The 72,089-nt window shown below is 39.5% G+C and overlaps 1 protein-coding gene and 1 pseudogene across 1 annotated transcript; both read left to right on the top strand.

Annotated features, from left to right (window-relative positions):
* The first annotated feature begins 45,416 nt into the window (after positions 1–45,416).
* On the top strand, positions 45,417–50,363 carry BMP15 (bone morphogenetic protein 15). The gene is made up of 2 exons (XM_043569758.1): positions 45,417–45,741; positions 49,507–50,363. Exons 1-2 carry the CDS (start codon positions 45,417–45,419, stop codon positions 50,361–50,363), a joined length of 1,182 nt encoding a protein of 393 aa, XP_043425693.1.
* Positions 50,364–68,984: 18,621 nt separating this feature from the next.
* On the top strand, positions 68,985–69,734 carry LOC122477818 (annotated as a pseudogene).
* The last annotated feature ends 2,355 nt before the right edge of the window (positions 69,735–72,089 follow it).

Below are 72,089 nucleotides of genomic sequence, written 5' to 3' on the forward strand. Positions count from 1 at the left end.
TGTGCATAAAATTCCTCCTCATAGGAAGCAATAGACAAGCCAAAAGCAAAGCATAGCATGATGATTAAGAGCATAGTTTCCATACTCATTGTATATAGGTTCAAATCATAATATCACTACATATTAGCAGTAGGATGAACCTTGATGTCCTCATCCATAAAATGGATATGATAATATCAGTACTCTTAATAGGATTGTCATGGTGATGACTGAATGTATTAATATATGCAATAAACTTAGAAAGTTGCCCAGCATGTAAGTATTAGATGCTATCATCATCATCATCATCATCAATCATCAATCATTGTTGCTGTTTTTGGTGCTAGCTGTTTCTCTGTTCTATGATACAGTGCCAATGGCTAAAGGATGGCTAAAGGAAAACCCTAAACCAGTGTTTAAAGAAGAGCCCAAGAATGTCTGGAAGGATGACTAATAAGAGGTAGGCAGGGGTCAGATCATAGAGAACTTTGAATGCCATGCATGTAGCAGAATGGGATTGGAGAAGGGTCTCCAAAGAGGTGGTTGACCAACACCTACATTTCTGCTATTTCAAGGAAGAATAGGCTGGGTGATCAACCTGTACATGTGGTCTAGTGCCCCTAGCATGCAGCAAACTATTTTTCCCTAAACTATGGTCACAAGATTGAAGAGTTGGGAGTTGCCATATGAACTGTTTGTTTTGAAAAAAAATTCCACCCTTCTTCAGTTGTCAGCGACCTTTTGCTCCACCTGGTAAGAGCTGTAGGTCATCATTTAATGCCCATGACCTTAGGCAGTGAGTGACTGAGGAGTAATGAGGCTATTAGACAGTGGCTTTTGGATCTGACTTCTTTTTTTTTTTTAATTTTTTTTCAACGTTTATTTATTTTTGGGACAGAGAGAGACAGAGCATGAACGGGGTAGGGGCAGAGAGAGAGGGAGACACAGAATCGGAAACAGGCTCCAGGCCCTGAGCCATCAGCCCAGAGCCCGACACAGGGCTCGAACTCACGGACCGCGAGATCGTGACCTGGCTGAAGTCGGACGCTTAACCGACTGCGCCACCCAGGCGCCCCGGATCTGACTTCTATCAAGTGAGGATTTGGAAGCAGAGTTGGTTGAGAGAAAGGGGATGTGACATTGCACTGGGATCCTGGGTAGTCTGAGGCCAAAGGAGTCAGACACCTTAAGAATCTAGTCAGAATATCTTCCAAACAACTCGAGATGTTTCAATCTGATTACAAGGATTTTCCTTCATAAAATCATACATTCCAACATGGGCCTGACAAGTCAGTGTCAGTTTTAAGGGCACTGTAGTTTTTTGGTTGTTTCTCATCTTCTCTATTCCAAGGTCACCTGCCTGAGCTACTAGGCCCTGGGGAGTCTGTAAAGAAAAAGAACTATCATTCCTCACATTTGTATAATACTTTATGATTTACAAAGAGCTCCCACATTCATTGGATTCTAAAGAAACCCTAAAAGGGAGACAAGGCAAGCGTTTGCATGGTTATCATTTCCTATTTTACACATGAGCAAATTGAGGCAAAGAGAGGGAAAGGCCCATGCCCACACAGCCAGTGAGTGGTGGAGCTAGGATTGTGTATTAGTTTTCTATGCCACATAAAAAATTATCACAAACTTAGCAGCTTAAAACACCACATATTTATCATTTACCAATTTATTTTGTCAGAAGCCTGGGCATTGCTTAAATGAGCCCTCTGTTTTGGGTCTTGCAAGGCTGCAATCAAGGTGTTGGTCAGGGCTAGGTTCTTATCTGGAGGTTCGACTAATGAACAATCTGCTTCTGTATTCATGTGATTGTTGGTAGGATTCAGTTCCTTGCAGTTGTACAATTCATGGCAGTTTGTTTCTTCAAAGCCAGCAAGGGGAGACGGAGGAAGTCTGCTAGCAAGATGCTGCCATATATAACACAATGTAATCATGACGGTGACATCCCATCACCTTTGCCATATTCTATTGGTTAGGACCAAATCATAGGTTATACCCCCACTTCAGGGGAAGGGATTACACAGGGACATGGACACCATAAAATGGCAATTATGACTGTCATCTTAAAGTTTGTTTGCCATAGATTCCAACCTAGCTTTGTCTGACTCCAAGTCTAGTGGTCTTTCTACTGGATCACACTGTTGCTGCCAGGGATGCATGATATCCATTCCTAATACCCCCAGATGTGGGGTATTGAAAGATGCACTTGTCAAGGACAGAGTAGAAGAAATCTAAGAAGCCTACTCTGCCATTAAACTTGTGCCCTGTGTCACATAGCCTAGGGTCCTAATCAACTGATGTATGAATATACTCCCATTTTCTTAATTTAGAACAAGACAACTCATCACTTCTAAAGATGGAATGTTGTTTTGAGACAATTTTGTGCAAACCCTGAGCTTGTTAACTTCAAAAAAGGAGGGATGCCTTTTAATTTCAGGAAACTTCAGCTCTTATCCTGACAACTTCCAAATTACGTACAAAGGCAAAGGGAGTCATGCTGTATTTTCTTTCTTTTGTCTTTGTAGCTTAGCCCCATTAGTTTGATCCCATTAATGACTGTCAGAGAAGAAGTGGCCTTGGAGGAAAGGGGTTAAAGAGAACTCTTTAAATCTCCCAGCCAGGACCAGAAAGCTTTCTGTGAATGGTTTCTAAAGTTTAGGCTTGTTTGCAAAAAAGCCCTGTATCTCTCTCCAGAAGCCTGTTCTTAATTGACAGTAGGGGATACCTCAACTATTCATTTTATTTCATTAATTTAGTCAGTCATTCAAGAAATATTGAGAACTTCTTTGTGTAAGGCACCATTCTAGGTACTAGCAATACTGAGATCACCATCCCTATACTCAAAAATCCCATAGTAAAGACTCAGATAAGAAAATAGTCAGAAGACTATAGAACTGCTTTAATAGAGGTATGTACTGAACCTGTGAGATTCTTCTGAGGGGGTGAGTAAAGAGAGGTGCTTACTTAATACTGCAAACTCAAAGCTTCCAGGACCAAGCAAAGGAATCAAACAGGTGGATGCAGGGAGTGGTGGAGTTTGTACTAAACTGGAGGGCATTGTAATTAAAAAAAAAAAAAAATATATATATATATATATATATATATATATATATATATATCATGTGGTCCTAATAAAACATAGCCTACAAGCTGCCCATTTGTGACCCTAGTTTACACAAAGGAAGTAGTGTTTGTGCTATGATTTAAATGACAACAGCAAACACTTATACAGAGGTTACTGTGCACCAGCTATGCTTATAAACAATTTAAATATATAACTCATTTAATCTCCATAACATCCTATTAGGTATGTACTTTTATTAGCCCTATTTTACATATGGGTAAGTAGAAATCCAGAGAAGGTAGATAATTTGAGGTCACATAGCTAACAACCAGAGCTTGAATTTAAAATCAGGCAGCCTGGTTTCAGAGCCCATGCTCCAAACTACATATATGTATACATGCATATATCCTCAACTTTTGCTAAAGTATGATTAAGTGTTTGAAAGGTGGTAAGAAAGCATGCCATGCAGAGGAAGTAGCATGTGTGAAGATGGAGGCCTGGAGAGTTTGAGGGATTCCAGAGTCTATAAACAGTGTAGTATTTCTGGAACAGCAAATGTATGTTTTGGGGTGGTGGTGTGGGAAATAGGTGGAGCAGGGTAAGGAGATGAATAGGAATTAGGCTAGACAGAAAAAATCAGCAAAATACTTGTAGCCATGCAATTATCATATTCATCCCTTGGAGATACATTTATTAAGCACTTGTATGCCAAAACACAAGGCATTGTGCTAAGCACTAAGATAGACCTAGGCAAAAAGTGTTTGAGGATAGTGGGTTCAGAGAAGGGACATTAAATTCAGCACAAGGAAATCTGGGAGCATTTCCCAGAAAAATTGTTAGTTTGACCTAAGTCTTGAAGGAAAAGTAGAGGTTGACTAGACAAAGGATACAGGAGAGGGCATTGTAAAGAGAGGGAACAGGATATACAAAAGTATTTCTGAACTCATGGTAAAAATGACCTTTCTTCTTACCTCAAGTTTTTCTTTTCCTTTCTATCCTCTCACCTATTCACATGTCACAATGGGAAATAGAAAGTCAGAGGACAATTAAACTGGGAGTTGCTCCACAGGATTTCCACATTTTGGCATACCTATCAGAGGCAAGGGGAATAAATTTGGGGTTAGAATAACTGAATCTGGGCTCAGACACTTTATTCACATTAATTACAATTAACTCAAATCATTGATCAACCCTGCAAGCTTTTCCTTTTAATCCTTCACCCCTATTTTATAGATGAGGAAATGGAGGCTCAGAGAAGTGATGCCACATGTTCAAAGTACTCTGCTAGTAACTGGTACAATTTGGGGCTTGAACCCAGGACTGTCTGGCTTCAAAGCCTGTGTTCTCATCTTCTCAACCTCTGAGAGTCTTCTTTCAACCAAAAGCAATTCTGTCTCTTAGTAACAATAGCTAAAAATGATTTATTGCAAGCTTAGTCTATAATTCCAAACTGCTTCCTTCAACATGCCATTCCTCTTGGCTTTCTCAGCTGTAAAATGAGGCTGTGATGGAAATTACTACTGTTCATCACTAATCAGTTCCTTTCTACTTTCAGTAATACAGGATATTATACTTTGCCATCTTAAAGGGGGTTTTTTTTTGTTTTTAATTTAAATCCAAGTTAGTTAACATATAGTGTAACAATGGTTTCAGGAGTAGAATTTAGTGATTCATCATGACATATGACACCCAGTGCTCATCCCAACAAGTGCCCTCCTTAATGCTCATCAACCATTTAGCCCATCTCCCCAACCACCTTCCCTCCAGCAACCCTCAGTTTGTTCTCTGTACTTAAGTCTCTTATGGTTTGCCTCCCTCGCTGTTTTTATCTTATTTTTCTTTCCCCTCCCCTATGTTCATCTGTTTTATCTCTTAAATTACACATATGAATGAAATCATATATTTGTCTCTGACTTATTTCACTTAGCCTAATATATTCTAATTACATGCACATGGTTACAAATGGCAATATTTCATTCTTTTTAATCACTGAGTAGTATTCCATTGTATATATACCACATCTTCTTTATCCATTCATCAGTCAATAGACACTTGGTTTGCCATCTTAAAGTTAAATGTGGCCCATTGACTTGCTCTGACCCACGTGATATGAGCAAAAGTGATGTGTCACTTTAGGGTGGGAGCATTTAAGAGATCACGTGATTCTTTGTCCTCTCTTGTCCCTGCTACTGGACATTTCAAATGGTAGTGCTTCCATTAACTTTGGTTTCTGTGTGAAGATGACATGGACCAGAGTCCTCTACTGACCAGTAAATAAATACATAGAACGAGTAAAAATACATACTTTCATTGGTTTAAAGCCACTGAAATTCTGGGATCATTTGTTCCCTCAGCATAGCCTATTATATTCTGAGGAATGCACAGGAAAATGCTTTCTAGCTCATAGATTTATTGTAAAAATCAATGAAATAATGGGAGTGGAGGTGCTTTATAACCTCTGAAGCTGTGTGCTTATGCCATGTATTATTACTTGCCAAGTGGTATATCTGAATGCAGGTCCTATTGAGTTGTGCTCTAATAGATTTTCACAAATAGAACTTTAAGACACTTACACTGTATTTTTTTTTACATTATAGGCAGATATTTAATTGTTTGCATAATGCTTTTATGTGGGAATTTTCTCTTCTGATAGGGCGGGAACCAACTCTGAGATCTGAAGATTTCTCAAAGACTATGAGTAGCTGATAACCAGTCCCTCTGAGCACAACAGTTACTACTAGTTCCATTTTCTTTCTATCTAGGCTCAAAGAAACAATTGGGGTGGGAAGAAATGCCACTTCTCCCAAAAAGTAACTCTGGATTATACCTGTTCTAGAGCAGAGGAAAGGCTGTTTATCCTGGGCCTGATAGTTCTAAGTCAGTAACTCCACCAAATGATGACTTGCAAACATTAGCCTAAAAGGGCTAATCATGACACTTGTCATGTAGTGTGGCTTGGATCATTTATGAACACGGGAAGAAATCAACCCTTCCCCCAGGACTTCCTTCACTCAAGCCCAAAAAGGTTGCCATGGAAAAACTGAGCACTAGAGAGTTTTTAGGCCAGAGACTTACCCAGACCTAAACAACATCTGCCACCAGTTTCTCCCTTGTCCAAGAGACTCTAACAACAATAACTATCTTTTTTCTTTGAACACAGAAGTTATTCCTAAGAACATTTATGCTTCTTGTTCCCTCTGACTAGAATTCTCTTCTCACAGGTCTTCCCCTGTCTGCCTCTTCTCATCATTCAGATTATAATTCAAAGGTAACTCTTTAGAGAAACCTTTGCCCCTTTTGGTGTTATCCCCACCCCAATTGCTCCCTATGTCCTTACCCTAATTTATTTTACTTTAGACCATCTGTATCAATCTGATGTTATATTTTATATTTATTATTTATTTTGTACAGTTATTTATTTCTTATACATTTATTTTATGCTTTGTTTTTTGCTTTCTTTTTTAATTAATTAATTATTTTTAAATGAAATTTATTGTCAAATTGGTTTCCATACAACACCCAGTGCTCATCCCAACAGGTGCCCTCCTCAATGCCAATCACCCACTTTCCTCTCTCCCCCACCCCCCATCAACCCTCAGTTTGTTCTCAGTATTTAAGAGTCTCTTATGGTTTGCCTCCTTCCCTCTTTTTTTCCCCCTTCTCCTCCCCCCTGGTCTTAATTTTTTTTAAATGTTTATTTTTGAGAGAGAGAGAGAGAGAGAGAGAAAGAGAGAGAGAAGGGGAGGGGCAGAGAGAGGGAGTCACAGAACCCGGAGTAGGCTCCAGGCTCCAAGCTGTCAGCACAGAGCCCAATGTGAGGCTCAAACTCACAAACCATGAGATCATGACCTGAGCTGAAGTCGGACCCTTAACCAACTGAGCCACCCAGGTGCCCCAAGTTTGATAAATTCTTTATAGATTTTGGATACTAACCCTTTGTCTAATATGTCATTTGGAAATATCTTCTCCCATTTTGTAGATTGCCTTTTAGTTTTGTTGTTTCCTTTGCTGTGCAGAAGCTTTTTAACTTGATTATGTCCCAATGGTTCATTTTTGCTTTTGTTTCCCTTGCCTCTGGAGATGTATCTAGTAAGAAGTTGGTATGGCCTGAGGTCAAAGAGATTGCTGCCTGTGTTCTTCTAGTTTCCTGTCGCACATTTAGGTCTTACATCCATTTTGAATTTATTTCTGTGGTGTAAGAAATTGGTCTAGTTTCATTCTTATGCATGTTGCTATCCAGTTTTTCCATCACCATTTGTTGAAGAGACCTTCTTTTTTCCACTGGATGTTCTTTTTTTTTCAACTTTTTTTTTTTTTTTTTTTTTTTTTGGGACAGAGACAGAGCATGAACGGGGGAGGGGCAGAGAGAGAGGGAGACACAGAATCGGAAACAGACTCCAGGCTCTGAGCCATCAGCCCAGAGCCCGACGCGGGGCTCGAACTCACGGACCGCGAGATCGTGACCTGGCTGAAGTCGGACGCTTAACCGACTGCGCCACCCAGGCGCCCCTCCACTGGATGTTCTTTTCTGCTATGTTGATGATTAGTTGACCATATTGTTGTGGGACCATTTCTGGATGATGAATGGATAAAGAAGATGTGGTGTATATGTATATATGTGTGTATATACACACATACATACACACACACAATGGAATACTACTCAGCCATAAAAAAGAATGAAATGTTGTCATGTGAAATGATGTGGATAGAGCTAGAGCATATTATTCTAAGTGAAATAAGTCAGTCAGAGAAATATATATATCATATTTTTTCACTCATATGTGGATCTTGAGAAACTTAACAGAAGACCATGGGGGAAGGGAAGGGGAAAAAATAGTTACAAACAGAGAGGGAGGGAGACAAACCACAAGAGACTCTTAAATACAGAGAATAATCTGAGGGTGGACAGGAGGGTGGGGTAGAGGGAAATGGGTGATGGGCATTGAGGAGGGCACTGGTTGGGATGAGCACTGGGTGTTGTATGTAAGCCAATCAGACAATAAATTATATTTAAAAAATAAAAAACAAAACAAAATTAAATAAAAATAAAAACTTGAAACATTAAAAAATAAAAATAAAAGTTAAAAATATACAGTTCATTATGTGTTTAAAATCTTCTATATAGAGAAAAAGCACTAAACTAGAAATTAAGGAAGAAACAGGGAAAACATGAGCATTAAATATGATAGGAAAAGATTAATACCTACATGTGTGGGGTATCAAATATACACTAGATAAAAAGGCAAAGAACAAGAAAATAATTCACAGAAGAAATATAAACAGTAAATAAACATATGGGGAAAAGTTGAAGGTTACTAATAACAAAGGAAATGTAAAGTGAATTAGTAAGTAAATAGGAAGCACCTATTAAATTAGTTTATAATAGTTTGGTCCTTTTGCAAAGCAATTGGCAATATGGGGAAGCAGTGATCAAAATACTTATATTCTTTTTTAAAACTCAGTTTGTACCTTTTAATCCCCTTTATTTCACCCATCTCCCTGGCCTACTTCCCTTCTGACAACTCTCAGTTTGTTCTCTGTATTTAGAGTCTGGGTTTTTTGTCTCTTTTTTTCTTTGGTTGTTCATTTGTTTTACTTTTAAAATTCCACATATCATTGAAATCATTTGGTATTTGTCTTTATCTGACTTATTTCACTTAGCATTAAACCCTCTAGGCCCATCCATGTTGCTGCAAATGGCAAGATCTTTCTTTTCTATGGCTGAGTAATAGTTTATTGTATATGTATATATACAATATATATGTGTATACACACACACATATATATGTAATTTCTCTTTTTGCTAATATATATATATATATCTATATATATATATCACATCTTCATGTATAAATGGATACTTTGGCTAATTCTATACCTTAGCTATTGTAAATAATGTTGCAATAAATGTAGGAGTGAACATATATTTTCAACTTAGTATTTTCATTTCTTGAGTAAATACCCAGTAGTGAAATTATTGGATCAAGTGATATTTTTATTTTTAATTTTTTGAGGAAACTCCATATTTTTTTCCATAGTGGCTACAAATTTGCATTCCCACCAATAGTAATAGGCATGATGGTTCCTTTTTCTCCACATCCTTGCCAACACTTACCTCTTTTTTATTCTAGCCATTCTAACAGGTGTAAGGTTATATCTTACTGTGCCTTTGATTTTCATGTCCCTAATGATTAATGATGTTGAGCATCTTTCAATCTGTCTTTAGAAAAATGTCTATTCAGGTCCTCTGCTCATTTTTATTTATTTTTGTAATATTTATTTATTTTGGGGAAGAACGCAAGTGGGGGAAGGGGCAGAGAGAGGGGCACGGAGGAGCTAAAGTGGGCTCTGTGCTGACAGGATGACAGCAGTGAGGCTTGAACAAGTGTGGGGCTTGAACTGATGAACTGCGAGATCATGACCTGAGCCGAAATCAGTTGCTCAACCGACTGAGCCATCCATGTGCCCCTTCTCTGCCCATTTTTAAATGAGATTATTTGTTTTTTTGGTGTTAGGGTATATACATTATTTATATTTTTTGGATATTAACCCTTTACTGGATATATCATTTGCAAATATCTGCTGCCATTCAGTAGGTTGCTTTTTCATTTTGTTGGTTTCCTTCACTGTGCAGAAGCCTTTTATTTTGATAGTCCCAGTAGTTTATTTTTGCTTTTGTTTTCCTTGCCTGAGAAGGCATATCTAGAAAAATGTTTCCATGGCTGATGTCAAAAAGATTACTGCCTAAATTTTCTTCTAATGTTATGGTTTTAGGTATCACATTTAGTTTTTTAATCCATCTTGAGTTTATTTTTGTGTATGGTACAACATTCCTTTGCATGTTGCTATCCAGTTTTCTTAGCATCATTTGTTGAAGAGACTGTGTTTTCCCCATTTTATATTCTTGCCTCTTTTTATAGATTAATTGACTATGTAAGCATTGGTTTACTTCTATTTATTCTGTTCTGTTGATGTTTTTTTTTCTATTTTTGTGTGGGTACCTTATTGTTTTGATCACTACAGCTTTGTAGTATGTTTTGAAATCTGGAATTGTGATACCTCCATCTTTGTTCTTATTTTATATATTGATTTGGCTATTTGGGGACTTTTGTGGTTACATACAAATTTTAGTATTATTCTATTTCTGCAGAAAATGCTGTTGGTATTTTGACAGGGATTGCATTAAATCTGTAGGTCGCTTTGGGTTGTATGGACATTTTAACAATATTTTTTCTTCCAATTCATGAGCATTGAATATATTTCCACTTGTGTCATCTTCAGTTTCTTTCGTAGATGTTTTATAATTTTTGGAGTATAGGTCTTTCATCTCCTTGGTTAAGTTTATTCCTAGATATTTTATTATTTTGGTGCAATTATAAATGAAATTGTCTTCCTAATTTCTCTTTTTGCTACCTCATTATTATTTTATAGAAATGCAACAGATTTCTGTATATTAATTTTGTATTCTGTGATTTTACTGAATTCATTTATCAGTATTGATAGTTTTTGATGGAATCTTTGGCTTTTCTATATATAATATCATGTCATTTGCAAATAGTGAGTTTTACTTCGTCCTTACTGATTTGAATGCCTAAAATAGTTACATTCCTTGACCTAGTAATCCCACTCCTGAGAGTCAATACCAAGAGAACAATTCAATAGAAAAAAAAGCTATATGTATGAATATTTTTATAAGAGTAAGAATACAGAAACACCTAAAGCATAACAACAAGGTAAAGACTTTGAAATTTAAAGTTATTATTATTAAAACTATTCAGAAGCATTAAACTATATGTCAGAGGTGAGGAAACTAAGGCATATGAAAGTGAAGTCAGTTATCTAAGTTCACCCATTCAGTAAGTGGTAAAGCTGGAACTTGAACTCAAGCAATGGAGCAATCAGAGTCTGGGGGTGTCTTAGTCTTCTCAGTCTGCAATAACAAAATACCATAGACAAGGTGGCTTAAGCAACATAAATTTATTTTCTCACAGTTCTGGAGTCTGGAAATGCAAAAATCAAAGTTCTAGCAGAGTTCAGTTTCTGGTGAGAGCTCTCCTCCTGACTTCAGAGAGCTGCTTTCTTGCTGTGCTCTCATGTAGTGGAGAAAGAGAGAGATCTCTGGTGATTCTTCCTCTTTTTTAAGGACACCAGTTCTGTAAGATCAAGGCTCCACCCTTATGGCCTCATTTAGCCTTAATCACCTCCTTAAAGGTCCTATCTCCAATACAGTCGTCACATGGGGGACTAGGACTTCCACCTATGAATTTTAGAGAGACACAATTCAGTCCATAGCATTTTGCTCCTGATCCCCAAAATTCATTCCATCCTAACAGTCCTCATTTCAGCATTACTCTAAAGTCTAGGTCCAAAATCTATTATCATCTAAATCAGGTATGGATGAGTCTCAAAGAGTGATTCATCCTGAAGCAAAATCCTCCCCAGTTGAGAACCTGTAAAACCAGACCAAGTTATGTGCTTCTAAAATGCAATGGTAGGATAGGCATAAGATAGGCATTTCCAATTGAAAAGAGAGAAATAGGAAAGAAGAAAGAGTGAAGGGTCCCAAACAAGTCCAAGACCTATCAAGGCAAATTCCATTGGATGTTAAAGCTTGATGGTTTTTTTTGTTTCTTTTTTATTTGAATATAAATACAACACATGATGTTACATTAGTTTCAAATGTACAACATAGTGATTCAACAACTCTATACCTTAAGCTATGCTTGCCACAAATGTAGTTACCATCTGTCACCATACAACGCTATTATAATATCATTGACTGTATTTTCCATTCTGCACCTTTGACTTATTAATTCCATAATCATAACCCTGTATCTTCCACTCCTCCTTACCCATTTCGCCCATTCCCCCAAACCTCCTCTCCTCTGGTAACCATCAGTTTGTCCTCTGTATTTATAGGGTATAATTCTACTTATAATTCTTTCTGGCTCAATGACCCACCTTCTGGATACACAAGGGTGATAGTCCCTCCCCCTTTGCTCCAGGCAGCCCTGTGCACACAGCTCTAGTCAAAGGCCATCTGGCTTGTTAAAACTGAGGGGACAGCCCCAGCCTTTGAAAACAAGGAAACAGCCCTGATGTTGCTTTAAGGGTCATTCTTTCCTTTTCTTGAAGAATAGTGTATGTTCACAGTCAAAGAGCTCTAATGTTCAGTCCTGTGGGATCTAACCTTCCTTCATTTTGTCTCATTTTTTTTCTGTCTTCTTTAATCCCAGATGTCAGTGTTTCTGTTGGTGTCAACCCATCTCTATTTCTAGCTTCTTATGAGATGGCTAATCAATCAGTTTATAAGTCACACCCATGAACTCTTTATCAAATGCTTATTCAGCCACACCTTTAGTGTTCTCTTCAGGACAAGCCTCCTCATTTTTAAAAAATAAGATAGAATATACTGAGAATATAGAATACTGGGAATAGGATAGACTGAAAATTGTCCAAATCTCCAAGTTCTGGTTCCTTTTTGCCTAATAATTTCTTCTTAAATTCATCTCTCTTCTCACATTTTACTATAAAAAGTAAGGATGACCAAAGCTGCATCTTCAATACTTTGCTTATAAATCTCATTTGCTAATATCCAATTTTATCACTCTCAAGTTCTACCTTCCACAAAACACTGGAACACAATTCACCCAAGTTCACTGCCACTATAACAAAGATCACCTTTCCTCCTCTTTCCAATAATAATCTGTTCCTCATTTCTGTCTTAGATCTCACCATACTTGTCCTCAATGTGCATATTTCTACATGCACCTTGAAACTCTTACAGCTTCTACCCATTACTTAAGTCCAAAGCCACCTCCACATTTTCAGGTATTTTTTGCATTAGCACCCTACTTCTATGTACCAAAATCTGTATTAATCAGGGGGTTATCCAGAGAAACAGAACCAACAGAAAGCATATGTGTGTGTGTGTGTGTGTGTGTGTACACACACATATGTATATGACATAAGAATTAGCTCATGTAATTATGAAGGGTAACAAGTCCCAAGATCTGCAGTAGGCAAGCTGGAGACCTAGGAGAGCTGATGATGTAGTTCTAATCCTACTCTTAAGTCCTGAGAAACAGGATAGCTAATGGTGTAAGTTCCAGTCACATCCAGAATGCTCAAGATCCCAAAAGAGTTGATTTTTCAGTTCAAGTCCAAAGGCAGGAAAAGACATATGTCAGGCAGGAGGAGTTCCTTCTTTTTCACAGCAGAGTTAATATTTTCTTCTATTCAGGCTTTCAATGAATTGTATAGGGCCCACCCACATTAGGGAGGGCAATCTGCTTTACTCAATCTACCAATTCAAATCTTAATCTTATCTAGAACTATCCTCCTAAACACACCCAGAAAAATGTTTGACCAAATGTCTGGACAACCCATGGACCAGTCAAGTTTACACAAAACTGTCACAGTGTGTTTAACCATGGGGTTATTTTAATAGTGCCTATTTTAATAGTGCCTGACACTAATTGGCCTTTTGTACCATTTTCTTAATTATTTTGCTATTTACCTTCCCAAGTGTATTTCTGGATTCTAAAAGTTATTATTAGGATTTGCATTGGAATTGCCTTGTTTAATTCAATCTCTATACTATTGCCAAGACAAACTTCTTCAAGTACAAATCAGATAGTGTTCCTTTCTTGATTAAAATATTTTTGGGGCACCTGGGTGGTTCAGTCAAACACTTAACTCTTGAATTGGGCTCAGGTCATGATTTTATGGTTTGTGAGTTTGAGACCCGTGTTGGGTTCTGTGCTGTCAGCACAGAGCCTGCTTGAGATTCTTTCTGTCTCTCTCTCCCTCAAAATAAATAAATAAACATTAAAAAATATTTTTATAGTTTCCCAAGCTCTCTAAACTCCTCAGCAGGATACTAGACCTCTCATAATCTGACCCCTGTCAATTAATGTAGCCTCCTTCCCAACCTCTCTTGTTACGCTCTAGTCATCTTTCAAAATTTTCATTTCCCAAAAGTGCACTCTCTCTTTCTCCCCTGCTTTTGCTCATGCTTATCCTTCTGCTTGGAATATTTTACTAATTCTCCTGTACTAGATAAACTCCTATACTTATAAATCTATGTTTTCTGTGAAGCTTTTCCTTAACCCTACAATATTAGGGGCTATCCTTCTGTGTCCTATGGTTTTCTGTATTTACATCCACTTTGACACTTATCTCTGTAAGGCTATTTTCTTTTTAGTTGTCTGTTTTTCCTACGGGACTGCATGCTTCTTGAGATTAGATACACTGTTGCATACCCAGCACCCAGCATGCTGTTAGTTTTCTGTATATATGTTGAAAAAATGAGCTATTTTAGCAATAATGAAATGTATAAAGAGCTTGTTATAATTGTTCAGCAGAGAGGTAATGAGAAACGGACTTAGTGTGACAGCAATGGGAATAGCAAAGAGAAAACATATTTAAGATACTTAAAAGCTCACCAAACTCCACACCCAAAAAACAAATAATCCAGTGAAGAAATGGGCAGAAAACATGAATAGACACTTCTCTAAAGAAGACATCCAGATGGCCAACAGGCACATGAAAACATGCTCAACATCGCTCTTCATCAGGGAAATACAAATCAAAACCACACTCAGATGCCACCTCACGCCAGTCAGAGTGGCTACAATGAACAAATCAGGAGACTATAGATGCTGGTGAGGATGTGGAGAAACGAGAACCCTCTTGCACTGCTGGTGGGAATGCAAACTGGTGCAGCCACTCTGGAAAACAGTGTGGAGTTTCCTCAAAAAATTAAGAATAGACCTACCCTATGACCCAGCAACAGCACTGCTAGGAATTTACCCAAGGGATACAGGAGTACTGATGCATAGGGGCACTTATATCCCAATGTTTATAGCAGCACTCAACAATAGCCAAATTATGGAAAGAGTCTAAATGTGCATCAACTGATGAATGGATAAAGAAATTGTGGTTTATATACACAATGGAATACTACGTGGCAATGATAAAGGATGAAATATGGCCTTTTGTAGCAATATGGATGGAACTGGAGAGTGTTATGCTAAGTGAAATAAGTCATACAGAGAAAGACAGATACCATATGTTTTCAATCCTATATGGATCCTGAGAAACTTAACAGAAGACCATGGGGGAAGGGAAGGAAACAAAGTTAGAGAGGGAGGTAGCCAAAACATAAGAGACTCTTAAAAACTGAGAACAAACTGAGGGTTGATGGGGGGTGGGAGGGAAGGGAGGGTGGGTGATGGATATTGAGGAGGGCACCTGTTGGGATGAGCACTAGCTGTTTTATGGAAACCAATTTGACAATAAATTTCATATTTAAAAAAAACATGGGAAATGAAAAAAAAAAGATACTTTTGAGGGGTGGAAGGCTGAAGGAGAGAAAGAAGTCAAAGATGACTAGGTTTCTTGGCAGAGAAAGTGGTAGTGGCAATAATAAAAGGGAATAGATGATGAAGAACTGGCTTGGGAAAGTAGATACGTGTTGTTAGGATAAGTATAGCAGGTGAAAGTACAAAATCCAGGTAGAGATGTCCAGACAGCAACTAGAAATACTAACTAGAGACTGAGATTGAGATGAGGAGACCAAAATCACCCAGAAAGGTTACCTGATATTGTGGGAAAATGGTGGCAAAGAAAGAGTGTGCAGAAAAGAAAAAAAGAGACTCATGAGGAAAACCTGCTCTGAGTGAGCCAGAGGAAAAATGGAGCCTTGAAAGGCAAAGAAAGACCTGTCAGAAAGGTAATAACAGAACCTGGCATGTGCTGGCTCATGGAAGCCTGGGGGGGGGGGTAGTTTCAAAAAGGAAGAAATCAGCAATGTTAAAAAATCATAAAAGAGGAGGAAAGAGATTTAGACTATATGGAGGCTGTTGAAACATCTGAGATAATACTATAGGTTGAATGGCAGGAGCAGAAGTTAGTGTACAATTATGAATTATGAAACCAGTTTAATGGTGAAAAGATGAAAGAGATAGAACTATATGTCTAGGGAGTAGAAAGATTGAGAGAAACATATATTTAATATGGCTACTTGTAGAGTTCCTTACATAAATGATTGAGTAATTAAAAAGTCAACAAGATGATTGCATGGCAAATACTATTTTCTAGTCCTCCCCAGCTATACTCACACCACAAAACCCATATCAATCCTGTAAAAATGCCCATGTCATGCAATATAAACTCATGTTTTCTACCTCTATATTAGGTGGCTCAAAGCAAGTCTCTCCAATTGGGACACTCAACCCATTTCCACTCTTGAAAAAGAGATAGTTATAAATTATGGTCTCAAATTCCACAAGTTAAATGCAAACCATACCCCTTCCTGTGCAAAACATCTTTCCAGAACACCTCTCTAGGCCTCCTTCTTTTGCTGATAATGACACCCTGCCTACCCCCACAACCTCTGTCTCAATTTTTACCCTCCTTTCCTTTTTTCCACAGGGCATCCAGAGCTTCATAGTTTGTAAATAGTAATTACTCTGTATTACATCTTGATTTCATGGTAGGGATGGAGGCAGGAAAGAAGAGAAAGTGATTAGAACTAGGAAAACAGAATGGTTTATGCAAGACAACACAAGTGCAACGCTGAGCCAGATGGTAAAAAGTCCAGATTTTATGGTATCACAATCCCTGTTACTTACCCCCAAACTGAGCTTACTCGTATAGAAAGTACTCAGATAATAATTCCCAACTACAGTTGTACTTCATCCATCCAATGACCCTCCCCTTTACATACCCCATCTATAAGATCTAAGCACTTAGCTAAGCTCTTTCTGCTCAACCCAGACCTCAGGATTGCAAAATCCTTGTCTTTCAGGAAAAATGTCCCTATAAAATTCCAGGATTTTCATAGTCCTTGTGAATGGATAGAAGAGGTCTGGCTCACAGTTATCGCAAACCTGAAGAGGTCAATAGAAGGAACCTCATAATAGAAGGAACACGAGCCTGGGACTCACTTTGTTGAAACTCCACCTTTGCCAACTTATCAGATACATGACTTTGGAAAAGTCCCTTACTGAGCCTCAATTTCCCCACCTGTACCACCTGTAAAGTGAATTAATAGTGCCAACTTCACCTATATAAGGATTAGATGTCTAGAACCTAGAAGATAGTCAATAAATGCTAATTAATTTTCCACCTATTTGTGGGAACACCTGAATGGTAGGTGATCTATCACTGGAAATGACCTGAAACTCTGCCGCACTCCACTGAGTTCTCTACCTTGAGCATCTGGGATGGGTAGTATAAATGATTTTGATAGACCTTTTATTTCAACAAGATGACTAAAATTGCCCAAAGTACGTTTTAGGTTCTAAATCAATTTTTCTCTGCACTTGGTTATATTTCAGATTGGCTTGTTTCTGCCTCAAGGCCATCACATCACTTCTGGGCAAAGTGGTACTGTTATCTGTTTCCCAAAGGCTGCCTCCCACTTCCAACTTCTCTGGCCCCCTCTTCCCTTTTTAGCACTCCTCCCTCCTTCAGAGACTTCAAGTAACACCCAGCCCTTGCTCAAGGAAATAAAACTCTCATGGGATAAAGTCCAATGATAGGCTAACAGGAGTGATGGTTTAATGAAGTGATGATCTCAATGATTTCCTAAAATCCTATCACATAAGTATCTTCCAACTGCCCCAAATAAATGCCCCACTCATTACCATGTACAGCCATGTAGCCCATCTCAAAAATGACCAGTGAAACTGAGGTAAATGCATGTATGCATTTGTTCATCCATACACTTATCCATTTATTTAATATTTTTTGTTTAACTCCTTAGCTAAAAGCATTCTTTCTAGCTAGGCAAGGTGAACAGCATGAGAAAAGGCAGAGAAGATTAAGGGAGAGATTGGCTGGTTCAAAGAACTCTTAGTACTTGGATTTAAATGGAGTGAAGGATGCGAATGTGCATGTGAATATAGATCAGACCTGAGAAATAGTTACAGGTCAAATCAGAAGAGGCCTTGCTTCTTCCAGTTATGGAATAAATGAGTCATAGGAATGAAAGACACAGCATAGGGAATCTAGTCAATAATATTGTAATAGCATTGTATGGTGACAGAGGGTAGCTACACTCATGGTGAATATAGCATAATGCATAAACTTGCTGAATCCCTATGTTGTACACCTGAAACTAATGTAATATCATGTGTCAACTATACTCAAATGGGGAAAAAAAAGAAAAAGAGAAAGCCTTGCTTGTCATTCTGAGTAGTCTGGGACTTTATCTTGAAGGTCATGGAGAACAGATGAAATATGTTAAGCAGGACAATGACATGATCAGATGTGTTTTAAAAAGGTTACTTAAGTAGTCAGAGTGTGAACAATGCTGAGCAAACTAAACACAGCTTCAAGATATCATGCAAGTAGGGGCGCCTGGCTGGCTCAGTCAGTTAAGCATCCAACTTTGGCTCAGGTCATGATTTCTCAGTCCAAGGGTTTGAGCCCCATGTGGGACTCTGTGCTGGCAGCTCCGAGCTTGGAGCCTGTTTTGGATTCTGTCTGTCTGTCTCTCTCTCTCTCTCTGCCCCTCCCCCACTTCACTTGTTCTCTCTCTCCCTCTCTCTCTCAAAAATAAATAAACTTAAAAAAAATATCATGCAAGTGAAAAACAGGGCCTCAGCCCATAAAAACCCCTCTTCCTTTAGGGGTCATCATAGAAACTAAAGTACAGCTTATTTAAAAGCAATGTAGTTGGGTCTGATCAGGATACCCCAAGAGAATCAGCTTTTGTTGGCAGTGAGCCCAAACCCTCTATCTATGGCCTGACCTTGACTAATTTCTGATCCTTGGATCCTGAAAAATGGAGCTGATATATGATACTTTCCTATCAGCAGTCCTAAATTTCTTCCATTTAAAAAATTTCCCAGATCCCACACATTCCTCTAGTTACTACTGAGTCTATTTTCTCTTTACAACCACACTTCTGAAAGGATTCTCTAGTCTCACTTTTTCCATTGTTTCACCTCCTATTCATTCTTAAAAATTTTTTCAATGTTTTTGTTTTATTTTTGAGAGAGAGACAGAGCATGAGTGGGGGAGGGGCAGACAGAGAGGGAGACACAGAATGTGAAGCAGGCTCCAGGCTCTGAGCTGTTAGCACGGAGGCAATGTGGGGCTTGAACGCGTGAACCGTGAGATCATGACCTGAGCTGAAGTTGGATGCTGAACTGACTGAGCCAGCCAGGTGTCCTTCACCTCCTATTCATTCTTAAACTCAATACAATCAGATTAGTGCTACCATTTCTTCACCAAACACAAGTCTCACTAAGGTTATCAATGACCTTGATACTAAGTGCAAGGGCCACTTATGGTTCTCATATTCTTTATTTCCATCATAATTCTATACACTTTATTATTTCCTTCTTAAAACATGATCTTTCTTTAGCTTCTGGGCTCAGAATTCTCCTAGCTCCTCTTCTCCTGCCTCTTTGGAATTCTTACCTCTACTTAAAATGTTGTACTCATCTAAGTTTTACCCTAAGCCCTCCAGATGAACTCAACCATCCCTATGTCTTCAATAATCATGTATATGCCAACAACTCCAGCTCTGTATTTCTAGATTTCTCTTCTGAACTTTAAAATAATATATCAGTCACCTACTTGACATGAATTTAAAATCATAACATTAAAAATAAAACTCATTATCTCTCCTCCTTTGCAGACTTAGTCTTATTCCAGTACTCTGCAATTCAGTAACAAAGGCAATCAGTGGAGCATACCAGAATTCAAATATTCTTGAGATTTTCCTCTCCCAAATAAAAAATCATTGATATAGTCTAAATGTCCACGGCATGGTTTGACCCCTGCCAAATTCTTCAGCCTCATCTTATGTTCTCCATTCATGCCAAATTTGCCTTCTTCCAACTTTGAGGATATTCAGATCTTTTGTGGTTTGTTTTGTTTTGTTTTGTTTTGTTTTGTTTTTGCCTCGGAGTATTTATATTGGTATATCTTCTTCCTGGGATGTTCTTTTCCCAAATCTTCACCTGGTGAACAACTACTCAATTTTTATATCTCAACTTAAATGAAACTTCCTTGGATGTACCTTCCTGGACCCATCTGATTAAATTGTGTCCTCCAACCTACCTTTGTCTCCTACTGGATTGTGCTCCCAGCGTGGACCATAATTTTCTTTCATAGCATTAAATTATAATTTTAAGTATGTATTCATTTTTAAGGTTGTCTACATAATGACTGTCTCCCCCATTTGATTGTAAACTTCACAAAGACAGGAACACTATTATCATTGTTCTCTTTGGTGTCCTCTACATTGAGAACTGACACACAGAAGATAGTTAATGTATTCAATGTATTCAGTGAATATATGAATGACTGAATGAATACAAGTTTTTCTCAAAGAGCATATATTTCTCTATTAAAGAGGAAGCACCTTCTGAATTTGGGGAACTACTTCATGGTCTTGATGAATGGATAGTCTGAAAGATTGAGAATTGTCTTTGAAAATTCAGTGAAGTTTTCAACAAACTTCTCAAACAGTTTTACAATTATTTCCCAAGTTGGAGCTGACTGTTATACTCCCTCATTCTCTTTTTGCCCTAAGGCGTCTCCCTGGGATTTCCACCAGCTTTTCTTTAACCTGAGAAAAGACAAAAAGAACAACACCATAAAAATTTTCACTAGATTTTCCTCAGAATCCAGAAAACTTGAGGTCTTATTAGCGATTTGGCTGAAATTTGGGATTGTCTTCAGGTTTATGCCAATTTATCAGGGACTAATTCAGGCTTTCACAAGTTTACTTAATTCTTCAGCTTTTAGTTTCAGCATGAGAGATGGAATTGGACTCTCCTCATGGTTCAAGTGAAGCAGTAAAACTCAGGGCTGAAGGCGGAAAGACAGACAAGAAATCTGTACTTCCAAACTTTATGACCCACAGTGGTTGTGTCCCAGGTCCATGGGGGTTTATGTAATGGTTTCTCTTAGAAGTCTTACCATAGTAGTAGGGGAAGGGAACACTTGTTATGGACAATGAAGGAGAACATCAGCCTGTGCATTTTCCTCCCAATATCAGAAGTGAAATGTAAGACAAAGGCATTTCTAGCCTTGTCTTGCTCAGTAGAACAGTGTCAAGGATTTGTTTAGAGAGAGAAAGTGACTATTCTAAAACAACAAACTTCATACATCACACTGTTGGTCTTAAGTGCTTGGCTTAGGTTCAAATTGTACATCTTCCTTTCTAAGACCAATCTTTACACTGGCTTTTGAGATGAGGGCAGGACTCATTGACCTGTAAAGAAGGAGAATAGCTGCTGAGTCTTTGAAGAGGCTACTTTTAATTTCTTTCTTCTCTGTACCAAGAATCCAGAATGTCTTCTTTATACTGAGTTGTTCTGGCCTAGGATCCATTGATATTTACCTATGCCCAACTACTGGGAAACTGACATCCAATGGAAACTGGAATAATACTTATGCAACCAGTTGTTGTACGACTTTCAGGGGAAGAATTGTCGCCCAATATCTAATGTGAGAAGTCAATTACATACTTATTTGCTTTAGTATCATTTTTTTGAAGTTTTTTATTTAAACTTCAGTTAACATATAGTGTAATATTAGTTTTGGCTGTGTGATTCAACAATTCCATGCAACACCCACTGCTCATCATAAGTGTGCTCCTTAAGCCCCATAACCTATATAACTCATTCTCCCACCCACCTCCCATCTGGTAACCATCTTTTTGTTCTCTATAGTTAACAGTCTATTTCTTGGTTTCTCTAGCTCTCTTTTTTCCCCTTTGCTCATTTGTTTTGTTTCTTAAATTCCACATATGAGTAAAATCATATGGTATTTGTCTTTCTCTGTTTGACCTATTTCACTTAGCATAATACCTTCTTACCTCCATCCATGTTGCTGCAAATGGCAAGGTTTTATTCTTTTTCATGGCCGAGTAATATTCCATTGTATGTATATACCACATCTTCTTTATCCATCCATCAGTCAATGGACACTTGGGCTGTTTCCATAATTTAGCTATTGTGGACAAAGAAGGAACGAATATCCAATGGGAAAAAGAGAGCCTCTTCAACAATTCTGGGGGAAAACTGGACAGCAACATGCAACAGAATGAAACTGGACCACTTCCTTATACCATACACAAAAATAAATTCAAAATGGATGAAAGACCTAAATGTGAGACATGAAACCATAAAAATCCTACAGGAGAACATAGGCAGTAATCTCTTTGACATCAGTCATAGGAACATTTTTCTAGATATGTCTCCTGAGGCATGGGAAACAAAAGCAAAAATTAAAAATTGGTACTATATCAAAATAAAAATCCTCTGCACAACAAAGGAAACAATCAACAAAAATTAAAAGGCAACCTATGGAATTGGAGAAGATATTTGAAAATAACATATCAGATAAAGGTTAGTATCCAAAATCTGTAAAGAACTTATCAAACTCAACACCCAAAAACCAAATAATCCAATTAAAAAATGGGCAGAAGACATGAATAGACATTTCTCCAAAGAATTCATAGAGATAGCCAATATACACATGAAAAGATGCCAACATCATTCATCATCAGGGGAATTCAATCAAAACTACACTGAGATATCACCTCACACCTGTCAGAATGGCTAAAATCAACAACACAAAAAACAACGGGTGTTGGCAAAGATGTGGAGAAAGGAAACACACTTGCACTGTTGCTGGAAATGAAAACTAGTGCATCCACTCTGGAAAATAGTATGGAGGTTCCTCAAAAAGTTAAAAAGAGATAAATGGATAAAAAAGATGTGGTGTGTACAATGAAATATTACTCGGTGATCAAAAAGAATGAAATCTTGTCATTTGTAACAACATGAATAGAACTAGAGTGTGTTATGCTAAACGAAGAAGTTAGAGAAAGACAAAATATCATATGATTTCACTTCTATGTGGAATTTAAGAAACAAAACAGATGAACATAGGGGAAGGGAAGGACAAATAAGATAAATATAGAAAAGGAAGAAAACCATAAGAGACTCTTAAATACAGAGAACAAACTTAGGGTTGCTGGAGGGGAGGTGGGTGGGGGATGGGCTAAATGGGTGATAGGCATTAAGGAGGACACTTGTTGGGATGAGCACTGGGTGTTTTATGAAACTTACATGTCACTGGGTTCTACTCCTGAAACCAATACTATACTGTATGTTAACTAATTTGAATTTAAATAAAATAAAAGAACTACCATGATCCAGCAATTGCACTACTAGACATTTACATAAAGAATACAAAAATGCTGATTCAAAGGGATACATGCACCCCAATGTTTATAGCAGCATTATCTGTAATTGATTTAGTATCAAATTTTGAAATCACAAGTGATTACTAGGACCAGAGGGAGGGAAGCCAGAGAATGGGAACATGGTCAATTGTTTATCGATGACTTGATCCATAAATGACTGAAAACTCCAAAGGCTACACCAGCTAATGCCAAAGGGATCTTCATAGTATATTATGCTTAGCTCTTGCTTGCTTACTTGGCTAAAAGAAAACATAATATTCTGATTGCCTAGGACTGATATGGTCTATAACCAATGATAAGAGTTAAAATTTTGCACACTTATGCTAAGGTTTACAAGGTTATATTTCAGATCCCTGTCCCCAGAGATTCTATCTTGAACATTCCTTCCAGACCAAGGATCCCAGGAGCACCATTAGGAGCTCTTGTAGAGACCATTTGGATAGAAGCTTCTCTACCCCTACACTAAAAGCCAAGTTCTAGAGACCTAGAATGGGAATCCAAGCCTTGAGTATGGTAGATGATAAGTACAGACTCTTTAAAAGTATGATAAAAGCCCTGGACCTGGAGTCAGGAGATCTAACTGAAAATCTGCCTTTCGTTATAGCTATGTGATCCAGGATAAGTCATTTAACTGCTATGAACTTCAGTTTCTCTTTCTGTAAATCAGAAACCTGTAATTAATGAAATAACACATGCACAAAGGATCCAGTATATACTAAATATGTGTGACTTATATCTGAATTTGTTCCTTAGAGCTACTTCCCAACTCTTCCTAAGTATCCCGTGGTAGGGAGGACACCATTCTTCAGGTCCTGCTTTAAGGGACCTTTCAAGGTGCCTTCAACCCATCCTTCTTACTATTTTCAAGACAATATTTGAAAAATTCTGAACTGATCCTGGAATGGTATATCTTCTTTTTTCTCCCTATTAAAATCCTACCCATAACTGAGGACCTAATTGAAATCATTCTCATTGTAAATATTCTTTAAATACTCTTTAGATCTAATCTAGAGACTCAGGGAAAGCTTTCTCAAGGAAGTGATGCTTGGGTTGAGATATGAAGGTTCAATTGGGGTACCCTAGAGGAGAGGGTAGAAAGCATTCTGAGCACCTGGGTGATATTGAAACTATACCCCACCTACCTAAACTGGTTAATGCGGGCAAGGAAGATCCATTTGGGCTACTCCAAGGAACATATCAAAGCACATCTGGTGGAGGGTCCAAAGTATTACCACAAGTAGGGTAACAAAATAACCAAAGTCACAACAACAGAGAGCAAGTAACAACCCCCGAAAAAACATCTACTGAAGGGCGAGGCCCTGGACAGTGTATGACCCTCCTTTAATACAGCAGCACTCACAGTTACAGAGCATACAACAAGATTTTAAAATGCATCAAGGACAGAAAACTAACCAAAATGAAACGGAAGAATTCTCTTCAAAAGAAATTCCAGGAATTAGTGACAGCTAATGAATTGATCAAAACCGATTTAAGCAATATAATAGAACAAGAATTTAGAATAATAGTCATAAAATTAATCGCTGGGCTTGAAAAAAGCATAGAGGACAGCAGAGAATCTATTGCTACAGAGATCAAGGGACTAAAAAATAGTCATGATGAATTAAAAATGCTATAAATGAGGTGCAGAGTAAAATGGAGGTGGCTATGGCATGGATTTAAGAGACAGAAGAGAGAATAGGCGAATTAGAAGATAAAATTATGGACAAAGAGGAAGCTGAGAAAAAGAGAGATTAAAAACATCCAGGAGTATGAGGAGAGAATTAGAGAACTAAGTGATACAATCAAACAAAACAATATCCATACCTTAGGAATTCCAAAAGAAGAAGAGAGGAAAAGGGGCTGAAGGTGCACTTGAACAAATCATAGTTGAGAACTTCCCTGATCTGGGGAAGGAAACAGGCATTGAAATCCAAGAGGCACACAGAACTCCCTTCAGACGTAATTTGAAGTGATCTTCTGCACAACATAGCATAGTGAAACTGGCAAAATGTGAGGATAAAGAGAGAATTCTGAAAGCATCTAGGGATAAACAGGCCTTAACATACAAAGGTAAATACATAAGGGTATAGCAGACCTATCACCAGAAACTTGGCAGGCCAGAAAGACATGGCAGGAAATCTTCAATGTGATGAACAGAAAAAATATGCAGTCAAGAATCCTTTATCCAGCAAGTCTGTCATTTAGAATAGAAGGATAGATAAAAGTTTAAATATAAACAAACAAAAACTGAAGGAATTTATCACCACTAAACCAGCCCTACAAGACATCCTAAGGGGGATTCTGTGAGTGAAATGTTGCAAGGACCACAAAGTACCAGAGACACACTACAAGCATGAAACCTAGAGATATCACAATGACTCCAAAACCATATCTTTCAATAATAACACTGAATGTAAATGGACTAAATGTGCCAACCAAAAGACATAGGGTATCAGAGTGGATAAAAAAAAGACCCATCTATTTTCTGTCTACAAGATACTCATTTTAGACCGGAGAACACCTTCAGATTGAAAGTGAGGGGATGGACAATTATCTATCATGCTACTGGAAGTTAAAAGAAAGCTGGAGTAGCCATAATTATATCAGACAAACTAGACTTTAAATTAAAGGCTGTAAAAAGAGTTGAGGAAGGACATTATATAATAATTACAGGGCCTATCCATCATGAAGAGTTAACAATTATAAATGTCTATGCACTGAATATGGGAGCCCTCAAATATATAACACAATTAATTACAATCATAAGCAACATTATTGATAAGAATGTGGTAATTGCAGGGGACTTTAATACCCCACTTACAACAATGAATAGAACATTTAGACACAGAATAAATAAAGACACAAGGGCCCTGAATGATACATTGGATCACATGGACTTGACAGATATATTTAGAACTCTGCATCCCAAAGTGACAGAATATATTTTCTACTCGAGTGCACATGGAACATTCTCCAAGTTAGACCACATACTGGGTCACAAAACAGCCCATCATAAGTATAAAATAATTGAGATCATACCATGCACACTTTCAGACAAAAATGCTATGAAACTTGAAATCAACCATAGGAAAAAGTCTGGAAAACCTCCAAAAGCATGGAGGCTAAAGAATATCCTACTAAAGAATGAATGTGTCAACCAGGATATTAGAGAAGAAATTGAAAAATATATGGAAACAAATGAAGATGAAAAGACAACAATCCAAACACTTTGGGATGCAGCGAAGAGAGTCCTGAGAGGAAAATACATTGCAACCCAGGCATATCTCAAGAAACAAGAAAAATCCCAAGTACAAAATCTAACAGCACACCTAAAGGAAGCAGAAGCAGAACAGCAAGGATTCCCCAAACCAGGCAGAAGAAGAGAAATAATAAAGATCAGAGTAGAAATAACCAATATAGAATCTAAAAAAAAAACAGTAGAGTAGATCAATAAAACCAAGATTTGTTTTTTTCTTAATAAACAAAATTGATAAACCTGTAGCCAGGCTTCTCAAAAAGAAAAGGGGTATGACCGAAATAGATAAAATCATTAATTAAAATGGAATTATTACAACCAATCACTCGGAAATACAAGCAATTATCAGGGAAAACTATGAAAAATTATATGCCAACAAACTGGACAAGCTGGAAGAAATGGACAAATTCCTAAGCACCCACACACTTCCAACACCACACAATGGTTATGGGGAACCGACCCATAACCAGTGAAGAAATTGAATCAGTTATCAAAAATCTCCCAACAAATGAGAGTCCAGAACCAGATGGCTTCCCAGGGGAATTCTACCACACATTTAAAGCAGAGATAATACCTATCCTTCTCAACCTGTTCCAAAAAAGAAAGGGAAGGAAAATTTCCAGACTCAATCTATGAAGCCAGCATTACTTTGATTCCCAAACCAGACAGAGACTCAGCAAAAAAAGAGAACTACAGGCCAATATCCTCATGAATATGAATGTAAAAATTCTAAACAAGATGCTAGCAAATAGAATTCAACAGCATATAAAAATAATTATTCACCATGATGAAGTGGAATTCATTCCTAGGCTGCAGGGCTGGTTCAATATTCGCAAATCAATCAGTGTGATACATCACGTCAATAAAGAAAAGAACCATATGATCTTGTCAATCATTGCAGAAAAAGCATTTGACAAAATTCAGCATCCTTTCTTACTAACCCTCAAGAAAGTAGGGATAGCAGGAATATACTTAAACAACCTAAAAGCCATTTATGAAAAGCACACAGCTAACATCATCCTCAATGGAGAAAAACTGAGAGCTTTTTCCCCGAGATCAGGAACACGATAGGGATGTCCACTCTCATTGCTGTTGTTTAACATAGTGTTGGAAGTGCTAACATCAGAAATCAAACAACAAAAGGAAATCAAAGGCATCAAAATCGGCAAAGATGAAGTCAAGTTTTCACTTTTTTCAGATGACATAATATTACATGGAAAACCCGACAGACTTCACCAAAAGTCTCCTAGAACTAAACCATGAATTCAGCACAGTCGCAGGATACAAAATCAAAGTACAGAAATCAGTTGAATACTTTTTTTTAATATATGAAATTTATTGTCAAATTGGTTTCCATATAACACCCAGTGCTCATCCCAAAAGGTACCCTCCTCAATACCCATCACCCACCCTCCCCTCCCCCCACCCCCATCATCCCTCAGTTTGTTCTCAGTTTTTAACAGTCTCTTATGCTTTGGCTCTCTCCCACTCTAACCTCTTTTTTTTTTTTCCTTCCCCTCCCCCATGGGTTCCTGCTAAGTTTCTCAGGTCCACATAAGAATGAACAAATATGGTATCAGTCTTTCTCTGTATGGCTTATTTCACTTAGCATCACACTCTCCAGTTCCATCCACGTTGCTACAAAGGGCCATATTTCATTCTTTCTCATTGCCACGTAGTACTCCATTGTGTATAAAAACCACAATTCCTTTATCCATTCATCAGTTGATGGACATTAAGGCTATTTCCATAATTTGGCTATTGTTGATAGTGCTGCTATAAACATTGGGGTACAAGTGCTCCTATGCATCAGTACTCCTGTATCCCTTGGGTAAATTCCTAGCAGTGCCACTGCTGGGTCATAGGGTAGGTCTATTGTTAATTTTTTTTTGAGGAACCTCCACACTGTTTTCCAGAACAGCTGCACCAGTTTGCATTCCCACCAACAGTGCAAGAGGGTTCCCATTTCTCCACATCCTCTCCAGCATCTATAGTCTCCTGATTTGTTCATTTTGGCCACTCTGACTGGTGTGAGGTGATATCTGAGTGTGGTTTTGATTTGTATTTCTCTGATGAGGAGCGATGTTGAGCATCTTTTAATGTGTCTGTTGGCCATCCGGATGTCGTCTTTTTTTTTTTTTTAAGTTTTTATTTATTTTTGGGACAGAGAGAGACAGAGCATGAACGGGGAGGGGCAGAGAGAGAGGGAGACACAGAATCGGAAACAGGCTCCAGGCTCTGAGCCATCAGCCCAGAGACCGACGCGGGGCTCGAACTCACGGACTGCGAGATGGTGACCTGGCTGAAGTCGGACGCTTAACCGACTGCGCCACTCAGGCGCCCCCATCCGGATGTCATCTTTAGAGAAGTGTGTATTCATGTTTTCTGCCCATTTCTTCACTGGGTTATTTGTTTTTCGGGTGTGGAGTTTGGTGAGCTCTTTATAGATTTTGGATACTAGCCCTTTGTCCGATATGCCATTTGCAAATACCTTTTCCCATTCCATTGGTTGCCTTTTAGATTTGTCGATTGTTTCCTTTGCTGTGCAGAAGCTTTTTATCTTCATGAGGCCCCAATAGCTCATTTTTGCTTTCAATTCCCTTGCCTTTGGAGATGTGTCAAGTAAGAAATTGCTATGGTTGAGGTCAGAGAGGTCTTTTCCTGTTTTCTCCTTTAGGGTTTGGATGGTTTCCTGTCTCACATTCAGGTCCTTTATCCATTTTGAGTTTATTTTTGTAAATGGTGTGAGAAAGTGGTCTAGTTTCAACCTTCTGCATGTTGCTGTCCAGTTCTCCCAGCACCATTTGTTAAAGAGACTGTCTTTTTTCCATTGGATGTTCTTTCCTGCTTTGTCAAAGATGAGTTGGCCATACATTTGTGGGTCTAGTTCTGGGGTTTCTATTCTATTCCATTGGTCTATGTGTCTGTTTTTGTGCCAATTCCATGCTGTTTTGAGGATTACAGCTTTGTAGTAGAGGCTAAAGTCTGGAATTGTGATGCCTCCTCCTTTGGTCTTCTTCAAAATTACTTTGGCTATTAAGGGCCTTTTGTGGTTCCATATGAATTTTAGGATTGCTTGTTCTAGCTTTGAGAAGAATGCTGGTCCAATATTGATTGGGATTGCATTGAATGTGTAGATAGCTTTGAGTAGTATTGACATTTTGGCAATATTTATTCTTCCAACCCATGAGCAGGGAAAGTTTTTCCATTTCCTTATATCTTCCTCAATTTCCTTCATAAGCTTTCTATAGTTTTCAGCATACAGATCTTTTACATCTTTGGTTAGATTTATTCCCAGGTATTTTATGATTCTTGGTGCAATTGTGAATGGGATCAGTTTCTTTATTTGTCTTTCTGTTGCTTCATTACTAGTGTATAAATGCAACTGATTTCTGTACATTGATTTGTATCCTGCAACTTTGCTGACTTCATGTATCAGTTCTAGCAGACTTTTGGTGGAGTCTATCGGATTTTCCATGTATAATACCATGTCATCTGCAAAAAGTGAAAGCTTAACTTCATCTTTGCCAATTTTGATGCCTTTGATTTGATTTTGATGTCTGATTGCTAATGCTAGCACTTCCAACACCATGTAAAACAACAGTGGTGAGAGTGAACATCCCTGTCGTGTTCCTGATCTCAGGGAAAAAGCTCTCAGTTTTTCCCCATTGAGGATGATATTAGCTGTGGGCTTTTCATAAATGGCTTTTATTATGTTTAAGTATGTTCCTTCTATCCCGACTTTCTCAAGGGTTTTTATTAAGAAAGAATGCTGAATTTTGTCAAAGGCCTTTTCTGCATCGATTGACAGGATCATATGGTTCTTAAATTTTCTTTTATTAATATGATGTATCACATTGATTGATTTGTGAATGTTGAACCAGCGCTGCAACCCAGGAATGAATCCCACTTGATCATGGTGAATCATTCTTTTTATATGCTGTTGAATTCGATTTGCTAGTATCTTATTGAGAATTTTTGCATCCATATTCATCAGGGATATTGGCCTGTCGCTCTCTTTTTTTACTGGGTCTCTGTCTGGTTTACGAATCAAAGTAATACTGGCTTCATAGAATGAGTCTGGAGGTTTTCCTTCCCTTTCTATTTTTTGGAACAGCTTTAGAAGGATAGGTATTATCTCTGCTTTAAATGTCTGCTAGAACTCCCCTGGGAAGCCATGTGGTCCTGGACTCTTATTTGTTGGGAGATTTTTGATAACTGATTCAATTTCTTCGCGATTATGGGTCTGTTCAAGCTTTCTGTTTTCTCCTGATTAAGTTTTGGAAGTGTGTGGGTGCTTAGGAATTTGTCCATTTCTTCCAGGTTGTCCAGTTTGTTGGCATATAATTTTTCGCAGTTTTCCCTGATAATTGCTTGTATTTCGGAGGGATTGGTTGTAATACGTCCGTTTTTATTCATGATTTTATCTATTTGGGTCATCTTCCTTTTCTTTCTGAGAAGCCTGGCTATAGGCTTGTCAATTTTATTTTTTCAAAAAAACCAACTCTTGGTTTCGTTGATCTGCTCTACAGTGTTTTTAGATTCTATATTGTTTATTTCTGCTCTGATCTTTATTATTTCTCTTCTTCTGCTGGGTTTAGGCTGCTTTGCTGTTCTGCTTCTATTTCCTTTAGGTGTGCTGTTAGCTTTTGTATTTGGGATTTTTCTTGTTTCTTGAGATAGGCCTGGATTGCAATGTATTTTCCTCTCAGGACTGCCTTCGTTGCATCCCAAAGTTTGGATTGTTGTCTTTTCATTTTTGCTTGTTCCCATATATTTTTTAATTTCTTCTCTAATTGCCTGGTTGACCCATTCATTCTTTCGTAGGGTGTTCTTTAACCTCCATGCTTTTGGAGGTTTTCCAGACTTTTTCCTGTGGTTGATTTCAAGCTTCATAGCATTGTGGTCTGAAAGTATGCATGGTACAATCTCAATTCTTGTATATTTATGAAGGGCTGTTTTGTGACCCAGTATGTGATCCAGCTTTGAGAATGTTCCATGTGCACTCAAGAAGAAAGAATATTCTGTTTCTTTGGGATGCAGAGTTCTAAATAGATCTGTCAAGTCCATCTTATCCAATGTATCATTCAGGGCCCTTGTATCTTTATTGACTGTGTGTCTAGATGATCTACCCATTTCTGTAAGTGGGGATTTAAAGTCACCTGCAATTACCACATTCCTATCAATAAGGTAGCTTATATTTGTGATTAATTGTTTTGTATATTTGGGGGCTCCCATATTCAGCGCATAGACATTTATAATTGTTAGCTCTTCCTGATGGATAGACCCTGTAATTATTATATAGTGCCCTTCTTCATATCTTGTTACAGCTTTTAATTTAAAGTCTAGTTTGTCTGATAGAAGTATGGCTACTCCAGGTCTCTTTTGGCTTCCAATAGCATGATAAATAGTTCTCCATCCCCTCACTCTCAATCTGAAGGTGGCCCAGGCCTAAAATCAGTCTCTTGTAGACAGAAAATAGATGAGTTTTGTTTTTTATCCATTCTGATACCCTATGTCTTTTGTTTGGCATATTTAGTCCACTTACATTCAGTGTTATTATAAAAAGATACGAATTTAGAGTCATTGTGATGTCTGTAGGTTTCATGCTTGTAGCGATGTCTCTGGTACTTTGTCTCACAGGATCCCCCTTAGGATCTCTTGTAGGGCTGGTTTATTGGTGATGAATTCCTTCAGTTTTTGTTTGTTTGGGAAGACCTTTATCTCTCCTTCTATTCTAAATGACAGATTGCTGGATAAAGTATTCTCAGCTGCATATTTTTTCTCTTAATCACATTGAAGATTTCCTGCTGTTCCTTTCTGGCCTACCAAGTTTCAGTAGATAGATCTGCCACCAGTCGTATGGCTCTCCCCTTATAAGTTAGAGTGTGTTTATCCCTAGCTGCTTTCAGAATCTTCTCTTTATCCTCTATTTTGCCAGTTTCGCTATGATATGTCATGCAGAATATCGATTCAAGTTACGTCTGAAGGGAGTTCTCTGTGCCTCTTGTATTGAATGCCTTTTTCCTTCCCCAGATCAGGGAAGTTCTCAGCTATTATTTCTTCAAGTACACCTTCAGCACCTTTCCCTCTCTCTTCCTCCTCTGGAATACCAATTATGCGTAGATTATTTCTCTTTAGTGCATCACTTAGTTCTCTAATTTTCCCTACATACTCCTGGATTTTTTATCTCTCTTTTTCTCAGCTTCCTCTTTTTCCATAATTTTATCTTCCAGTTCACCTATTCTCTCCTCTGCCTCTTCAAACCGAGCTGTGGTTGTCTCCATTTTATTTTGCAGCTCATTTATAGCATTTTTAAGCTCCTCCTGCCTGTTCCTTAGTCCTTTGATCTCTGTAGCAAGAGATTCTATGCTGTCTTTGATACTGTTTTCAAGCCCAGTGATTAATTTTATGACTATTATTCTTTTTTTATATGAAATTTATTGACAAATTGGTTTCCATACAACACCCAGTGCTCATCCCAAAAGGTGCCCTCCTCAATACCCATCACCCACCCTCTCCTCCCTCCCACCCCCCATCAACCCTCAGTTTGCTCTCAGTTTTTAACAGTCTCTTATCCTTTGGCGCTCTCCCACTCGAACCTCTTTTTTTTTTCTTCCCCTCCCCCATGGGTTCCTGTTATGTTTCTCAGGATCCACATAAGAGTGAAACCATATGGTATCTGTCTTTCTCTGTATGGCTTATTTCACTTAGCATCACACTCTCCAGTTCCATCCATGTTGCTACAAAAGGCCATATTTCATTTTTTCTCATTGCTACGTAGAATTCCATTGTGTATATAAACCACAATTTCTTTATCCATTCAGCAGTTGATGGACATTAAGGCTCTTTCCATAATTTGGCTGTTGTTGAGAGTGCTGCTATGAACATTGGGGTACAAGTGGCCCTATGCATCAGTACTCCTGTATCCCTTGGATAAATTCCCAACAGTGCTATTGCTGGGTCATAGGGTAGGTCTATTTTCAATTTTCTGAGGAACCTCCACACTGCTTTCCAGAGCAGCTGCACCAATTTGCATTCCCACCAACAGTGCAAGAGGGTTCCCGTTTCTCCACATCCTCGCCAGCATCTATAGTCTCCTGATTTGTTCATTTTGGCCACTCTGACTGGCGTGAGGTGATACCTGAGTGTGGTTTTGATTTGTATTTCCCTGATAAGGAGCAACGCTGAACATCTTTTCATGTGCCTGTTGGCCATCCGGATGTCTTCTTTAGAGAAGTGTCAGTTCATGTTTTCTGCCCATTTCTTCACTGGGTTCTTTGTTTTTCGGGTGTGGAGTTTGGTGAGCTCTTTATAGATTTTGGATACTAGCCCTTTGTTTGATATGTCATTTGCGAATATCTTTTCCCATTCCGTTGGTTGCCTTTTAGTTTTGTTGGTTGTTTCCTTTGCTGTGCAGAAGCTTCTTATCTTCATAAGGTCCCAGTAATTCACTTTTGCTTTTAATTCCCTTGCCTTTGGGGATGTGTCGAGTAAGAGATTGCTACGGCTGAGGTCAGAGAGGTCTTTTCCTGCTTTCTCCTCTAAGGTTTTGATGGTTTCCTGTCTCACATTCAGGTCCTTTATCCATTTTGAGTTTATTTTTGTGAATGGTGTGAGAAAGTGGTCTAGTTTCAACCTTTTGCATATTGCTGTCCAGTTCTCCCAGCACCATTTGTTAAAGAGGCTGTCTTTTTTCCATTGGATGTTCTTTCCTGCTTTGTCAAAGATGAGTTCGCCATACATTTGTGGGTCTAGTTCTGGAGTTTCTATTCTATTCCATTGGTCTATGTGTCTGTTTTTGTGCCAATACCATGCTTTCCTGATGATGACAGCTTTGTAGTAGAGGCTAAAGTCTGGGATTGTGATGCCTCCTGCTTTGGTCTTCTTCAAAATCCTTTGGCTATTAAGGGCCTTTTGTGGTTCCATATGAATTTTAGGATTGCTTGTTCTAGTTTCGAGAAGAATGCTGGTGCAATTTTGATTGGGATTGCATTGAATGTGTAGATAGCTTTGGGTAGTATTGACATTTTGACAATATTTATTTTTCCAATCCATGAGCAGGGAATTTCTTTCCATTTCTTTATATCTTCTTCAATTACCTTCATAAGCTTTCTATAGTTTTCAGCATACAGATCCTTTACATCTTTGATTAGATTTATTCCTAGGTATTTTATGCTTCTTGGGCAATTTTGAATGGGATCAGTTTCTTTATTTGTCTTTCTGTTGCTTCATTGTTAGTGTATAAGAATGCAACTGATTTCTGTACATTGATTTTGTATCCTGCAACTTTGCTGAATTCCTGTATCAGTTCTAGCAAACTTTTGGTGGAGTCTATCAGATTTTCCATGTATAATATCATGTCATCTGCAAAAAGCGAAAGCTTGACTTCATCTTTGCCAATTTTGATGCCTTTGATTTCCTTTTGTTGTCTGATTGCTGATGCTAGCACTTCCAGCACTATGTTAAACAACAGCGGTGAGAGTGGGCATCCCTGTCGTGTTCCTGATCTCAAGGAAAAAGCTCTCAGTTTTTCCCCGTTGAGGATGATGTTAGCTGTGGGCTTTTCATAAATGGCTTTGATGATCTTTAAGTATGTTCCTTCTATCCCGACTTTCTCAAGGGTTTTTATTAAGAAAGGGTGCTGGATTTTGTCAAAGGCCTTTTCTGCATCAATTGACAGGATCATATGGTTCTTCTCTTTTTTTTTTTTGTTAATGTGATGTATCACGTTGATTGATTTGCGAATGTTGAACCAGCCCTGCATCCCAGAATGAATCCCACTTGATCATGGTGAATAATTCTTTTTATATGCCGTTGAATTCGATTTGCTAGTATCTTATTGAGAATTTTTGCATCCATATTCATCAGGGATATTGGCCTGTAGTTCTCTTTTTTTACTGGGTCTCTGTCTGGTTTAGGAATCAAAATAATACTGGCTTCACAGAATGAGTCTGGAAGTTTTCCTTCCCTTTCTATTTCTTGGAATAGCTTGAGAGGGATAGGTATTATCTCTGCTTTAAACGTCTGGTAGAACTCCCCTGGGAAGCCATGTGGTCCTGGACTCTTATTTGTTGGGAAATTTTTGATAACCGATTCAATTTCTTCGCTGGTTATGGGTCTGTTCAAGCTTTCTATTTCCTCCTGATTGAGTTTTGGAAGAGTGTGGGTGTTTAGGAATTTGTCCATTTCTTCCAGGTTGTCCAATTTGTTGGCATATTTCTGTTATATTATTTAAATCCTTTTTGATCAGCTCATTAGCTGTTGTTATTTCCTGGAGATTCTTCTGACGGGAATTCTTCCGCTTGGTCATTTTGGATAGTCCCTGGCATGGTGAGGACCTGCAGGGCACTTCTCCTGTGCTGTGGTGTATAACTGATGTTGGTGGGCGGGGCCGCAGTCAGACCTGATGTCTGCCCCCAACCCACTGCTGGGGCCACAGTCAGACTGGTGTGTGCCTTCTCTTCCCCTCTCCTAGGGGCGGGATTCACTGTGGGGTGGCGTGGCCCGTCTGGGCTACTTGCACACTGCCAGGCTTGTGATGCTGGGGATCTGGCGTATTAGCTGGGTTGGGTAGGCAAGGTGCACGGGGGCAGGAGGGGCAGTCTTAGCTCGCTTCTCCTTAGGTGATCCACTTCAGGAGGGGCCCTGTGGCAGCGGGAGGGAGTCAGATCTGCTGCCGGAGGTTTGGCTCCATAGAAGCACAGAGTTGGGTGTTTGCGCGTTGAGGGAGCAAGTTCCCTGGCAGGAACTGGTTCCCTTTGGGATTTTGGCTGGGGGATGGGCGGGGGAGATGGCGCTGGCCAGCGCCTTTGTTCCCCGCCAAACTGAGCTCTGTCGTCTGGAGGCCCAGCAGCTCTCCCTCCCTTTGTCCTCCAGCTTTCCTGCTTTCCGAGCAGAGCTGCTAACTTATGTCCTCCCAGACGCTAAGTCGTGCTTGCTGTCAGAACACAGTCCGCCCGGCCCCTCCTCTTTTGCAAGCCAGACTCGGGGGCTCTGCTTGGCCGGCGAGCTGCCCCTCCACCCTGGCTCCCTCCCGCCAGTCCGTGGAGCGTGCACCGCCTCGCTGCCCTTCCTACCCTCTTCCATGGGCCTCTCATCTGCGCTTGGCTCCAGCAACTCCGTTCTGCTAATCCTCTGGCAGTTTTCTGGGTTGTTTAGGCAGGTGTAGGTGGAATCTAAGTGATCAGCAGGATGCGCGGTGAGCCCATTGTCCTCCTACGCCGCCATCTTGACTAGCTGAACCTATGACTATTATTCTAAATTCACTTTCTGTTATATTGTTTAAATCCTTTTTTTATCAGTTCATTAGCTGTCACTACTTCCTGGAGTTTCTTTTGAGGAGAATTCTTCCGTTTCGTCATTTTGGATAGTCCCTGGTGTGGTGTGGAACTGTGGGGCACGTCCCCTATGCTGTCTTGAATAACTTGCATTAGTGGGCAAGGCCGCAGTCAGACCTGATGTCTGTCCCCAGCCCACCACTGGGGCCACTGTCTGACAGGTGTGTACTTTCTCTTCCCCTCTTCTAAGGGTGGGATTCACTGTGGAGTGGCATGGCCCGTCTGGGCTACTTGCACACTGCCAGGCTTGTGGAGCTGGGGACCTGGCATATTAGCTGGGGTGGATCGGCAAGGTGCACAGGGGCGGGAGGGGTAGGCTCAGCTCACTTTTCCTTCAGTGATTCGCTTCAGGAGCGGCCCTGCGGCACGGGGGGTGAGTCAGACCCACTGCCAGAGGGAAGTATCTGCAGAAGCACAGCCTTGGGTGTTTGCACTGTGCAAGCCAGTTCCCTGACAGGAACTGGTTCCCTTTGTGATTTTGGCTGGAGGATGGGCGAGGGAGATGGTGCTGGCAAGCACCTTTGTTCCCCACCAATCTGAGCTCTGTTGTCTGGGGCTCAACAACTCTCCCTCCCATTGTCCTCCAGCCCTCCCACTCTCCGAGCAGAGCTGTTAGCTTATAACCTTCCAGATGTTAAGTCCTGCTTGCTGTCCGAACACACTCCATCAGGCCCCTCCACTTTTGCAAGCCAGACTCGTTGGCTCCGCTTTGCTGGTGGGCTGCCCCTCTGCCCTGGCTCCCTCCCACCAGTCCATGTAGTGCGCACCACCTTGCCACCCTTCCTACCCTCTTCCATGGGCCTCTTGTCTGCACTTGGCTCCGGAGAATCCATTCTGCTAGTCTTCTGGTGATTTTCTGGGTTATTTAGGCAGGTGTGGGTGGAATCTAAGTGATTCACAGGACGCGGTGAGCCCAGTGTCCTCCTACGCCGCCATCTTCCTGAAAGCCTCTCAGTTGCATTCTTATACACTAGTAATGAAGCAACAGAAAGACAAATAAAGAAACTGATCCCATTCACAATTGCACCAAGAAGCATAAAATACCTAGGAATAAACCTAACCAAAGATGTAAAAGATCTGTATGCTGAAAAGTATAGAAAGCTTATGAAGGTAATTGAAGAAGATATAAAGAAATGGAAAAACATTCCGTGCTCATGGATTGGAAGAATAAATATTGTTAAAATGTTAATACTACCCAAAGCAATCTACACATTCAATATAATATCAATCAATATTGGACAAGCATTCTTCTCGAAGCTAGAACATGCCATCCTAAAATTTATATTGAACCACAAAAGACCCTGAATAGCCTAAGTAATATTGAAGAAGAAGACCAAAGTGGGAGGCATCACAATCCCAGACTTTAGCTTCTACTATAAAGCTGTAGTCAAGACAGCATGGTATTGGCAAAAAGCAGTCATATGGAGCAATGGAATAGAATAGAGACTCTAGAATTGGACCCACAATTGTATGGCTAACTAATCTTTGACAAAGCAGGAACAAGTATCTGATGGAAAAAAGACAGTGTCTTTAACAAATGGTGCTGAGAGAACTGGACAGCGACATGCAGAAGGTTGAAACTAGGCCACGTTCTTATACCATTCACAAAAACAAACTCAAAATGGATAAAGGAGTGAATGTGAGACAGGTAGCCATCAAAACCCTAGAAGAGAAAGCAGGAAAAAACCTATGTGACCTCAGCCTCTGCAATTTCTTACTTGACACATCCCCAAAGGCAAGGGAATTAAAAGCAAAAATGAACCATTTGGACCTCATGAAGATAAAAAGCTTCTGCACTGCAAAGGAAACAATCCACAAAAACTAAAAGGCAACCAACGGAATGGGAAAAGATATTTGCAAATGACATATCGGACAAAGGCTAGTATCCAAAATCTATAAAGAGCTCACCAAACTCCACACCTGGAAAACAAACAATCCAGTGAATAAATGGGCACAAAACATGAATAGACACTTCTCTAAAGAAGACATCCAGATGGCCAACATGTACATGAAAAGATGCTCAATGTCATTTCACATCAGGGAAATACAAGTCAAAACCACACTGAGATACCACCTCACGCCGGTCAGAGTGGCTAAAATGAACAAAGCAGGAGACTGTAGATGCTGGTGGAGATGTGGAGAAACAGGAACCCTCTTGCACTGTTGGTGGGAATGCAGACTGGTGCAGCCGCTCTGGAATACAGCGTGGAGGTTCCTCAAAAAATTAAAAATAGATCTATGACCCAGCAATAGCACTGCTAAGAATTCACCCAAGAGATGCAGGAGTGCTGATGCATAGGGGCACTTGTACCCCAATGTTTACAGAAGCACTTTCAACAATAGCCAAATTATGGAAAGAGATTAAATGTGCATCAACTGATGAATGAATAAAGAGGGTGTGGTTTATATACACTATGGGATACTACGTGGCAATGAGAAAGAATGAACTATGGCCTTTTGTAGCAACGTGGATGGAACTGGAGAGTGTTATGCTAAGTGAAATAAGTCATACAGAGAAAGAAAGATACCATATTTTCATTCTTATGTGGATCCTGAGAAACTTAACAGAAGACCATGGGGGAGGGGAAGGAAAAAAAAGTTAGAGAGAGAGGGAGCCAAACCATAAGAGACTCTTAAAAACTGAGAACAGACTGAGGGTTGATGAGGGTGGGAGGGAGGGGAAAGTGGGTGATGGGCATTGAGGCGGGCACCTGTTGGGATGAGTACTGGGTGTTGTATGGAAACCAATTTGACAATTAATTTCATTTAAAAAAATTCATTCATTCATTCATTCATTCATTACAAAAAAGAAAGCCTTCTGAGCAGAGGAGACAGTATATACAAATGTGTTGAGGCAAAGATAGTGTGGTTTGTTGGAAAAATTGAAAGATACCCATAAAGCCAATATGGCTAAAGCACTGAGAAAGCCAAAAGCCTTACAAAAAAGGCTGTCCCAAAGAGTTTTGTAGTGTACTACACAAATTGCCTTGTCAAAGGGGCTGAAATCCAACCTGTGTTCTGCATGTTAGAGTTGTTTCCATCCAGAAAGAATATCTTTTTCTAACTTGTGCATTCTTGTTTTAAATTTCTGAAAGATGCAGAAAATCTAGCAGCAGTCCTTACAAGACCATGAATGTTTTGGCTCCTACCCATTATACCATCCTTTCTTGGAATTCTTTCCCTCAGTCTCTGTGTTCTGGCTACACAGGTATTCTGCACCGTCAGTACCTTTGCACATGTGTTCCTTGTTATACTGGGTTCCATTATCATATACTCCAAACAATGCTTGGTAACACTGTTGAAGTTTAAGTATTTTTTACTGCAGAGACCATGACCCAAGGCTGATTTGGCTACATTTGAGTATGAGTCTGCATGAATTACAATTGAGTTAGAATTTCCCTAGTTTTCAGGATAGGAAGGGTGGTGCAATGCCCATTTCCAAGTGCTCTGAGCACTGACTCTTGTTACCCATTCATGGCAAAGGGAATCCTTTCTTTTCCTGGGGCCTCTGGCATCTTTAGGGATGGAGAAAGCACAAGAACTTCTTAGCACGGGTAATAATGATTTTTTTTTCCAAAAAGAGTTGGAAGCACAGGGGAAAGTTGTTTCAGACTTTGTTCTACCTCAAAACTCAGGATAGCCTTCTCTGAGGACACATTACAACATCCAACCAGAATATGCCCATCAGCCTAGATTTCTGAAAGAATGATAGGCTCCTATTACAATGATTTGTTCTACAAATATTGATTGAGCACCTATAACAGTGAATAAGAAAGGCATGATCCTTTACTTCACAGAGCTTATATTTTGGCATCTTGTTCAGGAACATCTGTAGGATTACTTTATAGGAGAACTGAGTCTTCTTAAGGGGCTAAATGCCCATTGGCAGCTTATATAACAAACTTAAAGGATATAGAGAGGGGCTCTGAGGTCAGCCTGACTTGGATACAAATACTAATAGATTTCACCATCTGAGAGCTGTTTAACCTTGGATAAGTTTCCTTTTATGATCTTCAATTTCTTTACCTGTAAATGGGAATAATAATAATACTTAACTCATGGAGTTAATATGAAGACAAAATTATATATAATATGTAAAAGGATATAACTTAGTGTCAAATTAATAAGTATTTCTATATAATACATCATATTTCCTGTTTCATGGAAAATGATCTTTTTAAACAAAACACATCTAGAGAAAAGATCCAGTTTTCAAAGACTCAGAATGGTAATCAGAGGAAATGTCATAGTTATAGGAAATGTTTCCTATCTTTTATGTCCCTATCAAGGTTGTTATCTACTTCAGATTGAAACTATCTGTTTTATTTTGCCATCTCCCAACCTATCTCAGTGCCTAGCAAACTGCCTGGGAGTGCTAAGGATAGAAGACTCGTCTTATTCATTTCTGTACTCCCAGGGTCTAGTATAGTGTCTAGAACATAGTATGCTTATTATATGCATTAAGTCACTTAATCCTCACAACACTCGTCTGAAGTAGTGCTTTTATTATCCTTATTATTAGATGAGGAAACTGAGGCACAGAGAGATTAAGTCAGTTGCCCAAAATTACCAAGCTAGTTAAGTGGTAGAGCTAGAATTTGAACCCAAGCAGTCTGGCTATAGGCCTGCACCCTTAACAACTAACACAACCACATAGAAGATGCCTATTAGTTATTTCTCAAATGAATAAAATTGCAAGAAAATGTGAATTATAATCATGTAAAACAAAGAGTGCATTATACATGTGTATTTTATGGAATATCCATGCTCCCCAAAGATGGATAAGAATCTATTCTTTTGTAAACATCATGCATTTTACCAGTGTACCATCACATTATTGTTTGAAAAGTTAACCCTCACTGTACATTAAGAGGGGTTTCTGCTGCTTAAAGCAACTTGTGGTGACCCATTTTGTTATGTCAAGAACCTCTTTTGTCATGTCAGTAATAACTTCCTAAACTCTCCAATCTATAAAAAAAAAAATCATGTTTTCACATATTGGCTTCCTGCTAAAACAGGAGGGGCTGGTAAATATTGTTTAGAAGATTCTGTTCCAATCACCTATAATCTGCCCTTTCACCCCATCCTACTTCTCCAATCATAAGGCTGGAAAGACAGTTGGTGCCCTCTTCTGGGGTTTTGGGGAAGTAGCATACATTGGGCCCACCAGGGGGGTATTTCTAGAAAATAATCACATCAACTTCTTTCAATTTTGGTGGTAAGAATGGAGTTGATTTTTGGATATTTTTCTGAAATAAGAAATTGAATCTGTTTCTGAAAATGGGAAAGCTGACCTGTTCAATCAGGTGAGTCTCCTGAAGCCCTGGTAGAGAGAGGAATGGAATAAAAATTCAGCTGAACTTTAGAAGCATGCTGACCAGATATTTCCTTTGGTCAGGTACGCTTTACATATACTTCAAAAATCACAGGTTATTAATGATAAAATTTACCATTTATTTAGGATTATATAATCCTATATATAGGATTAGATACTTAATATATACTGTCTCATTTAAATTGTACCACAACTCCAGAAGGTTAAAGAATATCTCCAATTTATAGTTAAGAAAGCTGAGATATAGAGAAGGTTAAGCAATGGCCAAAAAATAGCATAACCAGAAATTTAAACTCAAATAATGCTATTCTCTGTGTAATATGTTGTCTCTTTTTATTTCTTTTGGCCCTGTATCAATATTTCACTAACAGATGTCAGAAAAATGTTCTTGACGGATGTAATCCCAATGCAATACCACTGAAACATCAAAGAAAACTGTGCCCCAAACCCTTAGATAGACCCTTTGCTAGTTGTCCTGACAACTTGTTTTATTTAGTTATGTTGGATAGAAAGATAGGAAGTTTAAAGTGGTAGCAGACAGAGGTCAAGGGCCAAAGAGAATGCTGGGGAGGCAGAGAAGGGCATAAGAGAGCAAGAAGGAGTAGTGAGGACATGGAGGGCAGGGAGGCTTTATAAAGCCAGAGCTCCATAGCTCATAAAGCCAGAACTAGGCCATCAGGGTGAGCCCTGCTTTCTGGAGAGCCCAAATTGCATCAAATGTAATAATTAATCTGTGTCTAATACTTTGTGCCAGGCACTGTTTTAAGTCCCTTACATGTGTTAACTCATTTAATCCTCAAAAAAATCTTGTGAGGCAAGTATTTTGATTACTCCCATTTTATATATTAAAAAATTGAAACAATGGAGGGGCTATTGTTTCCAATTAGCACATGAGGAAACTGAGACACAGAATTGAGTAACTTGCCCAAGGTTAGACTAGTAAGTGGTGGAGGTGGATTTTAAACTTAGGATTCTGGCTCCAGAGCCATATTCTTACCCATTATGATATACTACCCTTCCCACTATGTTGTAAGGATAGGTATTGTTTCAGGAAATGTTTACATCAGGTATATGTGAGTGTGTATGCTTATGTTTATATTGGGTTGCAATATAAGATGTAATTATTCCTGTGAGTCACAGACAAAAATGTCTAAAAGCTACTGCTCTGTCAATAGTATTGCTGAATTATACATCTTCAACCTTACTAGAGATAATGCCAAATTACTCTCTAAAATGATTGTACCAAGTCACATCCCAGCCAGCAGTGTAAGAGAGTTAACGGTGTTTTATATTCTCACCTGAACTTAATAGCGTCAGGCTTTTAATATGCTGCCAATCCAAAGGGTGTGAAATCATATCTTATGTGGTTTTAAATTGCATTTTTCTGATTTGCATTACATATTTTCATATATTTTGACTGTTCATGTTTTGCCTACTGTGAATCATCTGTTTATATCTTTTACTTATATATTATTGCATACAATACAAATGTACACAGTACAACACACAACACCAACTCTTTGAGGGAGACAGCAGTACAGATGAAGAAACTCAGGCTGGGAGAAACCTTGCTTAAATTCACTCACCTAATGGGTTGTTGAGTTGGGATTTGACTCCAGACCCAAAGTACCCATTAGCCCGCTTTTTGTTTTATAGTACATGCCAGGGACCAAGGCCATGTTAGTAAAAACAGAAGAAGGGAGAAAATAATTTCAAGCATGTAACGATATATCATGTGTCTAGGTTTTATGTAATTAACATAGATTATTTCCTGTATCCTCACAACAACTTGTGAGATAAAACATATTATCCTTATTTTACAGGTAAGGAGACTGAGGCTCAGGGAAATGAAAGATTTGCCTTGGAAAGGTTAAATTACAGCTGAGAAGAGGCAGAATCACAATTCAAATGCAGGTCTACGTGATTACAAAGTCTATACCTGTTACACAATAGTGCTACCTACCTATAGGTATTCTTGGTATGAAGTAAAGGTCTCCCATAAACCAGGTCAGCTTCATCATCTCCTAGATTCATGTTTTGACCTCCTGCCCAACCTTCTTAGAGCCCCCAACAAACTTCTTCTACTTGGAGATGGCCAGGACTACACCTACCATTGTTTGTAGAATCCTGGTCTGGGGCAGCCTTAACTAACAGGTCCAGCCTACTGCTTCCATTAACTAGTAAAGTGAGATGAGCTCCCAGCCACCTTCCACAGACTCATCTTCCACTGCCTCCCAGGCTTCTCTGATGTAGCCCACTTAGGATCTCAATACCTTCCATGGTAAACCAGAAATTCTAAATCAGAGTTGTCAAACTTGGCTGCACATTAGAATCACCTGAAGAAGTTTAAAAAAATCCTGATGCCCTACTAACAGCCCAGACCCACTATATCAGAATCATTGAGGATGGTACCCAGGCATCTGTAATAGTTAAAACTCCCCAGATGATCCCAATGTATAGCCAAGATTGAAAACCACTGTTGAGGCATCTTCTTCAAGTTTCAGGAGCCACACTCACAGTGGTTTCCACATTTTAGTGTTCATAGAAACTTCTTGGAGCATTTGTTAAGATTCAGATTTTTGGACCTCAGCTCCAGAGAGTCCATGTTTTGGTCTGGACCCAGGAGTCTGCATTCTTAACAATAACCCCAGATAGTTTCACTTAAGTCAATAGCAGACCACATTTTGGGAAATAATGCATTAGAGGAAGCGCTACATGAAGGTGGGATGGGAGCAAGAGGTCTCTGGCCCTTTAAGGACTAATTAAGAAACTACCTTTAAAGCTGTGGAGCACAGCAAGCAAGGGTTGTTTTGTTTTGTTTTGTTTTTTTCATCCTAGTGGATAAGGTAAGGGAGCAGGTCCTGGAATGGACCTCTTCTTTAAGGTTACCTCAGCATCCGAGTAAGTGCTATCTTGTTCCCAGCCCTGAAGAGCAGGAAGGATATGCTGCATTGTCCCACCGGTTGTTTCTGTTTTGATGCAAAGAGGCCAAGTTAAGAGACCTCCTTCTGTCCAGAAATCCTCCAAGAGGAATCAACATAAGGCCTGTCTGCTTGCCTTTCATTTTTTTCTCTCCCTATCTTTTGTGGTTTGGAGCCGGATGCGGTTACCTATGTGAAAGGAAAGACTCAGAGCGACATCCTTTGGGCTTGGGATACAGCGTGTTGCTGGACAGCACACCTTTTGAGATGCTCTGTCTCAGCATCGTTAGAATCCTTCTTTGGGGACTGGTGCTTTTTATGGAACATGGGGTCCAAATGACAAAGATAGGACAGCCCTCTAATGCCCTCATGGCTGATGCCCCTTCCTTGCCCCTGATTCGGGAGCTGCTGGAAGGAGCTCCTGGCAAGCAGCAGAGGAAGCCACCTGTCCTAGGGCATCCTTTGCGGTACATGTTGGAGTTGTACCAGCGTTCAGCCGATGCACGTGGGCGCCCTAGAGAGAACCGCACCATTGGGGCCACCATGGTGAGGCTGGTGAGACCCTTGGCTGATGTAGCAAGGCCTCTCAGAGGTGAGTTATTATACCATAATGTCCTGGAGGGAAGAGAAATGGGGGAAAAGAGTGTAGGGAAAGGGGATCTGTGAGTTTACGATCAGGCTTCATTGCCTGGTGGGTGATTTGTTTCTCAGGCTTAGATTTCAAAGGATGGAAAAGTTGGGAGAAGCTAGCTCCAAACCTGCTTCCCTTTAGGGCCCCAGTTTAAGAACAGATTGCCTTGGGCCCTACCTGAGGAATCTCCCTCAGACCCCAGGACAACTGAATGATATGTCAGCTCCTATCTTTCAAAGAAAGTCTTATTGTTTATGTCACTGAAAACTATAATTGAGAAATACTACTATGTATTCTTGTAGAGGGCTGTTTATGTGTGGTTTTATTCTTATAAGAGCAAAGAGTACAGGATGCCGAGTTGGGGAAATTTGTAAGAATGGGCAGAACCAAATTAACATCCAAAGGTCTGTATACCTAGTTAGGTGAACATCTGCTATTGTATATAATCCTTAAGAACCACTATTACATGGGGCGCCTGGGTGGCGCAGTCGGTTAAGCGTCCGACTTCAGCCAGGTCACGATCTTGCGGTCCGTGAGTTCAAGCCCCGCGTCAGGCTCTGGGCTGATGGCTCAGAGCCTGGAGCCTGTTTCCGATTCTGTGTCTCCCTCTCTCTCTGCCCCTCCCCCGTTCATGCTCTGTCTCTCTCTGTCCCAAAAATAAATAAAACGTTGAAAAAAAAATTTTAAAAAAAGAACCACTATTACCATTAGCTGTCATGGAGCAATTAGCCTAATTTTTAAAGATAAAGAAAAACTAAACCACAGAGAGGCCAAATAACTTGCAAAGTTCACATAGACAGTGGGTGACAGAGGTAGGATTTGAGGTCAAGTCTGCCTGATTCTAAAGTCTACTCATAACTTCTCAAGTGTTTAGATATCCTTGAATACCAAGCAGTTTTTCTATTAAGGCCATGTTGCTACTTGGGTTTTTGGTACCAAAGGTATTTTGGAATTTTCTTTGTTCCCATCATGCTTGATTTAAAAAATATCTTTGTTAGATACTGTTCCAGGAAACCAGTGAGCTTCTGAAGTGCAGGGCTCTCTAGGGAATGCAGAAAGCATCGACTTCAAGGAAATCTTGGGAACCTGGTGAGATCAATTTTGGGCCTTTGGTAGTTTACATTCCCTCCTTTAAGTGAAACAACAAATATTCCCCTAGCTAATCTTTACTGTGAGCTTGCTATGTTCCAGGCATTGGGCAAAGTACTTTACAAACATTATCTTCATTAATCCTCTGCACCATCATATAAGGTAGGTATTATTAACATAATAATTTTATAGGAAAATAAACTGAGATTCAGAGTAACTTACTCAATGTAACACAGCTAGTAACTGGTAGAGCTGAGTGTCAAATCCAGGATTTTGGGCTCTAGAGTTTGTGCTTTTAAACATCCTGCTGTGCTGACTCAACAGATTTTAATTGAGTACCAGGCACTGTTTGGGTTGGGTCTAAAGAGGCAAATAACTGTTTCCCTGACCTCTGAGAGCTCCCATCAAGTTGGTATAGATAAATAATCACATCGTGGTGTTACAGCATAACAAATGCTTTGACAAGGATAAGCAGTAGGGCTCCCAAGACAAGAAAGAAGAAATAGGTCACTGCTTAAGGCCAGGAAGGGGAAGCAGCAAGACAGTGAAAGACTTCACTGAAGAGCTAATATTTGAGATGGACCTTGAGGAAGGAGGAAGGAGACTATGCATAGAGGCAGAGATATGCATTCTGATTAAGGAAAGAGAAAATAGCTTGGCGTGGGTGGAGATTCACTCAACAAATACTTAACACCTACAGAGGGATAGGCACAGTTTTACATGCTGACATACAGATATGATCAAGAGAGGTACAGTTTTCATGGGTGAGACATAAGTAAACACTTGTAATTGCAAATCATGGTTAAGTGTTCTCAAATAATGAAATAATTTGATTTGCTAGAAAATAACAAATCCTTCCTTTACATGGGATTGTCATGGAATTCATCTTTGAAGAGGTGACATTTGAGCTGAGGTCTGTAAGATAAGCTAGGCATGGGAAGAGCAGAGAGAAGTCTGATTTAGGCAGAGGAAACCATGTATGCAAAGGCCTAGGAGGTGGAAACAAGCTTGTCTGACTTGAAGATCAGAAGGAAGATCAGTATGACTGGAACTTAGTGAGCATTGTGTGAGAGTGGCAGGAAAGGAGGCTGAGGAGAGGCAGGGACTTGTAGGCTATTATAAGGAATCTGGAATTCATTCTGAGTGCAGCAGAAAGCTGCACAAATCAAGTTTGTACAGATTATATGGGGCTAGATGAGGATGCCTAGAATTAGGCCACTATCCTGGTCTGACCCTGGGATGTACTGGCATCTAGGGAATCTGGAAAGGATCCAGAAATAGAGGACAAGAACATCCGGCCACAAGTCACCATTAGGAGATGACCCAGCTGAATTGAGCTTGTCTGCAGAAATATGCCAGGTTCAATCACATAGGATGTGTGAGTCAGTCATTTCCCTGAAAAGGTCTGAGCAGACCCTTCCTAGCTCTGATTCCTAACTACTCCACCATGCTTCAGGAAATATGTGATGTCAAGGCCTGAAAGTAAAGGGCAGTTCCTCACCAGACAGCCTGCTAGAGGTTGGGTTGGGCTCCTTTTTAGGCAGGGTGGGGCAGGTGTATGGGTGGGCCTCTTGAAAAGATGATTATAGGATGGGAGTGTAGAATAACTTGAGAAAGCAAATAGAAGCCTGGCTTGGGCATTGTGTGAATGATGTCCAGTGACCCAAACTTAAGGGTGTATTAAGCATGAGTTGAATCTGAACTTTGAAAAATTATCCTGATGTTTCAAGACCTTGAAAACACTTCTACGTTGACCATTCCAGGCCTACTGAAGAATCCAAGCTTGTGGATTCAGTGCAGAAGGAAGCTTAGGTAAATAATATGAAAATTAACATGCAAGTGTTTAGCGATAAGGTGTTTGAAGATAAAAGGAGGCTTTTTCCTGCAATGCCTGGTTTTTGTAATCTTTGCTCTTAATCTTTTCCAGAAGATACAGAAATTCAGAGCACTTCAGCCCCAGACCAACCCTTGGCCACTAGGTGTCAGCATTACAGTTTGGATTAAAACTTAATCGCCAAAAGGCTTTCAGTTTCTAGTAGATTTCTTGGGAAACAAAACATTTATAGGACAAGACCTTGTTGAAAATGGTATTTGGGGAACTGCAGTACAATTAATGTGGTACATGAAGAATAATTTCCAGTAAGGAATGAACAAGGGAGAGACTGAGGGTTAAGGGGGAAATGGCTTAAGAAGGAACAGCTGCTCAGAAAACAATTCTTAACATAGAAGATAGAAATGGCAAAACAGCTGCCCTCACTAGGGGTAAGTAGACAAAATTACTTTGTGGCATCTTGGCCCCACGTTCGAAGTGATGGCAGGCCATAGATAGCCCCCAATATTGGATTGTTACCTCAAAGTTACATCTGTATAATATGACAGGAGAACTAATTCTTAATTCATGCATGTCTCAAGGATATGGGAATAATTACTATCTCATAAGGCTGTTGCAGATTAAAGAGGTAATGTATTAAAACATCTAATAGTAAATGCTCAACAAATGATGGTGATTATCATGATCTTGCTTTATTTTTAGGGCTGCTTGCAGCTGTCAGTTTGCAATGAGCAGGTTTGTGAAGGAGATTCAGGCTAGGAGGTAAGAAGTTAAACTTCTACTCTTGTTCTCTCTTGCTGTTGAAGGCCCCTGGAATATACAGACCCTGGACTTTCCTCTGAGACCGAACCAGGTAGCATACCAACTGGTCCAAGCCACTGTGGTTTATCGCCATCAGCTCCACCTAGCTCGTTTCCATCTCTCCTGCCATGTGGAGCCCTGGGTCCAGAAAGGCCCAACCAACCATTTTCCTTCTTCAGGAGGATATTCCTCAAAGCCTTCCATGCTGTATAAAGCTTGGACAGAGATGGATATCACACAACATGTTCAAAGGCTCTGGAATAAGAAGGGGCGCAGGGTTCTACGACTCTACTTCATGTGCCAGCAACAAAAAGGTAGTGACATTCTTGAGCTTCAGTGGCATGGAACTTCATCCTTGGACACTGCATTTTTGTTACTCTACTTCAATGATACTCATGAAAGTGTTCAGAAGGCCAAACTTCTCCCCAGAGGCCTGGAGGAATTCATGGACGATGACTCTTCTCTCCTCTTGCGGAGGACCCGGCAAACAGACAGTATCACATCTGGGGTTCCTGGTCCCTTCAGGGAACATGATGGGCTTAAAAGTAACCAGTGTTCCCTCCACCCTTTCCAAGTCAGCTTCCATCAGCTGGGCTGGGATCACTGGATTATTGCTCCCCATCTATATACTCCAAACTATTGTAAGGGAATCTGCCCTCGGGTACTACAATATGGTCTTAATTCCCCTAATCATGCCATTATCCAGAACCTTGTCAATGAGCTGGTAGACCAGAGCATCCCTCAGCCCTCCTGTGTTCCATATAAGTATGTTCCCATTAGCATCCTTCTGGTTGAAGCAAATGGGAGTATCTTGTATAAGGAGTATGAGGACATGATTGCCCAGTCCTGCACATGCAGGTGACAACGGAGTGTAAAGCTAGCTCAGGCTTCCTGAGGAATTGGAAAAGAGTTTAACATAACAAAACAAATATCAATGTTAAGGCTGCAAGTGGTGTTCTATCTGTGATCTTCTACCTATTGTGGGTTCCATTCCTTACGGTGTTGTTAAGTCTCTTCCCCCATGTATGAGGTCCTCACTTTATACAAACAGTTCTGAGTCCAAGCATTTGTACATTTTCACCATTAGAGCCCTTAAAGATGTTCCTTTGGAGATGCCCATCTTTCTTTATTGTGACCTTGTCAAAAGTCACCAGTCCATGACAGTAGAACTTTTGGAATTGTCCTACCAAGGCCTGCAAAGGTGAAACCTTCCTAGTATCCATCTTTTGAGGCTTTCTAGAAGATTTTGGGCTAAGAAGGCCACTTGAGATTTTATACTCCTCTATCTTGCCTCCTGTACCCTCAAAACTAGTACCTAATCTGAAAGACTGCCGGTTTCTGGCTGCATTGCCTTCTGAATCTAAAACTAACTTTCCTCAGATGGATTAAAAAAATGTTTAAGCAATAATCTCCATTAAAATCTTTGGAGGGAAGCAGAAGGAATATTTTTTTTCTAAGATATCAGGGATTTTCCTCTCAGCCTCTGAACCTGGGGAAAGTACCTGGGATCCCTTCCTATCCTCTGGTGAGAACAGCCCTTAATAAGGCCAAAAGGAAAACTTGAGTATGGAGCTGAGAGGATAATCTTTTCAAAACCATCTGCAGCTATGGTGAAGAGAGGGAGAGCCGTCATTGTTGATTAGGATTATGTATGGGAGAGTCATTTTAAACTTTCTAGATTTCACAGGACATTATTTTATATAACACTTAAATTCTTGTTAATTATCCCACAAAGAAAGCTCCCTGGTAGCTCTGAGGCTATGCCTTGGCCTGGTTGGGGGTGGAGGGGTAGAAGGCTGCAGCCAGGAAGCTTGAAGGGCTGTGGGGGAAGGGTAAGATGTGCTGAGGCCTGGGGCCAACTTCATTCTGGGCTTGCCTATTTGTGTGTTCAGTTTGGCTCTGGGTTGGATATCTGGGGGGAGACGGGCTTGCTGTTTGGGGAGGCATGAAGTTCTGCCTTGGACTAAATGATGCAGTGTGACTTTTCTACTCCTATGCTGTGCTGAAGTGATGGAGACTGGGGTGTGTTACAAATAAATCATTTTTTTGTTGTTAAAGAGAATCTTGAATGTTTGGGGGATTGGGAGAGAGTGGATGGAAGGAATTTATTTCCTTTGTTCCCATTAGCTATGGTCAGGAGCTCAACCTTAATCTCCAAGGGCAGAGCTGCAGGCTACTATGAAGTTCTCTTTTAAGGCAACACTGCTAGTGATCAACCTTCCCCAAGGGGCCCCTTTGAGGAAGCCCAGTAAGGCATTTCCCCTGCCCAACTTTTCCTTGACTAGTTTTATGGCCATTCCAGTGCGATGGGACTGATTTAGGGTGGGTGCACATATTTTCTAAATGTAATCCCCCCATTTTTCTTACCTATCCATCAAAATAACTCCCTTCTCAAATAATTGGTTCCAGCTAGACCAAGTATCTTACACATCTATAAATGCACAAATTTTATTCTTCCTGAGGAGCTGTTTCTTAACATTCTTTGGTCTATCTACCTTTTTTTTATTATATCTTTAGGAATCAGCTCAGGTATTTTTTTTTATCTCTTCAATGTCCCCATTACACCCCAGACTCAAGTAGATTCCCTGCCTCTGTGCTCATTTAGCACTATTTGCTTTCCTTTAACACATTCTAGCATAACTGTCTTTGTTACCAAAAGATAGAACTCCCTTTGGGATTTTCAACTATGTTTTACCCATTTCCATATTACTGGCACCTGGCATGTAGTAGGTCCTCCATGGATATAACCATAAAACAGTGATACTGTGTGTGTAGGGGAGAACACATTCTTGCTAGCATAGAATATTCTAGTGTTCACATTTCATTAATTTCCCATTGGAATAAATGCAATATATGATATAACTTGTATAGAAACTAACATTATCTTTGTGCCCCATTATTTCAAAATCATGATTCAAATGATACTAGAATGTGATAGTTATGTTCTTGAATGAGGCAGTTTTGAAATCACTATAATATGCTGCAAGTTGACATAGGAAAATAAATGTGGGCTTCCAGTCAAGCTATTTACCCAGCCTGCCTGGGGTAGGCACAAATACCTAACAGGCCTGAAGACAGACCTTGCTCACAGGACCAGATTCTGAGTTCAGCATTTCAGTGTTGTTCAGAATTTTCAGAAAATCATGGTGTCCTAGCCTGATGAGTCCTGAATAGATATGAAACTTAATCTTTTTATGGAGGGCTCAGGGTTAATTTGCCACATTATCCATTAAGCTTTGAGTTGTTACAATACCCAAAGAAAACACTGGCTGGATGAGGTCATTTGTGGATTCTCTCTTCTTTTGAAATACTGATTTCAGCTCAGCATTTTTTCTCAAGTCTGAAGTAAGAGATATATACCTCAAACATTTTTTCTGGGAGGAAAGCAATAACTTGCTAGTGGAAGAGGGTATGAGTGAGTCTGTCTGCCCAGTTGGGTGGGGAGGAATGGTTACCTAGTCCAGAAAGGGAAAGCAGGGAGCAAAGTCTACTTTGCTTGTCCCAGTTTTCCCTGTGAATAGACCAGAACTTCATTCAATGTATGGGTGCAAAAGGAGCAGGCATTTAAGCTTGGTTCTGACCCTGGAGCTCTGTGGAATTTACCTGAAATATATAATGGATATATTATATCCATTCTGGACCAAGCTGGAAAGCAGGTGAAATTTATTGTCAGTTCCACCAAATATTTGGGTTACTAATTTTGTTAATGTTAGTTTTTTTTTTTTTAACGTTTATTCTTGAGAGAGAAGGAGAAACAGAGTACGAGCAGGGCAGGAGCAGAGAGAGAGGGAGACACAGAACCCTAAGCAGGTTCTAGGCTCTGAGCTGTCAGCACAGAGCCCAATGGAGGGTTCGTACCCGTGAACCATGAGATCATGACCTTAGCTGAAGGTGGCGCTTAACCGACTAAGCTACCCAGGCACCCCTGGGTGCCTAATTTTGTAAAAGAAGGCTTCACGCCTTCATTTAGTTCTAACAGTACTATGAAAAGGAGGCATTAGCTCCATTTCTTAAAAGTAACCATTTTATTGAGATATACTTCGCATACCATAAAAGCCACAATATTAGGTGTCAATTCAGTGGGTTTTAGAATATGCAGAGTTGCACAAAATTCGCTACAATTTTACCACAAAAAGAAACCCTTACCCAATAGCCATTAATCTCTATCCCTCTACCCCAACCCTAGCCTCTGGTAACCACTAATCCACTTTCTTTTTCTATGGATTGTAGATGTTTATATAAGTGAAGTCATATAATATTTGGCTTTTTGTGACTGTATTATTTTTTAAAATTTTATTTATTTTTGAGAGAGAGACAGAGCACAAATGGGGGAGGGGCAGAGAGAGACAGAGGTACAGAATTTGAAGCAGGCTCCAGGCTCTGAGCTGTTAGCACAGGGCCTGACTCAGGGCTCAAACTCACAAACCATGAGATCATGATCTGAGCCAAAGTCAGACGCTTAACCAACTGAGCCACCCAGGCGCCCCTGTGACTGTCTTCTTCAACTTAGCATAGTGCTTTCAACATTCATTTGTGTTGTTCATTCCTTTTTATTGCTGAGTAAAATTGCATTGTAAAATATACCACATCTTGTTTACCCATCATTTGTTAGGTATTTGAGTTGTTTCTACTCTGTGGCTATTATGAATAATGCTGCCATCTTGTGATGAGCACCATGTGTTGTAAGTTTTGAATCGCTGAATTTTACACCTGAAACTAATATTATACTGTATGTTAACTAACTGGAATTTAAATAAAAACTTGGAAGAAAAACAAAAAAAAATAATTCTGCCATGAATGTTAATATGCAAATTTTTGTGTGGACCTATATTTTCAATCCTCTAGGAGTAGTAATGTTGAATCACTTGTAACTATGTTTAACATTTTGAGTAATGCTAAACTGTTTTCCAAATTTGCTGCACCATCTTACAATCCAGCAATGTATGAAGGTTTCAATTTCTGTACATCTTCACCAACACTTCTTATTGTCTTTTTTTTATTTTAGCCATGTTAGTGGGGATGAAGTGGTATTTCACTGGGGTTTTGACTGATTGCATTTCCCTAATGACTAATGATGTTGAGCATCTTTTAATGTGTTTATTTGCAACTTGCATTTCTTCTTTAGATAAATGTCCATTCAAGTCATTGGCCCAGTTTTTAATTGAGTTATCTCTTATTATTGAGTTGTAAAAGGTTTTTTTTTAATATTCTGCATTTTAGTCCCTTATCAGATATATTATTTGCAAATATTTTCTCTAATTCTGTGTGTTTTCTTTTAACTTTCTGGATGGTGTCCTTTGAAACACACAAATTTTTGATTTGGAAAAAATCAACATAATCTATTTTCATCTTTTGTTGCTTGTGCTTTTGGTGTCATGTAAAAATATTGAATAATCCAAGTTCATAAAGATTAACACCTATGGCTTTTTCTAAGCATGTGATAATTTTAGCGGTAACATTTAATCCATTTTAGTTAATTATGCATATGGTATGAGGTAAAAATCTAACTTCATTCATTTGCATGTTGATATCCAGTTGCTGGAAAGACTAGTCTTTCCCCCATTGAACTGTCTTGGCACCCTTGTTGAAAATGGACCATAAATATAAGGGTTTATTTCTAGACTCTCAATTTTGTTTCCTTGATCCATATGTCTATTATTACAACAGGATAACACTGTCTTGATAACTGCAGCTTTGTGTAAGTTTTGAAATTGGTAAATGTAATTCCTCCAAATATTTTCTTCTTTACCAAGGTTGTATAGGTTATCCTGGGGCATTTGTATTTCCATTTGAGTTTTAGGCTCAGCCTTTCAATTTCAGAAAAAAACATATCGGCTGTTTTTTTTTTTTTAATTGGGACTGCATTGAATTTGTAGATAAGTTTGGGTAGTATTGCCATCTAGCATTATTAAGTCTTCTGATCTATACACATGGAATATATTTCTACTTATTAGGACTTAATTTTTTCAACAGCAAATTCTTCTTTAATTTTCTCAAATTTTTTTTGTCATTTTCAGTATATGTCTTACACTTTAAATTTATTCCTAAGTTTTTTTATTCTTTGATGCTATTATAACAAGATTTTTTTCTAAACTTCATTATCAGACCATTAATTGTTAGTATATAGAATTACAATAGATTTTTGTTCATCAAACTTGTACCCTGCAACCTTGCTGAACTCCTTTATTAGCTTCAATAGTGTGGATTTTTTAGGATTTTCTATATACAAGTTCATGTTGTCAGTTGAATATAGATTGTTTTACTTCTTTCTTTCAATTAGGATGCATTCTTTTTTTCTTGTGCTTACCTTGGTTAGAACCTCCAATACAATGTTAATAGAAGTAGTGACAGCAGACATTCCTGTTTCCAATCTTAGGAGGAAAGCATTCAGTCTTTTAGCAATAAGTTTGATGGTAGCTGTGAAATTTTTATAGATGATGAGCTTCAGTATTTGCTTTAAAGCTACAATAATAGATTTTAAGAAGGGAGAGAAGATGGTGTTGTAGGAGGACGCTGGGCTCACCGCGTCCTGCTGATCACTTAGATTCCACCCACATCTGCCTAAATAACCCAGAAAACTGCAAGAAGCCTAGCAGAATGGACTCTCAGGAGTCAAGCATAGACAGGAGGCCCAAGGAGGAGGGTAGGAAGGGCAAAGAGGTGATGCGCGCTACGTGGACTACCAGGAGGGAGCCGGGGGGTGAAGGGGCAGTCCACCGGGCAAGGCAGAGCCCCTGAAGTCTGGCTTGCAAAAGCAGAGGGGCTGGATGGAGTGAGTTCTGCTTGGAGAGTGGGAGACGGAGACGACACTGGGAGGGAGAGGGGTTGTGCCCTGGAAGACAGAGCTCAGCTCAGAGGGGAACAAAGGCACTAGCCAGCACCATCTACCTCTCCCATCCCCCAGCCAAAATCCCAAAGGGAACCAGTTCCCCTCAGTGAGCTTGCTTGCACCGCACAAACACCCAACGCTGTGTTTCTGTGGATCCATCCCTCCAAGAGGCTCTGCCTGCCTCCCTCCTGGTGCTGCAGGACCCCTCCTTCAGGGGACCACCAACAGCAAAGTGAGATAAGCCTGCCCCTCCTGCCCCTGTGCAACGTGCAGTTCCACAAGGGCTAATATACCAGATCCCATCAAAGCAGCACCACAAGCCTGGCAGTGTGCAAGTAGCCCAGACAGAGGTCACACCACTCCACAGAGTCCTGCCCATGGGAGAGGGGAAGATAAGGTACACACCAGTCTGACTGTGGCCCCAGTGGTGGGTTGGAGCAGACATCAGGTCTGACTGAGGCCCCGCCCACCAATGCAAGTTACTCCAGACAGGACAGGGGAAGAGCTATGCAGTTACAGGCCATTCCAGGGACTACCCAAAATGACAAAACAGAGAATTCTCCTCAAAAGAAACTCCAGGAAGTAGCGACAGCTACCAAATTGATCAAAAAATGATTTAAGCAATATAACGGAACAAGAATTTAGAATAATAGTCATAAAATTAATCGCAAGGCTTGAAAAAACTATAGAGGACAGCAGAGAATCTGTTGCTACACAGATCAAGGGACTAAGAAATCCTCATGAGGAGCTAAAAAATGCTATAAATGAGGTGCAAAATAAAATGGAGGCCACCACAGCTCGGATTGAAGAGGCAGAGGAAAGAATAGGTGAATTAGAAGACAAAATTATGGAAAAAGAGGAAGCTGAGAAAAAGAATAAAAAAATCCTGGAGTATGAGGGGAGAATTAGAGAATTAAGTGATGCAATGAAATGCAACAATATCCATATAATAGAGATTCCAGAAGAGGAAGAGAAAGAGAAAGGGGCTGAAGGTGTACTTGAACAAATCATAGCTGAGAACTTCCCTGATCTGGGGAAGGAAAAAGGTATTGAAATCCAAGAGGCACAGACAACTCCCTTCAGACATAACTTCAATCCATCTTCTCCACGATATATCATAGTGAAACGGGCAAAATGCAAGGATAAAGAGAAAATTCTGAAAGCAACTACAGATAAACATGCTCTAACTTGTAAGGGGAGACCAATAAGAATAGTGGCAGATAAATCTACTGAAACTTGGCAGGCCAGAAAGGAACGGCAGGAAATCTTCAATGCGGTTCAGAAAAAATATGCAGCCAAGAATCCTTTATCCAGCAAGTCTGTCATTCAGAATCAAAGAGATAAAGGTCCTCCCAAAGAAACAAAAACTGAAAGAATTCATCACCACTAAACCAGTCCTAGAAGAGGTCCTATGGGGGATTCTGTGAGTGAAATGTTGCAAGGACCACAAAGTACCAGAGACACCACAACAAGCATGAAACCTATACACATCACAATGACTCTAAACCCATATCTTTCTATAATAACACTGAATGTAAATGGACTAAATGCTCCAACCGAAAGACATAGGGTATCAAAATGGATACAAAAACAAGACCCATCTATTTGCTGTCTACAAGAGACTCATTTTAAACCTGAGAACAACTTCAGATTGAAAGTGAGGGGATGGAGAACTATTTATCATGCTACTGGAAGTCAAAAGAAAGCTGGAGTAGCCATACTTCTATCTGACAAACTATACCTTCAATTAAAGGATGTAACAAGAGATGAATAAGGATATTATATAATAATTACAGGGTCTATCCATCAGGAAAAGCTAAACAATTATAAATGTTTATGTGCCGAATACTGGAGCCCCCCAAAATATAAAACAATTCATCACAAACATAAGCAACCTTATTGATAAGAAGGTGGTAATTGCAGGGGACTTTAATACTCCACTTATAACAATGGATAGATCACCTAGACACAGGATCAATACAGAAACAAGGGCCCTGAATGATACATTGGATCAGATGGACTTGACAGATATATTTAGAACTCTGCATCTCAAAGCAACAGAATATACTTTCTTCTCGAGTGCACATGGAACATTCTCCAAGATAGATCACATACTGGGTCACAAAACAGCCCTTCATAAGTATAAAAGAATTGAGATCATACCATGCATACTTTCAGACCACAATGCTATGAAGCTTGAAATCAACCACAGAAAAAAGTCTGGAAAACCTCCAAAAGCATGGAGGTTAAAGAACATCCTACTAATGAATGAATGGGTCAACAAGGCAATTAGAGAAGAAATTAAAAAATATATGGAAACAAATGAAGATGAAAAGACAACAATCCAAACTCTTTGGGATGCAGTGAAGGCAGTCCCGAGAGGAAAATACATTGCAATCCAGGCCTATCTCCAGAAACAAGAAAAATCCCAAATATAAAATCTAACAGCACACCTAAATGAAATAGTAGCAGAACAGCAAAGACACCCCAAACCGAGCAGAAGAAGAGAAATAATGAAGATCAGAGCAGAAATAAACAATAGAGAATCTAAAAAAACTGTAGAGCAGATCAATGAATCCAAGAGTTGGTTTTTTGAAAAAATAAACAAAATTGACAAACCTCTAGCCAGGCTTCGCAAAAAGAAAAGGGAGATGAACCAAATAGGAAAAAAAAATCATGAATGAAAATGGAATTATTACAACCAACCCCTCAGAAATACAAGCAATTATCAGTAAATACTATGAAAATTATATGCCAACAAACTGGACAACCTGGAAGAAATGGACAAATTCCTAAGCACCCACACACTTCCAACACTCAAACGGGAAGAAACAGAAAACTTCAACAGACCCATAACCAGTGAAGAAATTGAATCAGTTATCAAATATCTCCCAACAAATAAGAGTCCAGGACCAGTTGGCATCCCAGTGGAATTCTACCAGACATATAAAGAAGAGCTAATACCTATCTTTCTCAGGCTGTTCCAAAAAATAAAAAGGGAAGGAAAATTTACAGACTCATTCTCTGAAGACAGAATTTTTGATTCCTAAACCAGACAGAGACCCAGCAAATAAGGGAACTACAGGCCAATATCCCTGATGAATACAGATGCAAAAATTCTCATTAAGATTCTAGCAAATCGAATTCAACAGCAAATACAAATAATTATTCACCATGATGAAGTGGGATTCATTCCTGGGATGCAGGGCTAGTTCAACATTCGCAAATCAATCAATGTGATACATCACATTAATAAAAGAAACGATAAGAACCATATGATCCTGTCAATCATTGCAGAAAAAGCATTTGACATAATTCAGCATCCTTTCTTAATAAAACCCCTCATGAACTTTGGGATAAAAGGAACATACTTAAGCATCATCAAAACCCTTTATGAAAAGCCCATAGCTAATATCATCCTTAATGGAGAAAAACTGAGAGCTTTATCCCTGAGATCAGTAACACGACAAGGATGACCACTCTCACCGCTATTGTTTCACATAGTGTTGGAAGTGCTAGCATCAGCAATCAGACAACAAAAGGAAATCAAAGGCATCAAAATTGGCAAAGATGAAGTCAAGCTTTCACTTTTTGCAGATGACATGTTATTATTATACATGGAAAACCTGACAGAATCCACAAAAAGTCTGCTAGAACTGATACATGAATTCAGCAAAGTCACAGGGTACAAAATCAATGTACAGAAATCAGTTGCATTCTTATACACTAATAATGAAGCAACAGAAAGACAAATAAAGAAACTGATCCCATTCACAATTGCACCAAGAAGCATAACATACCTAGGAATAAACCTAACCAAAGATGTAAAAGATCTGTATGCTGAAAACTATATAAATTCTATGAAGGAAATTGAAGAAGATATAAAGAAATGGAAAAACATTCTGTGCTCATGGATTGGAAGAATAAATATTGTTAAAATGTCAATGCTACCCAAATTAATCTACACATTCAATGCAATCCCACAAAATTGCACCAGCATTCTTCTTGAAACTAGAACAAGCAATCCTAAAATTCATATGGAACTACAAATGGCCCCAAATAGCCAAAGTAATTTTGAATAAGACCAAAGCATCACAACCCCAGACTTTAGCCTCTACTATAAAGTTGTAATCATCAAGACAGCATGGCATTGGCACAAAAACAGGGACATAGACCAATGGAATTGAATAGAAACCCCAGAACTAGACCCACAAAAGTATGGCCAACTAATCTTTGACAAAGCAGGAAAGAACATCCAATGGAAAAGTAACAGTCTCTTTAACAAATGGTGTTAGGAGACCTGGACAGCAACATGCAGAGGAGTGAAACTAGACCACTTTCTTACACATTCACAAAAATAAACTCAAAATGGATAAAGGACCTGAATGTGAGACAGGAAACCATCAAAACCCTAGAGGAGAAAGCAGGAAAAAAACCTCTCTGACCTTAGCCATACCAATTTCTTACTTGACACATCCCCAAAGGCAGGAATTGAAAGCAAAGATGAACTATTGGGGCCTCATGAAGATAAAAATCTTCTGCACTGCAAAGGAAACAATCAACAAAACTAATAGGTAACCAACGGAATGGGAAAAGATATTTGCAAGTGACATATCAGACAAAGGGCTAGTATCCAAATCTATAGGGAACTCATCAAACTCCACACCTGAAAAACAAATAATCCAGTGAAGAAATGGGCAGAAAACATGAATGGACACTTCCGTAAAGAAGACATCCAGATGGCCAACAGGCACATGAAAAGATGCTCAACGTCGCTCCTCATCAGGGAAATACAAATCAAAACCACACTCAGATATCACCTCACACCAGTCAGAGTGCCAAAATGAACAAATCAGTAGACTATAGATGCTGGGGAGGATGTGAAGAAACGAGAACCCTCTTGCACTGTTGGTGGGAATGCAAACTGGTGTAGCCTCTCTGAAAGAGTGTGGAGGTTCCTCAAAAATTTAACAATAGACCTACCCTATGAACCAGCAATAGTACTGCTAGGAATTTACCCAAGGGATACAGCAGTGCTGATGCATAGAGGCACTTGTACCCCAATGTGTTTTTTTTGTTTTTTTTCAATATATGAAGTTTATTGTCAAATTTGTTTCCATATAACACCCAGTGCTCATCCCAATAGGTGCCCTCCTCAATACCCATCAACCCTCAGTTTTTTTCTTAGTTTTTAAGAGTCTCTTATGCTTTGGCTCTCTCCCACTCTAACCTCTCTTTTTTTTTCCTTCCCCTCCCCCATGGGTTTCTGTTAAGTTTCTCAGGATCCACATAAGAGTGAAAACATATGGTATCTGTCTTTCTCTGTATGGCTTATTTCACTTATCACACTCTCCAGTTCCATCCACGTTGCTACAAAGGGACATATTTCATTCTTTCTCATTGCCACGTAATACTCAATTGTGTATATAAACCACAATTTCTTTATCCATTCATCAGTTGATGGACATTTAGGATCTTTCCATAATTTGGCTATTGTTGAGAGTGCTGCTATAAACATTGGGGTACAAGTGCCCCTAGGCATCAGTACTCCTGTATCCCTTGGGTAAATTCCTAGCCGTGCTATTGCTGGGTCATAGGGTAGGTCTATTTTTAATTTTTTGAGTAACCTCCACACTGTTTTCCAGAGTGGCTGCATCAATTTGCATTCCCACCAACAGTGCAAGAGGGTTCCCGTTTCTCCACATCCTCTCCAGCATCTATGGTCTCCTGATTTGTTCATTTTGGCCACTCTGACTGGTGTGAGGTGATATCTGAGTGTGGTTTTGATTTGTATTTCCCTGATGAGGAGCGACGTTGAGCATCTTTTCCTGTGCCTGTTGGCAATCCGGATGTCTTCTTTTTTTTTTTTTTTAATTTTTTTTTCAACGTTTATTTATTTTTGGGACAGAGAGAGACAGAGCATGAACAGGGGAGGGGCAGAGAGAGAGGGAGACACAGAATCGGAAACAGGCTCCAGGCTCTGAGCCATCAGCTCAGAGCCCGACGCGGGGCTCGAACTCCCGGACCGCGAGATCGTGACCTGGCTGAAGTCGGACGCTTAACCGACTGCGCCACCCAGGCGCCCCCGGATGTCTTCTTTAGAGAAGTGTCTATTCATGTTTTCTGCCCATTTCTTCACTGGGTTGTTTTTCGAGTGTGGAGTTTGGTGAGCTCTTTATAGATTTTGGAGACTAGCCCTTTGTCCGATATGTCACTTGCAAATATCTTTTCCCATTCCGTTGGTTGCCTTTTAGTTTTGTTGGTTGTTTCCTTTGCTGTGCAGAAGCTTTTTTTCTTCATAAGGTCCCAGTAATTCATTTGTGCTTTTAATTCCCTTGCCTTTGGGGAATGTGTCAAGTAAGAAATTGCTATGACTGAGGTCAGAGAGGTCTTTTCCTGCTTTCTCCTCTAGAGTTTTGATGGTCCTGTCTCACATTCAGGTCCTTTATCCATTTTGAGTTTATTTTTCTGAATGGTGTGAGAAAGTGGTCTAGTTTCAATCTCCTGCATGTTGCTGTCCAGTTCTCCCATCACCATTTGTTACAGAGACTTTTTTCCATTGGATGTTCTTTCCTGCTTTGCCAAAGATTAGTTGGTCATACGTTTGTGGGTCTAGTTCTGGGTTTCTATTCTATTCCATTGGTCTATGTGTCTGTTTTTGTGCCAATACCATGCTGTCTTGAGGATTACAGCTTTATAGTAGAGGCTAAAGTCTGGGATTGTGATGCCTCCTGCTTTGGTCTTCTTCAAAATTACTTTGGCTATTCAGGGCCTTTTGTGGTTCCATGTGAATTTTAGGATGGCTTGTTCTAGTTTTGAGAAGAATGCTGATGCAATTTTGATTGGGATTGCATTGAATGTGTAGATAGCTTTGGGTAGTATTGACCTTTTAACAATATTTATTCTTTCAATCCATGAGCACGGAATGTTTTTCCATTTCTTTATATCTTCTTCAATTTCCTTCATAAGCTTTCTATACTTTTCAGCATACAGATCTTTTACATCTTTGGTTAGGTTTATTCCTAGGTATGTTATGCTTCTTGGTGCAATTGTGAATGGGATCAGTTTCTTTATTTGTCTTTCTGTTGCTTCATTATTAGTGTATAAGAATGCAACTGATTTCTGTACATTGATTTTGTACCCTGTGACTGCTGAATTCATGTATCAGTTCTAGCAGACTTTTTGTGGATTCTGTCAGGTTTTCCATGTATAATAACATGTCATCTGCAAAAAGTGAAAGCTTGACTTCATCTTTGCCAATTTTGATGCCTTTGATTTCCTTTTGTTGTCTGATTGCTGATGCTAGCACTTCCAACACTATGTTAAACAACAGCGGTGAGAGTGGTCAACCTTGTCGTGTTACTGATCTCAGGGATAAAGCTCTCAGTTTTTCCTCCATTGAGGATGATAGTAGCTATGGGCTTTTCATAAAGGGCTTTGATGATGTTTAAGTATGTTCCTTTTATCCCGAAGTTCATGAGGGTTTTTATTAAGAAGTGATGTTGAATTATGTCAAATGCTTTTTCTGCAATGATTGACAGGATCATATGGTTCTTATCGTTTCTTTTATTAATGTGATGTATCACATTGATTGATTTGTGAATGTTGAACCAGCCCTGCATCCCAGGAATGAATCCCACTTCATCATGATGAATAATTATTTTTATAAGCTGTTGAATTCGATTTGCTAGTATCTTATTGAGAATTTTTGCATCCATATTCATCAGGCATATTGGCCTCTAGGTCTCTTTTTTTTACTGGGTCTCTGTCTCCTTTAGGAATTAAAGTAATGATGGCTTCATAGAATGAGTCTGGAAGTTTTCCTTCCCTTTCTATTTTTTGGAATAGCCTGAGAAGGATAGGGATTATCTCTGCTTTAAACATCTGGTAGAACTCCCCTGGGAAGCCATGTGGTCCTGGACTCTTATTTGTTGGGAGATTTTTGATGACTGCTTCAGTTTCTTCGCTGGTTATGGGTCTGTTCAAGCATTCTATTTCCTCCTGATTGAGTTTTGGAAGAGTGTGGGTGTTTAGGAATTTGTCCATTTCTTCCAGGTTGTCCAATTTGTTGGCATATAATTTTTCATATTATTTTTCAATTATTTTCATAATTATTATTTCAATATATTATTTTAAATTATTTTCATATTATTTTTCATATAATTTTTCAATTATTCCCTGATAATTGCTTGTATTTCCGAGGGATTGGTTGTAATAAGTCCATTTTGATTCATGATTTCATCTATTTGGTCCTCTCCCTTTTCTTTTTGAGAAACATGGCTAGAGGTTTATCAATTTTGTTTATTTTTTCAAAAAACCAACTCTTGGATTCATTGATCTTCTCACAGTTGTTTAGATTCTATATTGTTTATTTCTGCTCTGATCTTTATTATTTCTCTCCTTCTGCTGGGTTTAGGCTTGTTTGCTGTTCTGCTTCTATTTCCTTTAGGTGTGCTGTTAGGTTTTGTATTTGGGACTTTTCTTGTTTCTTGCAATAGGCCTGGATTGCAATGTATTTTCCTCTCAGGACTACCTTCACTGCATCCCAAAGCGTTTGGATTGTTGTATTTTCATTTCATTTGTTTCCATATATTTTTTAATTTCTTCTCTAATTGCCTGGTTGACCCATTCATTCTTTCGTAGGGTGTTCTTTAACCTCCATGCTTTTGGAAGTTTTCCAGACTTTTTCCTGTGGTTGATTTCAAGCTTCATAGCATTGTGGTCTGAAAGTATGCATGGTATGATTTCAATTCTTTTATACTTATGAAGGGCTGTTTTGTGACCCAGTATGTGATCTATCTTGGAGAATGTTCCATGTGCACTCGAGAAGAAAGTATATTCTGTTGCTTTGGGATGCAGAGTTCTGAATATATCTGTCAAGTCCATCTGATCCAATGTCTCATTCAGGGCCCTTGTTTCTTTATTGACCGTGTGTCTAGATGCTCTATCCATTTCTGTAAGTGGGGTGTTAAATTCCCCTGCAATTACCACATTCTTATCAATAAGGTTGCTTATGTTTGTGAGTAACTGTTTTATGTATTTGGGGGCTCCTGTATTCGGCACATAGACATTTATAATTGTTAGCTCTTCCTGATGGATAGACCCTGTGATTATTATATAATGCCCTTCTTCATCTCTTGTTACAGCCTTTAATTGAAAGTCTAGTTTGTCTGATAGAAGTATGGCTACTCCAGCTTTCTTTTGACTTCCAGTAGCATGATAAATAGTTCTCCATCCCCTCACTCTCAATCTGAAGGTGTCCTCTGGTCTAAAATGAGTCTCTTGTAGACAGCAAATAGATGGGTCTTGTTTTTTTTATCCATTCTGATACCCTATGTCTTTTGGTTGGCGCATTTAGTCCATTTACATTCAGTGTTATTATAGAAAGATATGGGTTTAGAGTCATTGTGATATCCGTAGGTTTCATGCTTGTAGCGATGTCTCTGGTACTTTGTCTCACAGGATTCCCCTTAGGATCTCTTGTAAGGCTGGTTTAGTGGTGACGAATTCCTTCAGTTTTTGTTTGGAAAGACCTTTATCTCTCCTTCGATTCTGAATGACAGACTTGCTGGATTAAGGATTCTCGACTGCATATTTTTTTCTGTTCATCACTTTGAAGATCTCCTGCCATTCCTTTCTGGTCTGCCAAGTTTCAGTAGAGAGATCGGTCACGAGTCTTATAGGTTTCCCTTTATAAGTTAGAGCACGTTTATCTCTAGCTGCTTTCAGAATTTTCTCTTTATCCTTGTATTTCCCAGTTTCACTATGATATGTTGTGCAGAAGATCGATTCAAGTTACATCTGAAGGGAGTTCTCTGTGCCTCTTGGATTTCAATGCCTTTTTCCTCCCCCAGATCTGGGAATTTCTCAGCTATGATGTCTTCAAGTACACCTTCAGCACCTTTCCCTCTCTCTTCCTCCTCTGGAATACCAATTATGTGTAGATTATTTCTCTTTAGTGCATCACTTAGTTCTCTAATTTTCCCCTCATACTCCTGGATTTTTTTATCTCTCTTTTTCTCTACTTCTTCTTTTTCTATAATTTTATCTTCTAGTTCACCTATTCTCTCCTCTGCCTCTTCAATCTGAGCCGTGGTTGTCTCCATTTTATTTTGCAGCTCATTGAAAGCCTTTTTTAGCTCCTCCTGGCTGTTCCTTAGTCCCTTGATCTCTGGAGCAATAGATTCTCTGTTGTCCTTTATACTGTTTTCAAGCCCAGCGATTAATTTTATGACTATTATTCTAAATTCACTTTCTGTTATATTATTAAATCATTTTTGAGCAGTTCGTTAGCTGTTGTTATTTCCTGGACACTTGTCTGAGGGAAATTCTTCCGATTCGTCATTTTGGATAGTCCCTGGAGTTGTGGAAAACTGCCAGACACTTTCCCTGTGCTGTCTTGAATAACTTGGTTGGTGGGCAGGGCCAAAGTTCAGACCTGATGTCTGCCCCCAGCCCACCTCTGGGGCCACAGTCAAACTGGTGTGTGCCTTCTCTTCCCCTCTCCTAGGGGCAGGATTCACTGTGGGGTGGTGTGACCCATCTGGGCTACTTGCACACAGCTAATCTGGCGTATTAGCTGGGGTGGATTGGCAAGGTGCACGGGGGCAGGAGGGGCAGGCTCAGCTGGCTTTTCCTTCGGAGATCCACTTCAGGAGGGTCCTTGCAGCACTGGGAGGGAGTCAGACCCACCGGAGGGATGGATCTTCGGAAGCACAGCATTGGGTGTTGCGCAGTGCAAGCAAGTTCCCTGGCAGGAACTGGTTCCCTTTTGGATTTGGGCTGGGGGATGGGAGAGGGAGATGGCGCTGGCGAGTGCCTTTTTCCCCCACCAAGCTGAGCTTTGTCATCTGGGGCTTAACAACTCTCCCTCCCGTTGTCCTCCAGCCCTCCCGCTCTCTGAGCAGAGCTGTTAACCTATAACCTTCCAGATGTCAAGTCCCACTTGCAGTCAGAACACACTCCATCCGGCTCCTCTGCTTTTGCCAGCTAGACTTGGGAACTCTGCTTGGCCGGCAGGCCGCCCCTCCACCCCGGCTCCCTCCCGCCAGTCCGTGGAGCGCACACTGCCTCGCCGCCCTTCCTACCTTCTTCTGTGGGCCTCTCATCTGCGCTTGGCTCTGGAGACTCCATTCTTCTAGTCTTATGGTGGTTTTCTGGGTTATTTAGGCATGTGTAGGTTGAATCTATGTGATCAGCAGGAGGCACGGTGAGCCCAGCATCCTCCTACGCCTCCATCTTCCCAGGATCCGTCTGTACCCCATTGTTTATAGCAGCACTTTTAACAATAGCGAAATTATGGAAAGAGCCTAAATGTCCATCAACTGATGATTCGATAAAGAAATTTTGGTTTATATACAGAATGAAATACTACTTGACAATGGGAAAGAATGAAATATGGCCTTTTGTAGCAACATGGATGGAACTGGAGATTGTTATGCTAAGTGAAATAAGTCACACAGAGAAAGACAGATACCATGTTTTCACTCTTATGTGGATCCTGAGAAACTTAAAAGAAGACCATGGGGGAAGGGAAGGAGAAAAAAAAAGAGGTTAGAGAGGGCAGGAGCCAAAACATAAGAGTCTCTTAAAAACTGAGAACAAACTGAGGGTTGATGGAAGGTGGGAGTGAGGGGAGGGTGGGTGATGAGTATTGAGGAGGGCACCTTTTGGGATGAGCACTGGGTGTTGTATGGAAACCAATTTGATTATAAATTTCATATTATAAAAAATAAAAAAAATAAACCTACAATAATAAACACAATGTGATATTGGTACAAGAATAAACAAGATATCAGTGGAATACAACAGAGAACCCCAAAATAGAGCCACACAAATATCGTCAACTGATCTTTGACTAAGATGCAAAGGCAATTAAATGGATAAAGGATACTCTTTTCAGTAAATGATGCTGGAATAACTGAACAACCACATGCAAAAAGAAATGAATCTAGACAAAGACCGTATTCCTGTCACAAATGTTAATTGAAAATTGATCACAGATATAGAAGTCAAACACAAACTGTAAAACTTCTGGAAGATAATGTAGAGAATCTAGGTAACCTTTGCTTTGGTGATGAGTTCCCCCCCCCCATATATTTTGTTTTAGTTTTAGAGATTCATACATTATTTCATCTTGGATTGAACAAGTATTTTATTTTACCTTTGTGAAAACAAAAGTTTCTGGACTTACCTGAGGTCACAAAGCATAGCAAGTAAGTGGGTAGTCAGATCTTAAACCAAATCTGTCTGATGCCCTTGTGATTACTTCTTAGATATAACACCAAATCATGGTCTAAGAAAGAAAAAATTGCTAAGTTGGACTTCATTAAAATTAAAACTTCTGTTCTGCAAAAGATTCTGTTAAGAGAATGTAAATTCAAGCCACAAACTGGAAGGAAATATTTGAAAAATACATATTAGATAAATGACTTGTACCCAAAGCACACAAAGAACAATTAAGATTCAACAACAAAAACAAAACAATTAAAAATGGCAAAATATATGAACAGAGGTACACATGCACATCTGACCTGGCCCTGGTTGTCTGAGTTTTTCCCACTACAGCCTTCCTCCTCCTAGCTACTACTGCCAGAATCCCACTTTATGGCTGTTGGCATGCCCCCCTCCCACTCCCCACCCCTCCCTGCTTTTCTCTCTTCCTCACTGTTTCCCCTTCTCCTGTCACTCCTGCTCCTCTCTGCTCTGCATGAAGACATCAGCCTGCACACCAAGGGTGCCCTTCCCCTGGATACAGTCACTTTCTACAAGGTCATTACCAAAAGTAAATTCATATTAGTGAACACCCAGTATCCCTATAGTGAGCAGCAGGACGAGTTCAAGAGTTTGGCTGAAAAGTCAGCCTCCAGTGTTGATCTCTTGGTGGCAGAGGTAGGGATCTCAGATAATGGTGATAAGCTGAATGTGGATCTGAGAAATACAATCTGGCAAAGTGAACTACTAAGTCTTCTACCTCTTCCAGGATGGGGACTTTGAGAAACCATCACCCTCACCATGGTGAGGCAGTTAAGGTTGGAACATCTAATGCTGGCTAAAAGGGCAAGGAGTCTGCCTAGGTATACCTGGTTGTCTACCTGCATATGGCACCCTTGCTGGGGAGTTTATCAGGGCCTCAGGCATGGAGGCCCAACCTTCCTTCTTTAAGCAGGGGCACGACAAACTCACAAGTGTGAAGGACATTGAGAAGTGGGCAGAGAAATACCCAAAGATCGTGGGGAAAGGCCTTAGACCAAGGTGAGGACTTCCCAGCAGTAGAAATGACCCAGATCACCAAGCTGATTGAGAAGAACAAGATGAGTGATGAGAAGAAGAAAAAGGTCCAAAAGAACTTTAAACGTCTTGATTGCCTTCCAGAAGAAGGGGGCCAAGAAGGAAGGGCTGTAAAAAGGCACTTCAGATTTACCAGGGTTTGGTGGGCATGGGGAGGGGAGAGTTACCCGCTGACTGTGAGACCCTTCTGGAATATAAGAGAGTGGTGGGAAAAGTAGCACTAATCCAGAAATCTGAGCATGCTTTGACATTGATACTGATGTGACCATGCTTGGGACATTACTATAGCCAATAGGTGTGCAGTGGTATCTCATTATTTTAATGACATATGATGTGGAACATCTTTCAATGCTTATGTATATGTATATTCCTTCTTTGGTGAGGTGTCTGTTCATATATATATTTTTCCCACTAAACCTAAAGTCTAAGTTTCTTACAAGCTAAATATACTTTTACCATACAATTCAGCAATCACACTCCTTATTTATTTAAATGAGTTGGAAAGTTATAGCCACACAAAACCCTGCACATTAATGCTTATAGAAACTTTATTCATCATTGCCCAAACTTGAAAGCAACCAAGATATCATTTAATAGATAAATGGATAGCTCTGCTACATGTGTACAATGGTGTATTATTCAGCAATAAAAAGAAATGAGATCAATCATGAAAAGACATGGAGGAAACTTAAATGGAAATGGAAGAAGCTAATCTGAAAGGCTACATACCATAGGATTCCATGCATATGACGTTCAGCAAAAGGCAAAACTGAAACAGACAGTAAAAAGAGTAATGATTGCCATCAGTTCAGAAAAAGGGAGGGGGGATGAATATATCAAGGTCAAGAGAGTTTTAAAACAATGAAATTCTTCTGTATGATACTGCAGTGGTAGATACATGACATTATGTATTTTTCTTTATTTTAATGTTTATTTATTTTGAGAGAGAGAGAGAACATGAGCAAGGGAGGGGGAGAGAGAGACGGAGAGAGAATCCCAAGCCGGCTCTATGCTGTCAGTGCAGAGCCCAATTTAGGCTCAGTCCCATGAACCATGAGATCATGACCTGAGCTGAAATCAAGAGTCAGACGAACTGACTGAGCCATCCAGGTACCCCTTATTTTTCAAAATCCATAGAATGTTCAACTGAAAGAGTGAACCCTTATGTAAACTATGGACTTTAGTTAATAGTGACATATCAATATTGTTTCTCAATTGTAAAATCTGCACCACTAATACAAGATGTTACTAATAGAGGAAAACTGTGGCATAAGGAGAGGAAAGAATGGCAGTATATGGCAATTCACTGTACTTAACTCCAATTTTTCTCTAAATCCAAAAACTTCTCTTAAAAGTAAGGTCTGTCAAAACAAAAAGAACTTTTTGCATAGGGTGAGATCTGAGTCATGTTAAATAAGGTCATGTGAATGGTTGTTTCCAAGAACTGCCAGAAAGGTCAAATTGTGACACTTCTCTAGGAATGGAACTTTTTGGGAACCTCAAACTCAGTCTGCCCCCCCTTCAGGGGCTGCTAGACTACCAATGTGCAAAACTACTAGAGTTGTGAGGCTGTTATTTTTCAAGGCTACTGAGGATCTGAGGAGAGGGGGATTGGAATAGGACAAGTTAAAATGCCCCAAAGCTCACTGTTCTCATAGAGGTTCATCCATTTTTCTTGAATAAATCCTCCTTGGATTGTTGGAAACTTCTGGTTAATTCCAGAGTTCTGAAAAAGTTCATATATATATATTTTTGCCACCATCCTCATAGATTTTTTGAGGAGTGATTTTTGGAGGTCTTTGCTCCAACATTCTTGAAGTGCTCCTCTATTAACCCTATTTTACTGTGACTTTCCCCAGAGATCCATATCTCCATGTCTTCTCCTTTTGCTCATTTGTTCAACAGATATAAATGGAGTTCCACAGATAATAGATTATTTCTTATCACCCTATAAAGTTTTAAACAAACTTAGAAACCAGAGTGTTTATATACTTCTATATGTATCTGCATACATACACATACACCCCACCCTCAATTGCATATACCTCTCAATCTATCCATCCATATTTCATTTGCAAGTAGAGCTTTTTGCCACTAGAGTTAATGTGGAGGGAAAAGATGGTGTCCCTACACAATGAATTGTTGCCTAATTAAACACTTTTTATCACTTTCTCATCTTTGTGGATTTGAGTGCTTTTATGTTCAGTAAGCAGAAAACTGACCTTGAACCTAGTGCTTTTATCTCACCCTGGGAGTGTGACAGAAAAAAATATCAGAGAAAGCAAGATGGGAGGGGGGTTGGGTCAGATAAGAAGATGCAAATGGATTCCTACACACCATAAATGTATCAAATTCTTAAATAATGTCTGTTAGAAGGAATAATCTAAAGAATGGGTGTGGAGGATGGGCTACAGACTATAAGGAAGATTATTACTTGCACTATTTTTTACCAAAATAACAGTTCAGCTG

Source organism: Prionailurus bengalensis, chromosome X (assembly GCF_016509475.1).
Source record: "Prionailurus bengalensis isolate Pbe53 chromosome X, Fcat_Pben_1.1_paternal_pri, whole genome shotgun sequence".
Lineage (NCBI taxonomy): Eukaryota > Metazoa > Chordata > Mammalia > Carnivora > Felidae > Prionailurus > Prionailurus bengalensis.

Bases quoted from the DNA above. Each gene is read 5' to 3' on its own strand.
- BMP15 (XM_043569758.1), top strand. From the start codon at position 45,417: ATGCTCTGTCTCAGCATCGTTAGAATCCTTCTTTGGGGACTGGTGCTT. The intron at 45,742-49,506 runs GTGAGTTATTAT...TTGCTGTTGAAG, and splicing joins TGTAGCAAGGCCTCTCAGAG to GCCCCTGGAATATACAGACC.